The sequence below is a fragment of the Callithrix jacchus genome, chromosome 7 (genome assembly GCF_049354715.1).
Source record: "Callithrix jacchus isolate 240 chromosome 7, calJac240_pri, whole genome shotgun sequence".
Taxonomy (NCBI): domain Eukaryota; kingdom Metazoa; phylum Chordata; class Mammalia; order Primates; family Cebidae; genus Callithrix; species Callithrix jacchus.
In genome coordinates, this window is record NC_133508.1 from 45,761,119 (window position 1) to 45,816,721 (window position 55,603).

At 43.7% G+C, this 55,603-nt stretch overlaps 1 protein-coding gene, 1 non-coding gene and 2 pseudogenes across 2 annotated transcripts; 3 read left to right on the top strand and 1 right to left on the bottom strand.

The window, feature by feature from the left end:
• The first annotated feature begins 17,168 nt into the window (after window positions 1–17,168).
• LOC100411427 (small ribosomal subunit protein eS24 pseudogene) lies at window positions 17,169–17,660 on the top strand (annotated as a pseudogene).
• On the top strand, window positions 17,660–18,672 carry LOC100411793 (small ribosomal subunit protein uS5 pseudogene; annotated as a pseudogene).
• An 8,038-nt stretch (window positions 18,673–26,710) lies between these two features.
• LOC118143335 (U6 spliceosomal RNA) lies at window positions 26,711–26,817 on the top strand. The gene has a single exon (XR_004727562.1). It is a non-coding gene; the product is annotated as a U6 spliceosomal RNA (small nuclear RNA).
• A 10,067-nt stretch (window positions 26,818–36,884) lies between these two features.
• TNFRSF9 (TNF receptor superfamily member 9) lies at window positions 36,885–54,871 on the bottom strand. The gene is made up of 8 exons (XM_002750240.6): window positions 54,816–54,871; window positions 53,638–53,772; window positions 52,198–52,305; window positions 51,668–51,805; window positions 50,875–50,941; window positions 47,917–48,047; window positions 46,384–46,518; window positions 36,885–37,701 (listed from the first exon to the last, which is right to left on the bottom strand). Exons 2-8 carry the CDS (start codon window positions 53,735–53,737, stop codon window positions 37,613–37,615), a joined length of 768 nt encoding a protein of 255 aa, XP_002750286.2. The 5' UTR covers window positions 53,738–53,772; window positions 54,816–54,871; the 3' UTR covers window positions 36,885–37,612.
• Between the last annotated feature and the right edge of the window lie 732 nt (window positions 54,872–55,603).

The window sequence follows — 55,603 nt, forward strand, 5'->3', positions numbered from 1 at the left end:
GGCAACATAGCAAGACCCCATCTTTGAAAAAATGAGAGAGAGATATAGATTGGCTGAGTGCATGAAAAAATGACCCAACTACATGATACCTACAGGACATTCACTTCACCTGTAAAGACACATATGGACTAAAAGTGAAAGGACAGAAAAAGATATTCCCTCCAAATGGAAACCAAAAGAGCCAGGAGTAGCTTTACTTAAATAAAACAGAATTTGAGTCGAAAAGTGTTGAGAGAGACAAATAAGGTCATTATAAAATGATAAAGGGATGAATTTGACAAGATATGACCCTAAATATATATGCACCCAATACACAGTACCCAGATACATAAAGCAAATAATGTTAGACTAAAGGGAGAGACAGATACTAATACAATAATAGTTGGATACTTTAACACCCCAATCTCAGCACCATCATCTAGACAAAAAATCAACAGAGAAACATTGGATTTAAACTGCACTTTAGACCAAATGAACCTAACAGACATTTACAGGACATTCTATCCAACAGCTGCAGAATACACATTCATTTCATCAGCACATGCAACATTATCCAGGGCAGGCCACATGTTAGGCCACAAAACATATCTCGGGGGCCACAGTGGCTCCGGCCACTGCGAATGTCCTGGCACTTGCGAAGGTGAGGCCATGAGTTCAAGGCCAACCTGAGCAACGTTATAAGCTCTCATTGATTAACCAAAAACACAAAAAACATATCTCAACAAATTTTCAAAAATCAAAATCACATCGAGCATCTTCTCAAACCACAGTGGAATAAAACTAGAAATCAGTATCAAGAGGAACTTTGGAAACTACACAAATACATGGAAATTCAACTACCTGCTCCTGAATAACCACTGGGACAATGCAGAATTTAAAAAGGAAATGTTTAGTCTTGAAACAAGCCAGGCGCGGTGGCTCACGCCTGTGATCCCAGCACTGCGGGAGGCCAAGGCAGGTGGATCACTTGAGGCCAGCCAGGCCAACATGAAGAAGCTCCACCTCTACTAAAAATACAAAAATTAGCCTAGCATGGTGGCACATGCTTGTAGTCCCAGCTACTCCAGTGGCTTAGGCATAAGAATTGCCTGAAACCAGGAAGCAGAGGTTTCAGTGAACCGAGATTGTGCCACTGCACTCCAGCCTTGATGACAGAGCAAGACTGTCTCACAACAACAGCAGCAACAACAAAAGTCTTGAAACAAATGAAAATGGAAACACACATATCAAAATCTATGGGATACAGCAAAAGCAGTGCTGAAAGGGAAGTATATAGCAATAAATGTGTACATCAAGAAAGAAGAAATATTTCAAATAAAAAACCTAATGATATACCTCCAGGAACTAGAAAAACGAGAACAAGCCAAATACAAAATTAGTGAAGGGAAAAAATAATAAAGCTCAAAGTAAGGCCAGGTGCAGTGGCTAACACCTGTAATCCCAACACTTTGGGAGGCTGAGCAAGGAGCATTGCTTGAGCCTGGGAGTTTTAGACCAGCCTGGGCAACATGGTGAGACTCCATCAACATAAAAAGTGTTTTTTAAAATAGCCAGGCATGGTGGCACACATCTATAGTCTCAGCTACTCAGGAGGCTGAGGTAGGAGGATGGCTTGAGCCAGCACTGAGCTGCAGTGAGCTGTGATCATACCACTGCATTCCAGCCTGGGTGACAGAGCAAGACCCTGTCTCAAATTGTAAAAATAAAATAAAAATGTAAAAGATCAGAGCAGAAGCAGAACTAAATCAAATAGAGACTTTAAAAAATCACAAAGGATCAAAATGCCAAAATGTGACTTTTTGAAAAGATAAACAAAATTAATAAAACTGCCAGCTAGACTAACCGGGGGGGAAAGAAAGGAAGACTCAAATAAAGGAAATCAAAAACATCAAGGAGACAGTACAACTGATACCGCAGAAATACAAAGAATCATTGGAGACTATTACGAAAAGCTATCCACTAACAATTTGGAGCACCTAGAGAAAATGGATAAATTTTTGGACACATACAACCATCAAGACTGAACCAGGAAGAAACAGAAAACGTGAACAGGTCAATAACAAATAATGAGATTGAATCAGTATCGAAAGTCTCCCAAGAAAGCCTAGGACTGAAAGATTTTACTGCTGACTTCTACCAAACTTACAAAGAACTAACACCAATTCTTCTCAAACTCTTCCAAAAGAGAAGGAACTCTTCCAAACTCATTCTACAAGGCCAGCCTTACCCTGATACCAAACGCAAACAAGGATACAACAGAAAAAGAAAACTACAGGCCAAAATTCCTGATGAACATAGACACAAAAATCCATAACAAAATACTAGCAAACTCAACCCCACAGCACATCCAAAAGATAATACATCATGAGCAAGTGGGATTTAGCCCAAAGATGCAAGGATGGGTCAACATATACAAATCAGTAAATGTGATACATTACATCAACACAATGAAGGACAAAAACCATGTGATCATCCCAACAGACACGGAAAGTATTTGACAAAATTAAACATCCCTTCATGATAAAAATTCAATGCATTAGGCAGGAGGAACATACTCTAACATAATAAAGACCACATACGGCAAGCCCTCAGCTGACATCATACTGAATGGGGAAAAGCTGAAAACCTTTCCTCTAATAACTGAAACAAGACAAGGATGCTCACTTTCACCACTCTGATTCAACACGTTACTGGAAGTCCTTGCCAGAGCAAGCAGGCAAGAGAAGGAAATGAAAGGCATCCAAATTAAAAAAGAGGAAGTGAAATGGTCTCTCTTTGCAGGTAACATAATCATACATAGAGAAAATCTAAAGACTTCACCAAAAAACTCTTAGAACTGATAAGTGAAGATAAGTAAAATTGTAGTATACGAAACCAACATACATGAACCAGTAGTGTTCCCATACACCAATAGTGAACTGAGAAAGAAATAGAGAAATAAATCCCATTTACAAGAGCGATAAAATAAATAAAATACCTAGAAATTAATTTAATCAATGATGTAAAATAATTCTACAAGGAAAACTACAAAACACTGATAAAAGAAATTAGGGAGGACACAAAGAAACAAAGATCTCTCATGTTCATGGATCAGAAGAATTAATATTGTTAAAATAACCATACCCCCCAAAGCAATCTACACATTCAATGCAATCCCTATCAAAATGCAATGACATTCTTCACAGAGATAGAAAAAACAGCCCTCAAATTTGTATGGGACTACAAAGACCCTGAATAGCCAAAGCAATACTGAGCAAAAAGAACAAAGCTAGAGGCATCATATTACCTGACTTCAAAGTATCTTATAAAGCTAGTAACCAAAACAGCATGGTCTTGGTATAAAAACAGATACACAGACCAATGGAACAGTACAGAAAACCCAGAAATAAATCCACATATTCACAACAAATTAAAAAGCACCAAGAACATACATTGGGTAAAAGACATCCTTTTCAATAATTGGTGGCTGGGTGTGGTGACATATGTATGTAACCCCAACAGTTGGGAGGCCAAGGTGGGAGAATTGCTTGGGCCCCGGAGATCAAGACCAGCCTGGACAACAAAGGGAGACCCCATCTCTACAAAAAGTTTAAAAATTAGCCAAGTGTAGTGGATAGTGCCGATAGTTCCAGCTACTTCAGAGGCTGAGGTGGACGTATTGCTCAAGCCCAAAAAGTCAAGCCTGCGGTAAACTATGATAGTGTCACTGCACTCCAGCCTGGGCAACAGGTGAGTTCTGGACTCAAAATAAATAAACAAATAGTGCTAGAGAAACTGAATATCTATATGCAGAATAATTAAACTAGATGCCTACCTCCCCATCTACAAAAACCAACTCAAAATGGATTAAAGACTTAAATGTTAAGACCTTAGAAGAAAACACAGGGAAAATGCTTCAGGACATCAGTCTTGGCAGATTTTATGACTAAGACCTCAGGAGCCCAGGCAACAAAAACAAAAATAGACAAATGAGACTATGTTAAACTAAAACTCTGTTACACCGAAAAAAAAAAATCCAATGTGAGAAGACAACCTGTAGAATGGGAGAAATATTTGCAAGCTACTCATCCAACAAAGGACTAATATACAGACTATACGAGGAACCCAAACAATGCAACGGAAAACAACAACAAATAATTTGATTAAAGAGTGGGCAAACGATTTGAATAGAACTTTCTCAAAATAAGATGTACAAATGGCCAACAGATACATGGAAAAATGTTCAACATTGCTAATCATCAGGGAAATCAAAATCAAAATCACCATGAGATAGATATCCCAATTCAAATGGCTATTATCAAAAAGTCAAGAAATAAATGCTGGTGAGAATGTGGAAAAAATGTAACTCTTATACATTGTTGGTGGGAATGCAAATTAGTACAGCCATTATGGAAAACGGTATGGAGGTTTCTCAAAAAAAAACCCAAAAAACTAAAGTTAGACAGGAAGAGTTCCAAATTCTGTGTCTGCCCAAATATCTGGTGAATTCCAGAGTTATGCATGCATGAGACAGACTCCAAGCACTGCAGCTGAATTTTCAGTTGCTGACTGTTGCAAGGGAGACAGAGTTTGAAGATTGAGGTTTGCCTGATTTAACTGCCTGATTAAACAAACAATGAAACAAAAATTGATAATCTTCAAAGGAATATAACAAAATTTGCAGTCTTTTCACCGGATAATTTGCAATGTCCAAGACATAACCCTAAATTACTTGACGCATGAAAAAACAGAAAATGTTATCCACAGGAGACAAAGAATTTTATAAATAAGGAAAGTAACAGAAAGTAATATAATTTAGCTAAGATTTGACAGCTAGTGAAAAACAGTGCCAAATCCTGAAATCTTGTCTTCTAACTCTAAATCCCACTTTCTTTTCACTTCTTTAAATCTGTCCCATCTCTAAAATTTATGTCAGTGTGATATATTTATTCCAATTTAATAAAAATATTTTGCTCTGAAAAAAAAAAACCTAAAAACCATAAAACTCACTACTGGGTATTTATCCAAAAGAAAGAAAGAAAATCAGTGCATCAAAGGTATACCTGCACTCCCATGTTTAATGCAGTACTATTCACAGTAACCAAAATATAGAATCAACCTGTGTCCATCAAGGAATGAATGGATAAAGAAAATGTGGTATATATACACAATGGAATACTATGCAGCCATTAAAAAGAATAAAATCCTGTCATTTACAGCAGCATGGATTTAACTGGATTACATTATGTTAGGTGAAATAAGTCACACACAGAATGACAAATATTACATGTCCCCATTCATATGCGAGAGCTAAAAATGTTTATCTCATGGAGGTAGAGAGTTGAATGATAGTTACCAGAGTCTGGGAAGAATGGGGAGGGCTTGAAGCGAGGTTGGTTAATGCGTACAAACAAACAGTTTGAGAGAAGGAGTAAGTTCCAGTGTTTGACAGCACAGTAATCTAACGGTGGTTATATTATGTGTTAACAACAATATGTTTTATAATTTCACAAATAGAAGAGAAGACTTAAAATGCTCCCAACATAAAGAAATGGTAACTTTTCAAAATGATGGATATCCTAAATGCCCTGATTTGATCATTACATTTTGTATGCATCTATCAAAATATCACATGTACTGATAAATATGTTCAATTATCACGTATTAATTTATTTTTCTAAAGTGAGGAATTGCCACAGCTACCCCAAACTTTAGCAACTACCACCCTGATAGTCAGCAGCCATCAACATCAGCGCCAGAACCTCCACCAGCAAAAAGATTGTGATTTGTCAAAGGCTCAGATGCTCATTAGCAATTTTTTAGCAATAAAGTATTCTTAATTAAGATATGTACATTGGGGCCAGGCACGGTGGCTCACACTTGTAATCCCAGCACTTGGGAGGCCAAGGCGGGTGGATCATGAAGTCAAGAGATCAAGAGCATCCTGGTCAACATGGTGAAACCCCGTCTCTACTAAAAATACAAAAACTTAGCTGGGCACAGTGGCACGTGCCTGTAATCCCAGCTACTCAGGAGGCTGAGGCAGGAGAATTGCCTGAACCCAGGAGGCAGAGGTTGTGGTGAGCCGAGATCGCGCCATCGCACCCCAGCCTGAGTAACAAGAGCGAAACTCCGTCTCAAAAAAAAAAAAAAAAAAGATATGTACATTGGGTTTTTAGATATAGTGCTAGTGCACACACTAGACTATAGTGTGAACATGACTTTTATATGCATTGGGAGACCAAACAATTTGTGTGACTCACTTTCCTGCAATCTTCACTTGACTGCAGTGGCCTGGGACAGAATCTGTAATGTTTCTGTGGTATGCCTGTATTTTTTTCACTGATGTATCCTCATTGCCTGGAACACAGTATGTACTCAGTAAACATTTGCTGGCAATGCTGACCATTAATTAAAGAACATATTATCTGTATGATACATATGTACCTGGCCAAATAACAACTGATTTTTTTTTTTTTTGAGGCAAGTTCTCACTCTGTTGCCTAGGCTGAGTGCAGTGGTGTGATCCTGACTCACTGCAGCCTCAACCTTTCAGACTGAAATAATCCTCTTGCCTCAGCCTACTGAGTAGCCAGGACCACAGATGCACACCACCACACTCGGCTAATTTTTAGATGTTTTTACTGCAGAGACAAGGTCTCACTATGTTGCCCAGGCTGGTCTCAAATTCCTGGGCTCAAGGGATCCTCCCACCTTGGTCTTCCAAAATGCAGGGATTACAGGCAAGAGCCATCACACCCAGCCAACATCTGATCTTTTCTACTAGAATATTTCAATGTCTTAATTCTCAGGACCACTTTTCCAAAAGATAATTAAGAGTAGCTCCATCCATCCAACCACACACTCATCCATTATCCACAACCCATCCATCCATTTATCCACTCAGTTTTTCACCATCCATCTACCCATCTTCTCCACCATTCATCCACCTACCCACCCATCCAGCCAGCCACCCACCCATTCATTTACCCATACATCCACCATCCATTCATCATACACCCGCCATCTATCCATCCACCCACCTATCCACCTACCTACCCATTCAGCCACTTGTCCATTCAGACATCCATCCCTCCATCAAGGCTGGGCGGGGCTAGGAGAATGTGGAGCAGAGCTAGGAAAGGGGAAGTGGGGAAATCAGGAAAGGTGTGGCAAGGAGGGGCTTATCAGGCCAAAGACCAAGGTGGTGGCCAGGTGGGAGTCAGAACCTTGGGCCGGTGTGGCCCTTGTGGGGTCCCAGTTTCTTGCTCTATTCTTGGAATCAAAGGTAGTGGGACTTTGACATCAGGAAGGTCTGACACAACGAGCTCCCTGCCCACTCCCAGTCTTTCCAGGAGGGGCCTCAAAACCCCCAGCCCTCTCCTGCTATCAGCACCGCTCACTCCAAACGCAACTCGGCCCAGGCTGAGGGAACAGATGACAGCTTTACTCCAAGTGACATAAATTATGAATATCACATTGGAACAAAGAAAAATATTTGTCATTTCTAAATAGGCTTATCCGACTGAGACGGGGATGCTTAACATATTGTTCACGCTAGTGTTAATTTTAAGTAACCCACATCTGTAACTACAACACATTACTTTGAGTGAGTAGTACTTGCTCTCTGAACGACGTACAGCCATCAGTCGCCATGGTAGAGTACATTTTTCATTAAAAGGCAGCTCACAGATGAGCTTACGGGAGCAGGTTCTGCCAGGTGGAAGCGAAACCAATGGCTCACAAAGGAGCTATTAGCAGTTGCCAAAGAATGAATTAAGTCGTCAAGACCTTGGCATTACCCCAGAGCATAATTTTCCTTGCCTTTCAGTCTTGCTCTCACTTTCTGCTTCCGTTCTTAGTTGGCACCGCCATTACATTACACAGCAACTCTTCGACTGCTTGGTTTTGGTCAGAAAATAAAGGGGAAAAAGCTGAATCTGGTCATTCCCGTGGCCAGGCTGTTTTTTCTTTCTCTCTGTGTTTTCCCTGTTCTTTGCTACCAAGTGGCATGGGGGGGGGGGGGGACTTGAACCATGACAGTATCGTGAAAATTGCCAGGCTGATTTGTACTGTTATTTGAGGGGTTCCCTGGTGGCAATAAGTTGCGGGAGCAGCCTTATCTGTTGTGGGAACCCTGCAAGTGGCCCGCCTTGCAGGCAACACCCTGGGTGTATTTCCCTCCACGGCAGGGGGTGAGCAGCCAGAGGAGCCCCTCCATTTCCATTGGACTCGGGCACATGTTTACAATCTGGAGGGTAGAAACTAAAAGTAGGAAGCAAAAGGATGAAATTCTTCTTCCTAATAGTGAATGTTTAATCACACACAACACCAAAATTCAATCTTTGTGGCTCATGCCTATAATCCCAGCCTTTTGGAGGCTGAGGTGGATGGTTTGCTTTGAGCCCAGAAGTTTGAGACCAGCCAGGGCAACATACTGAGACCCAGTCTCTACAAAAAAAAAAAAAATACAAAAATTAACTGGACATGTTAGCGAATGACTGTAGTCCCAGCTACTCGAGAAGCTGAGGTGGGAGGATGACTTGAACCCAAGAGGAGGTGGAGGTTGTGGTGACCCAAGGTCATGCCACTGCACTCCAGCCTGGGCAACAGAGCAAGACCCTGTCTCCAAAAAGAAAAATAAAGATTAAATATTTATCTGCAGCAATAAATATATCTGGATTTTAAAGCAGATTTTAAGTTGTGGGAAGTAAAAAAGTTCCTCTTTAAAGTTTCCTTTCTTGCGAAAGAATAAATCATAAGTGTGCTAATAACTCTTTTTTTAAACCCTATCCGATGCAGCTGTTAGACATGCCATGCTTACAGGCACATAGTACATTCTTATGTCCTTGTAGCTTAACCAAGATATCTGTGCTAGGCATTCTCACAGGCATGCCCCAGCTCGCACCCTATGCCCTTAACTGTTTAGAGAAGTTTTAAGTTATTAGCCAATTGGGTTTTAGTTTAGATTGTGAGCTCTGGCTCCAGCCAATAGAGATCAGACACAGCAATAAGGACGACCCCCAAATGCGTAAGGAATACATTTTATGTCTGCTTTTCCTTTGTTCATTGTACTCCCATGGCAAGATGGGTAGTGAGAGTACCTTCCTGCAGTCCAGGAAGTAAAAATGGCTTTGCTGAGAGATCCTTTGTCTCAGTGCTGATTTTTCTTTGTGCCATCGAGCATCTGTTTCCAACCTAAGTGAACCTGGGATATTCATCAGTGAACAGTTTTTAAACCAAAGCCACTTAGACTGATGTTTAATCGGATTTAGTTTCAGCTGGGCTCACAGGCAAAAGTGATCTACCATGGCAGCACAAGGAACTCTTTCCAGAGACTAAAGTGCATCTTGAAAGATGTTCCAAGCCTTGCCCTAGCTCTTGCCTAAGTGGTCTGAGATTCTGGAGGACCAGGCTAGGAACTGAGCACATGAAACGGCTTCACAGGTTTGACACTTGATCCTCTCCGTCAAGTGAACTAAAACAACCCAAATCCTGGACTGATTCATTTCGTTGTTGGGCCACACTTAAAGTTGATCCTTAGCCTCTCAGTTTATGACTTCCACATCTGTCTCTCTAATTCCCTTTTCCACCTAAGCTGTGTTTCCAGCCACACATTTGTTTTCACATAAATGGCACTTTCTCCTGAAATGCAACAATTCCAAAAGAGCACTTAGCATTTTCTTCCTTCCTCCTCCCATCCCTCAGGCTGGCTCTGTCTCCATGTCCCCACCCCCATCCCACCCCATCAGGACCTGCTGTTCCCCCGGAGTCCAGGCTCAACCTCTGATGCATCATCTGTGAGTCACTGCCAGCGTTCATTCACTAATAAGGTCAGTAGTATCACTTTTTCCGGAAAGTGTCTGTACCTTTCTCCTTGTTCCTTCTTCCTTTTCAGTGCTGCCTCCACTCTAAGGTTTCCATTGTCTGCAGGAGCCAACTTGAAGCCCTGGCTGCTGAAAATCCTCTGGCCATCTCATCACAGACATGACGTCTAAGACGAAGGAGGTTAAACTTCTGTGCTCCTACTTCATCAGACCGCATGACAACCATGAGATTTCAGCAGAACTCTTGACAAATCCAGTTGTGTCCAGATTATGTTCTGGAAACCATCACTTAGATGAAGGAATACCTGAGGCAACAAGAACAATTACCTGTAGGACAGTCAGAGGAACCCAGGGGTGACAGTGAATATTTTGAACGTTGACCTGTGGATGTGAGTAGTCCCATGGGCTCTGCACAGACTCTCTGGGTAAGAATCTTGCCCTGTCTCCAACCAACTATGGGTCCTCGGCCAAGTTACTTCCCTCTGCTTCTTAATTTCTTCACCAGCAGACTGTGGACAATAAGAGTATACTCATAACTCCTCAAGGGCTGGAATGGGGTTAGGGTGTTCATAAAGGGAAATGCTCAACACGTTAGCTGTGATTACAATGGCGGTGGACTTTTTGATGATAAAAAAAAAAAAAAAAAAGACCCAGAGAGGACAAATTAGAAAGTGTGAGAAAGTAGAATTTGGCTAGGTGCAGTGGCTTACGCCTGTAACCACAGCACTCTGGGAGGCTGAGGTAGATGGATCACTTGAGGTCAGGAGTTTGAGACTAGCCTGGCCAACACGGCAAAATCCAGTCTCTACTAAAAATACAAAAATTAGCTGGTCATGGTGGGCACCTGTAGTCCCAGCTACTGGGAGGCTGGGGCAGGAGAATCACTTGAACCTGGGAGGTGGAGGTTGCAGTGAGCCAAGATTGTGTCATTGCACTACAGCCTGGGCAAAAAAGTGAGCCTCTATTTAAAAAAGGGAGAAAAAAAAAAGATCCTCCTTTAAGCTCTCTCCTTTTTTTTTGAGACAGAGTCTTGCTCGGTTGCCAGGCGCCAGGCTGGAGTACAATGGCGTGATCCTGGCTCACTGCAACCTCCGCCTCCCGGGTTCAAGCGATTCTCCTGCCTCAGCCTCCAGAGTAGCTGGTAATACAGGTGTGCACCATCACGCCCAGGTAATTTTTGTATTCTTAGTAGAGATGGGGTTTCACCATGTTGGCCAGGATGGTCTTGATCTCCTGACTTCATATCATGATCTGCCCGCCTTGGCTTCCCAAAGTGCTGGGATTACAGATATGTAACTGCACCTGGCCTGCTGCACTTTTTAATATTAACTTACAACACACTAAAATACAACTGTCCTGCTCTCCCTCATCTTGAATAGAAGAAAAAACCCACACCATCTTTCACTTTTATGCTGCAGTTGGGAAATGATAGATTCTTCTTTGTCTAAAAACCGTAGAGTAAGTCAGAGGCATAGCTAGAGAGAGAATTTGGGTCTGGCTGCCGTGCCAAGCTCTCTCTGCCCAATGGTAGGGGTGCTTGCACCCCTTAACTGTTGCTTAGTCATTCCATGTCTCACCAAAGGAAATGGAGATGTTGAAATCTACTGCATCCTGTTCGCTCCAGGTTTGCACTTTCTCTGATTTCTCTCTCTCTCTCTCTCTTTCTCTCTCTCTCTCTCTCTCTCTCTCTAAGATGGGGTCTTGCTCTGTCTCCCTCTCCCAGGCCAGAGTGTGGTGGCACAATCACAGCTCACTACAGCCTCAACCTCCCAGCCTCAAGTGATCCTCCCACCTCATCCTCCCAAGTAGCAGTCCCGCACCACCACATCCAGCTAGTTTGTGTATCTTTTGTAGAGACGAGGTTGCACCATGTTGCCCAATCTGGTCTCAAACTCCTGGGCTCAAGTGAGCCACCCACCTCAGCCTCCCAATGTGCTGGAATCACAAATATGAGCCATTGTGCCAGACCTTTTCTCTGATTTCTTAGCACAAGTGCTGTGATAAATAAAACGGAACCCTGCCCTTCTGACCAGTGCATTAAGGTCAAATCACATGTCACATGTGAACCACTGTGCCCCCCCTACCACGAGACTCTGCATTGCTAATGAATTCCCATGTAATTCCAGGGCTAGAGGCCCATGGACCCCACCTTGAATAAACAGAATTAACACTTTTGTATTATGGCCAGGCATGGTAACTCATGCCTGTAATCCTGGCACTTTGGGAGGCTGAGGTGGGCGGATCATGAGGGCAAGAGATCAAGACCATCCTGGCCAACATGGTAAAACCCCATCTCTACTAAAAATATAAAAATGAGCTGGGCGTGGTGGCGTGCGCCTGTAGTCCCAGCTACTTGGGAGGCTGAGGCAGGAAAATCACTCAAACCCGGGAGATGGAGGTTGTAGTGAGCTGCGATCGTGCCACTGCACTCCAGCCTGGCAACAGAGCAAGACTCTGTCTTAAAAAATATGCGTGCGTGCGTGTGTGTGTGTGTGTGTGTGTGTAGATTGATATACAAGTACAAAAAATGTCCTAGAGTAGACTATACTGAGTAGTCATCTTTAGAAAGGAGATCACACTTTATCTACCTTCACTAAACTTCTTCCTCAAAAATTTTATCGTGGACACACAAAGAAAACGTTGAAAATTCAAGGAATTGTATCAATAAGGGGAAAATTAAAGAAAAGCGTTGCAGTGAGCCAGGATCGCACTGCTGCACTCCAGCTTGAGTGATAGAGCAAGACTCCATCTCAAAAAAAAAAAAAAAAAAAAATTAGGCCTAAACTGAAAATGTCTGCAGTGATCCACCACCCGCCCCACTTAATCCTGTTCCCTTTAACTGTGAGGAAACGGAGTGATTCAAAGCCAATGTGCTCAGTGCAGGAGAAAATTTCTCAGGACTGAGAGTCTCAGCAAAAGGAAGATGAGAACTGCAGGCTTGTTTTAAAATCAGTAATTTGTCAATTATTAATTGACAGATAACTACCATCTGATGTGATGGAAACTGAAAAATCCTCCTTCATAATAAGAGCCAAATAAGAGCTTGAATTGCCCAATCTCGATTTTTTACTGAAGTATTGCTAGAGTTCATTCAGGAATTTCATTTTGTAACTGAAAAGTGTTGGATATACTGCATGGGATCTGTGTATACTGAAAAAGCAGCTTTATGAATTGTATAAAATTCTATCTGAGTGCTTTTCACTTCCAAATTATATGAGGTTTCTGCTTCTCCATTTTCTTAGTCCTGGCATATTTGAGAATACGCATTAAGTCATCATGGTACAAAGCACGGGTTTTCTACATTTTCCAGGCCAGTGCTGGATATGCTAAACCATAAATGCAACATGTATTGTTATATCAGTACTTGAGATAAATGATGGTCTGTGTTTCTGCCACCAGACAAGATAACAGAAGTGGAGGGAGCAAATCCCACATTTCCCTTTCAAATGAAAATGCTCCCAAGAAAAATATCAGTGTAGAGTAGAATTGTTTTCTAAGGTGTTATTTGAACTTTAACATCTTAATGTTTTGAGTTAAGCTCAAAAACTGTGTTTTCACTTTCTCTGTAATTAGATACTTGAGTTTGCAAAAGAGGTATTGCAGATAAGTGGGGAAGGGATGTTTATCCATGTAGAAAAAAAAAAGAAGAAAAAGAGTATCCCTACCTCACACCAAATATAAAAATTAGTTCTACATGGATTAATTAAGACAGAGGTTAAAACTTCATCAAATGAAACCTAAACCCAGATGGCTTTACAGGTGATTTCTACCAAACATTCATGGAACTAAGCATTAATCTGATAATATTATAGTATAAATTATAGCCTTTGAATACAATTTTAATATGTCTATGTGTATGTGTGTGTTGTTCTTGGTGGAAAATGTTCCTGAGGAAGCCTTTAAGAAGTTTTTAAATGTCATTCCATATTGGTTTAGAAAAATAAATTATTTTATTACATAAAAATTTTGATAATATAGTCACTGTAATATCTGATAAGATTTGTGCCAGATGCTAGATTTTTTTCTAATTTTTCTTTGAGAATTCCCTTCACCAGAACCTGTATAGTGAAAAAAAAAAAGTTTTTTTTTTTTTTTTGAAGACAGAGTCTCACTCTGTTCCCCAGGCAACCTCTTCTCCTGGGTTCAAGCGATTCTCCTGCCTCATCTTCCCAAGTAGCTGGGACTACAGGCACCCACCACCAAGCCTGGCTAATTTTTTGTATTTTAGTTGAGATATGGTTTCACCATGTTGCCCAGGCTGGTCTGAAATTCCTGAGCTCAGACAATCCGCCCACCTTGGCCTCCAAAAGTGCTAGGATTACTGGTATGAGTCACTGCACCCAGCCTTTTTTTTTTTTTTTGAGCCGGAGTTTTGCTCTTGTTTACCCAGGCTGGAGTGCAGTGGTACCATCTCGGCTCACTACAACCTCCACCGCCCAGATTCGAGCGATTCTCCTGCCTCAGCCTCCAGAGTAGCTGGGACTACAGGTGCATGCCCCCAGGCCTGGCTAATTTTTGTATTTTTTAGTAGAGATGGAGTTTCACCATGTTGGCCAGGCTGGTCCTGAATTCCTGAACTCCACCCGCGTTGGCCTCCCAAAGAGCTGGGATTACATGAGCCACCATGCCTGGCCAAAAAAAAGAGATTTATAAATTACGTATAAATTTTATTTGAGCCATTTTTACTTCCAAATTATATGAGATTTGTGTTTCTACATTTTCTTAGTCTTGGCATATCTGATGATGTGCTTGAAGTCATTCTATAGCTTCTAAGAATCTAAGTTACTTTTTATTATGTTAAGAATGAGTTATTGGGGATACTTCTGTTTGAAAAATCACTGTACCTGGAGTAAATCTATTTCTGGGGTCTCCATTCCCATTCCATTGGTCGACTTCTTTTTCCTTGTGTCGATATCATGCTTTATAAATTGCTACATCTTTTAATGTTTGTTTATCTGGTAGGGAAGGGCCCTCTATCCTATTCTTGTCTAGGAATGACCTGGCTATTCTTCACCTTTTGCTTGTTTATATAAATTTTAAAGATTTTAGAGCCACATTGTCAAGTTCTTTGAAAAATCCCTGTTGAGACATTTATGGAAACTGTACTGATTCTATAAATCAATTTGGAGAGAAAGACATCTTTACAATATGGAGACTTTCTATCCATGAACATATCATGTGTCTCCATTTTTAGGTCTTTTTAAATGTCTTTCATTAATGTTTAACCATTTTTTAGATGGATTTTTGCTGTTGTTGTCCAGGCTGGAATGCAATGGTGCGAACTTGACCCACAGCAACCTCTGCCTCCCAGGTTCAAGCAATTCTCCTGCCTCAACCTCCTGAGTAGCTGGGATTACAGGCACCTGCCACCATGCCTGGCTAATTTTTGTATTTTTAATAGAGACAGAATTTTGCCATGTTGGCCAGGCTGGTCTTGGACTCCTGACCGCAGGTGATGCACCCTCTATGGCCTCTCAAAGTGCTGGGATTACAGGTGTGAGCTGCCATGTCTGATCATGTTTCATAATTGTTACATATGTTCTATTCTTCTTTTGGTGGAGCATTCCTAGGTATCTTCTGATTTTGTTGTTACTATGCATTGTTGCTGATAGGTTACAAGTCAACTGATTTATGTAGAGTAACATTATGGTCAAACATCTTGCTAAACTTCTCTTGTTATTTCTAGCATTCTGTAGGCTTGGGGTTGTCCGTGTGTACAGCCAGGCCATCTGCAAATAAGAATCATTTTGTTTCTTCCTTTGGAATCTTCAAAATTTAAATCTCTTTTTTTTCTTGTTATAAGTTACTGTCTAGAATCCCCAATACATGTAAAATATAAGTGGTGATTGTATGGTCTCCCCAAACCTGCGGCTGCAGTTGCCCGCCCCCAAAAACGTAAGCAAGGGAGTTCCCAAAAAGAGGTGCCCCAAGCTGTCTCAAGATCAGGCTGGTTAAAGTAAGAAAAAAAGCACTAAATGCCAGCCTGGAAAAAAGCATTCATTAGGGGAACTCACATACCAAGCACCTCAAGATGGACAGCAAGAGAAGAGGGCTGCTCTGACTAGGCATCCCGCAGCAAGGGGGCTCAGAATACGGAGTTATATGAAAGTTTAAAGAATTTAAAGAGCTGAGGTCAGTTTTTTTCTAGTAAACCTAGATACCTTCATTGGTGCCTGGGAATGTTCAAAACCCTGATCTGATTCAAGCCTGTTAACCAAAACCTATACAGCTGGCTGGATACTAGTTCGTTCTCACACTGCTATAAAGAAATGCCTGAGACTGGGTAATTTATAAAGAAAAGAGTTTCTTTTGTTTTTTGAGACAGAGTCTTGCTCTGTCGCCAGGTGCCAGGCTGGAGTGCAGTGATGCCATCGGCTCACTGCAACCTCCTCCTCCCAGGTTCAAGCAATTCTCCTGCCTCAGCCTCCCGAGTAGCTGGGACTACAGGCGCATGCCACCACGCCCAGCTAATTTTTGTATTTTTAGTAGAGATGGGGTTTCATCATGTTGGCCAGGCTGGTCTCGATCTCTTGACCTCGTGATCTGCCCGCCTCAGCCTCCCAAAGTGCTGGGATTACAGGCATGAGCCACCGCGCCCGGAAAGAAAAGCGGTGTAATTGGCTCCAGGTTTCACTGGCTGTACAGAAGCATGGCTGGGGAGACCTCGGGAAACTTACAATCGTGGCAGAAGGTGAAGGGGAAGCAGGCACGTCTCACGTGGCCGGAACAGGAGGAAGAGAGAGAAAAGGGAGGTGCCACACACTTTTAAACAACCAGATCTCGTGAGAACTCGTTCACTTTCATGAGAACAGCATCTGCCCCATGAACCAATCAGCTCCCACCAGGCCTTACCTCCAACACTGGGGATTACAATTAGACGTGAGATTTGGATGCGAGCATAGATCCAAACCATCAGAGAGCAGTCAAGGCACTCTGGTTTTCGGTAAGGACACAGAAAAAAAACAGAGAGACCTGAGGGACCCTACAGTGACAGTGACCATCTTTATCCTGTTTCAGCTCATAAGTAAAACACTTTAAACATCTTCTCATTAAGAATAATGTTTACCGGTGGCTCAAGCCTGTAATCCCAGAACTTTGGGAGGCCGAGACAGGTGGATCACGAGGTCGAGAGATCGAGACCCTCGTGGTCAACATGGTGAAACCCCGTCTCTACTAAAAATACAAAAAATTAGCTGGGCATGGTGGTGCGTGCCCGTAGTACCAGCTACTCAGGAGGCTGAGGCAGTGAATTGCCTGAACCCGGGAGGCGGAGGTTGTGGTGAGCCGAGATCGCGCCATTGCACTCCAGCCTGGGTAACAAGAGCGAAACTCCGTCTCAAAAAAAAAAAAAAGAATAATGTGATATAGACCGCCATCATGAACGACACAGTAACTATCCGCACTAGAATGTTCATGACCAACCGACTACTTCAGAGGAAACAAATGGTCATTGATGTCCTTCACCTGGGAAGGCAACAGTGCCTAAGACAGAAATTCAGGAAAAACTAGCCAAAATGTACAAGACCACACTGGATGTCATCTTTGTATTTGGATTCAGAACTCATTTTGGTGGTGGCAAGACAATTGGCTTTGGCATGATTTATGATTCCCTGGATTATGCAAAGAAAAATGAACCCAAACATAGACTTGCAAGACATGGCCTGTATGAGAAGAAGAAGACCTCAAGAAAGCAACGAAAGGAACGCAAGAACAAAATGAAGAAAGTCAGGGGGACTGCAAAGGCCAATGTTGGTGCTGGCAAAAAGCCGAAGGAGTAAAAGGTGCCGCAATGATGTTATCTATGGCCGTTGTGGATTTTTCACGAGAAGCTTATTAATAAACTAAAAACTTTTGTCTTCTCCAATAAAACACCAAATGGCGGATGACGCCGGTGCAGCGGGGGGCCCGGAGGCCCCGGGGGCCCCTGGGGCCCCGGGATGGGGAACCGCGGTGGCTTCCGCGGAGGTTTCGGCAGTGGCATCCGGGGCCGGGGTCGCGGCAGTGGACTGGGCCGGGGCCGAGGCCGCGGAGCTCGCGGAGGCAAAGCCGAGGATAAGGAATGGATGCCTGTCACCAAGTTGGGCCGCCTGGTCAAAGACATGAAGATTAAATCTCTGGAGGAGATCTATCTTTTCTCTCTGCCCATCAAGGAATCTGAAATCATTGACTTTTTCCTGGGGGCCTCTCTCAAGGATGAGGTTTTGAAGATTATGCCCGTGCAGAAGCAGACCCGTGCTGGCCAGCGCACCAGGTTCAAGGCCTTTGTTGCTATTGGGGACTACAATGGTCACGTCGGTCTGGGTGTTAAGTGTTCCAAGGAGGTGGCCACTGCCATCCGTGGGGCCATCATCCTGGCCAAGCTCTCCATTGTCCCCGTGCGCAGAGGCTACTGGGGGAACAAGATCGGCAAGCCCCACACCGTCCCTTGCAAGGTGACAGGCCGCTGTGGTTCTGTGCTGGTGCGTCTCATCCCCGCGCCCAGGGGTACTGGCATCGTCTCAGCACCTGTGCCTAAGAAGCTGCTTATGATGGCTGGTATCGATGACTGCTACACCTCAGCTAGGGGCTGCACTGCCACCTTGGGCAACTTTGCCAAGGCCACCTTTGCTGCCATCTCTAAGACTTACAGCTACCTGACCCCCGATCTCTGGAAGGAGACAGTGTTCACCAAGTCTCCCTATCAGGAATTCACTGACCACCTTGTCAAGACCCACACCAGAGTCTCCGTGCAGAGGACCCAAGCTCCAGCTGTGGCTACAACATAGGGTTTTTATACAAGAAAAATAAAGTGAATTAACATTAAAAAAAAAAAAAAAAAAAAAAAAAAAAAAAAAAACTTTTGTGTGTCAAAAAAAAAAAGAATAATGTTTACTTTGAGTCGATGCAGTTAAATTAAAAAAAAAAATAAAATAATGTTTACTAATTTTTTTTCTTTAGATATCCTTTATCGGTTAAGGAAGTTCCTCTCTAGTCTTCTTTATTTTCTGAGACAAGGTCTCACTCTGTGGCCCAGAGTGGAGTGCAGTGGTATGATCACGACTCACTACAGACTTCACCTTCCCAGGCTCAGATGATCCTCCCACCTCAGCCTCCTGAGTAGCTGGGACTACAGGCATGAACCACTGCACCTGTCCTTATGATCTTTTTAAACACTGTTAGATTTTGTTTGTGAATTATATTAACGTAAGAAAGTATCCCAAAATTTGGTGGCTTGAAACAGGAGCATTTGTTATCTCTTGTCTTCTCAGGAGTCCAGGAGTGGCTGAGCTACGTAGTTCTGCCTCAGGGTCTCTTGTGAAGTTGCAGTCAATGTGTTGGTGAGAGCTGAAGTCATCTGGGGGTTCACTGGAGAAAGACCTGCTTTCAGGCTCCCTGTGTGACAGTCAGCATGCAGGCCTCTCACATACAGCAGCTGGCTTCCTCCAGAGCCAGCAATTGCAGCAAGAGCAAGAGTGCACCCAACCAGAAAGCCACAGTCTCTGTATCATCAGAAGCAAGTCACTCCATGCTCAAGTGGAGAAAAGCTTAGCTCCACCTCCTGAATGCAGAATTGTCAAATAAATGGACAGGCATGGAGGTCATGTCTGTAATCCCAGCACTTTGGGAAGCCAAGGCAGAAGGATCACTTGAGCTCAGGAGTTCAAGATCAGCCTGGGCAATATAGTGAGACTTCTTCTCTACAATTAATTTAAAAATTATCCAGGCATAGTGGTGTATGCCTGTAGTCCCAGCTACTCAGGAGGCTGAGATGGGAGGATCAGCTGAGCCCAAGAGATCGAAGCTGCAGTAAGCCATGATTGCACCACCACACTCTGCCTGGAGACAGAGCCAGACTCTGTCTCAAAAACACAAAGTGGAAGGAAGGAAGGAAGGGAGGGAGAGAGAGAGGGAGGGAGGGAGGGAGAGAGGGAGGAAGCAGAGAGAGGAAAATCAAATAATGTGTGGACATAAAACACCACATTAATATTTTGTTTCAGCCAGGCAAGGTGGCTCACAACTGTAATGCCAGCACTTTTGGAGGTGGAGGCAGGCAGATCACCTGAGGTCAGGAGTTGGAGACCTGCCTGGCCAACATGGCACAACCTCGTTTCCACTAAAAATACAAAAATTAGCCAGGTATGGGGGCAGGTGCCTGTAATCCCAGCTACTCAAGAGGCTGAGGCAGGAGAATGGCTTGAACCTGGGAGGCAGAGGTTGCAGTGAGCTGAGATCATGACACTGCACTCCAGCCTGGGATAAAGAGCAAGTCTCCATCTCAAAAAAAAAAAAAAAAAATTGTTTCATATTTTTGCCTCAATATTCCTGATTGAGATTGGCCTTATTTTTCCCTCTCTTTACTGTCTTTGCCTGGTTTTGGTATCAAGGTTACGCTGGCCTCACAGAATACCTAGGAGAGTATAACCACTTTCTTCTATTCTCTGAAAGAGTTTGTGTAAGACAGAAATGATCCTTGAAAGTTTAGGAGAATTTACCTGGAAAGTCATCCAGGTCTCAGTTTAATTTGACAAAGATTTTTACTTCCGTTTCAATTTCCCCAATCATTTGATGACTATCCATACATTTTCTTTCTTCTTAAGTCAGTTTTGGTAAGTTACATTTTTTTCTAGGGAATTGGTCATTTTGTCTGAGTTTTCAAATGTATTGGCAGAGAGCTGTTCATAGTAGTCTCTTATCGCCGAGTAAGCTTTCATCCTATATAGACTAAGTAATGGAGCTTGTTTCTGAAGCAGGCCCGCAGTAATCCAGGCCAGAAATAATACAGGCATGAATTAGGGCAGTGATGGTAGGATTTGAAGAATGGATTGGATTGAGAAATATATACCGGGACTTGTTGATTTGTTTCATTGTATTTTTTTACTTTTTTTTAACCACTAAATTTACATAACCATGTTGATTTGTTAAATGTGGATGGTGAGAAAGAGGAAAGAGTCAAAAGATACTTATCTGATTTCTGCCTTAGAGAGGAGATGGAAGGAGCTGACTTAATAGGAAGATGTTATGTTTACTGTAAAGGTTGCCATTCATTAAGATGTTCTATGGATCAGGCACTGTGCTACATGCTTTCTGTGTATATACGTATATCTATATATATATGTATGTGTATAAATATGTACATGGCTGGGCGCAGTGCTCATGCCTGTAATCCTAGCGCTTTGGAAGGCCGAGGCAGGCAGATCACCTGAGGTCGGGAGTTTGAGACCAGCCTGACCAACATGGAGAACCCCATCTCTACTAAAACTACAAATTTAGCTGGATGTGGTGGCATATGCCTGTAATCTCAGCTATTAGGGAGGTTGAGGCAGGAGAATCGCTTGAACCGGAGAGGAAGAGGTTGCAGTGAGCTGAGATTCTGCCATTACACTTCAGCCTGGGCAACAAGAGTAAAACTCAATTTCAAAAAAATAACCAAAACATATATATATATATATGTATTATGTGTATATAAGTATATGTGTGTATATATATACACACACACAGCTACTATATACGTGTATGCGTATATATATTCATCTATGTGTGTGTATGTGTGTATATATATATTCTCATTTAATCCTCACAAAAAGCCTGTAAGGTAGGTGTTATTGTCTTCATTTTACAAATGAGGAAATGGATGTCATGGAGGCGCTGGGTTCAATCCAGTGCCATCAAACCCAAAACAGAAACTCGCAGCCAGTTTGGAACATCCTGGGTTTGAGATGGCTCTGAGGATCCACGCACTGGCCCAGCGGATCACTGAAGGTGTGAGGTCTGTGGGGAAAAGCATTTTAGAAAGAAGGAACAGCAAACTCCAATGTCTTAAGCCAGAGAAGAGTTTAGTGGGTTCAAGAAGCAGAAAGAAATCCAGTGACACTAGAGAGAGTGGGTGTGAGGGAGAGGGTGATGGATGAGGTGGGAGAGAATGGCCCGGGGTGGCTGGAGCAGGGCTGCTGACACCACGCTGGGAGGGAAGCTTGGGGGCTCTGTGGCCCTGGGTAGGGAGGACTGTTCCCTGCCAGCTCCGACAGGAGGGTCTGGGATCAGACAGAGCCTTTGATCCCCAGGCTGTCTCTGTCTCCTCCAGGTGGGGGTTATGCAGACCTGACACCTTCAGGGAGGGTGTTGTCCTGATGGGAGCCACCCTGCTTTTTGGTATGGAAGTTAGAAATTATCCTCGTCTCTCTGGGCTCTGGGCAGGTGCCTATCTTTTCAATAGGGAAGGGGTAATTCTCTCCCGGGCAGCGGGAAGTCGGGGAAGTCCTGACCACGTAACCATTTTGTTAAAGACTCTGAAAATCATTCCCATCCACATCATAGGGGCCTCAAGACGGCCTGGGTCGTCAGTGCGGCTTTCCCACACTTTCATGCCCCATACATTTTCTTTCTTTTAGCGACTTGCACATCCTTTTTAGACTATTAAGTTATGGGGAAGGGCCTCCCTACTAAGGCACCCCGTATTTCTTTTTTTTTTTTCCTTTAATTTTTTATAGAGACAGGGGTCTCACTATGTTGGCCAGACTGGACTTGAACTCCTACCCTCATGTGATCTTCCCACCGCAGCCTCCCAAAGTGCTGGGATTACAGGCGTGAGCCACCACTCCTGCCAGCGCCGGTTTTTTTCCTTTAATGGATGGTACGTTAACCTTTAGGGATAATAGACCCGGGCCACTGGCGGCGTGGTTGCAGGTAAGTCGCTGACCCTCTTTAAGCCATCCCCTTCCCATCCCTGATGAAGAGGCCCGAGTTGGAGAATCCGGGCCCAGCGTTCCCTCCACGCCCAGAGACTTCCCTTTGATCTCGAGGGAGGCCCGCGCGCTGGTGGTGTCTACTGCCCTCTCGTGGTAGAGCGTTTTGTGTTCTACAGTTTACTACCTGACTTTCCTCCCTCCCATTTTTTTTCTTTTCTTTTCTTTTTTTTTTTTTTTGAGACAGTCTCTCTTTGTCGTCCAGGCTGGAGTGCAATGGCGCGATATCATCCACTTCCCGGGTTCCAGCGATTTGCCTGCCCCAACCTCTGGAGTAGGTGGGATTACAGGTTCCCACCATGAGCCCTGGCTAATTTTTGTATCTTTGGTAGGAACGGGGTTTCGCCATGTTGGCCATGCTGGTTCCGAACTCCTGGACTCAAGTAATCCTCCCACGTGGGCCTCCCAAAGTGCTGGATTACACGCATGAGTCACCATGCCCGACCTATTGTCTGATTTTTAAATTTCTAAGGAAATCCAAAAGATTGGGGGCTGCAGAAGTAGTGACACAGGAGTGTCACATACCTACATTTAAGTGACAGGCTTAGCAATAGCAAGAGAAGGGAGGGAGGAAATGAAGAGCCACAGCTCCTTTAGAATCTGAGAGGTTGCATCTTTCCCATGAAAAGAAACTGATACTTCGTTTTTACTTGACCTATACCCCAAATTTGGATTTCATGTGTTTTAATACCCATCTCATGTACCTTTCACACAAGGGTTAGGTGAAAGAAGTTTGTTGTCCACAATTGCTAAAGTTAGAATTTTAGGGTTTTGTGATTTTAGAAATTTAGACCAGAGGGAAGGAGTTCGAGACCAGCCTGGCCAACATGGTGAAACGCTGACTCTACAAAAAATACAAAAATTAGCCCAGCGTGGTGGCAGGCGCCTGTAGTCCCAGCTACTTGGGAGGCTGAGGCAGGGAAATTGCTTGAACCCAAGAGGTAGAGGTTGCAGTGAGCTGACACTCGGTTTCAAAAGAAAAAGAAAAGGTGGTGGCTGCAACCCAACCTCAAACTGACTGAGTCCAAAGCCCATAAAGTTAACCCTGACGCTGTATGGCCTCAAAATTGTTTAATTATTATCAGATGGAGGAGTTTTCTGTGGATTCTGGCTTGTTGTATACCTTAAATAAATAACAGTAATCCCAGCACTTTGGGAGGCTGAGGCGGGTGGATCACAAGGTCAAGAGATGGAGACCATCCTGGTCAACATGGTGAAACCCCGTCTCTACTAAAAATACACACACACACACAAAAGCTGGGCATGGTGGCAAGCGCCTGTGGTCCCAGCTACTCGGGAGGCTGAGGCAGGAGAATTGCCTGAACCCAGGAGGCGGAGGTTGTGGTAAGCCGAGATCGCGCCATTGCACTCCAGTCTGGGTAACAAGAGCGAAACTCCATCTCAAAATAAAAAAAACAAAAAACAAAAAACTATCATCCAGAGATTTCTTTGGAATGCCGGCACGTGCCGGTCATCTTATCTCAGCTATATGGGTTTGACAGGCTGTCATCTATTTCTCACTGTGGCCAAACTGTTTTATTTCAGTGAAGAAATGTGAACCTGCAAGAGGCAATTCTTCAAGATCGATCCCTAGTGGCTAACTGGGCCTAAATTTAAAATAGAGCCAAGTGGCCATTTGCTAACTAGCAGTCACACAGGTACTCTGAGATTCCCCAAAACCAGCACCTTTTTAACAAGACTTCTGGAGCTCACCTGCCTCCACCAACCAGGGCTCAGCTGTATCAACCAATGAGGACTCAGCCGCATAAACCAATCAAAACTAAGCAAGTTTAGTCCTTCATTTGCATAAACAGACCTGATTGGGAACCCGGGCAGGAACTTTACAACACCCCATTCCCCTTTTTTTGTTGTGTTTTTTGAGACGAAATCTCTCTCTCTGTTGCCTAGGCTGGAGTGCAGTGTCATGATTTCGGCTCACTGTAACCTCCACCTCCTGGATTTGCAAATCTCACTGGAGTAAAGTCTCTTTCCTCCAAACTTATTTTCAGAAAACTTCTCTTCACATTCTATGAGACAGCAGAGACAGAAATTCCATCCCAGTCTCCAAAGTTCTAAACAGAAGCTGGGTAGAGACACAAAAGTAATAATGTGCTGGCCAGGCGCAGTGGTTCTCGCCTCTAATCCCAGCACTTTGGGAGGCCGAGGCGGACGCATCACCTGAGGTTGGCAGTTCAAGACCAGCCTGGGCAACATAGCAAGACCCCATCTCTACTAAAAATAAAAATTAAAAAATAGCTGGGTGTGGTGGCACAAGCTTGTAACCCCTGCTACTTCAGAGGAGAGGAAATCACTTGAACCTAGGAGGTGGAAGCTGCAGTGAGCTGAGATTCTGCCACTGCACTCCAGCCTGGGTAATTGAGAGACTCTGTCTCAAAAAAAAAAAAAAAGTATAAGTGGTTGATCTTATAAACTAGTAGATGACAAAAATGAAAGAGTGTGAATGGAAGCAGAGCTCTGACTGTCCATGGGTGTCAGTAAATCAGGTTGTGCCAGGTACAATGGCTCACACCTGCAATCCCAGTGCTTTGGGAGGCTGAGGCAAGAGGATTTCTGAAGACAAGGAGTTTGAGACCAGCCTGGGCATTATAGCAAGACCTTGTCTTTACAAAAAAATGTTTTTAATTTGAGGGGCATGATAGTCCATGCCTGTAATCCTAACTACTCAGGAGGCTGAAGTAAGAGCCCAGGAGTTCAAGGCTGCAGTGAGTGATGATCACACCACTGCACTCCAGCCTGAGCAACAGAGCCAAACCATGTCTCAAAAAAAAAAAAAGCAACCACGATAAAATGTAAATAACTAACAGACAATGAGTTCCTCAGCATGACGTCAGGGATTTTTTATTTTTTAGACTCCTTTAGGCCCCTACTTCAACAACTCTAAACTCAGAGTAGGGGGAAAAGAAATACATGATTATTGTTCCTTCCAGAATACTTACTTTTGAAGCCTCAACTTCACAGGTAGTTGTTTACTTTTTAAGATTGTGGCTAGCAGGCCAGGCATGGTGGCTCGCACCTGTAATCCCAGCGTTTTGGGAGGCTGAGGTGGGCAAGCAGATCACCTGAGGTCAGGAGTTCAAGCCAGCCTGACCAACATGGTGAAACCCCATCTCTACTAAAAATGCAAAAATTAGCCAAGTGTGGTAATGCATGCACACCTATAATCGAAGCTACTTGGGAGGCTGAGGCAGGAGACTTACTGGAACCCAGAAGGCGGAGGTTGCAGTGAGCTAAGATCCCACCACTGCACTCCAACCTGGGCACAGAGACTCCATCTCAAAAAAAAAAAAAAATTAACTTCCTCCTCAACAAATAACCCCAAGGTGAAAAATAATACTTATTGTGAAGCAGCTACATTGCCTGGGGTAGATACCCAAGGTTTGTCATCTCATGCCAAGAAAATTTAGAACATGGACACACACGTGTTTAGGAATGGAGGCTTAATAGGCAAAAGAAAGAGAAAGGAAAACAGCTCGCTCTCTAGTGAGAGAGACAGGACTTCAGAAAAAGGCTGGAGGGCAGCAGAGTGCGCTGGATTTATAGATGGGCTTGAGAAGGCAGTCTCTGATTTACATAGGGCTCAGAGATTGGTTCCATCAGGTATGAAGTTTACATACTGTGTAGGAAAGGCTGGCTGCCCCACCCTAATCTTATTATGCAAATGAACTTTCTCCTTGGCCAATGCCAAGTACTGTCTGCTCAGTACTGTACAGTACCGTCTGCTCATGTGGCTGGCAGAAAAGGGAAGTTGAACCCCCCATTCTGAACATGTCTAGTCCCAGGTAGTTCTTTCCTTCCGGCATTCACCTGTGCAAGCTCCCAGCTGGCTTGTCTATGTCTGCAGCTCAACTTCACAGACTGCACTTTGTTAGAAAATGATTTGGGCTGCTTTTCATTAAAAAGGAAAACCTTACCAGGGACTTCCGTACACTCACTATCTGCCTGAATAATTTCTTCTTAACTGCTGTAATCAATAGCATGCCCAGTCCGATTACAGTCCCTATCCCTGGTGTGACCAGCGGTCTGTTACCAAAGCTGGAAGAGAATAAGCCACTACCCAGCTTACAGCTCTGAGTGATGGACTGAAAGTTCATCCAACATTTGTCTTCCTACACTGGGTAGTAGCAGAAGCACTTGGTGAAATCTTATTAAAGTAAGTGAAAAGTGCGCACTTCGGCAGCACATATACAAAAATTGGAATGATACAGAGAAGATTAGCATGGCCCCTGCACAAGGATGACAGGCAAATTCGTGAAGCGTTCCATATTTTTTCTCACTCCAGTTAGAATGGTGATCATTAAAAAATCTGGAGACAACAGATGCTGGAGAGGATGTGGAGAAATAGGAACACTTTTACACTGTTGGTGGGAGTGTAAATTAGTTCAACCATTGTGGAAGACAGTATGGCGATTCCTCAAGGGCCTAGAAATAGAAATTCCATTTGACCCAGCAATCCCATTACTGGGTATATATCCAAAGGACTATAAATCGTTCTACTATAAGGACACATGCACATGAATGTACAGTGCAGCACTGTTTACAATAGCAAAGACCTGGAGCCAACCCAAATGCCCATCGATGATAGACTGGATTGGGAAAATGTGGCACATATACACCATGGAATATTATCCAGCAATAAAAAATGATGAGTTCGTGTCCTTTGTAGGGACATGGATGAATCTGGAGAACATCATTCTCAGCAAACTGACACAAGAACAGAAAATGAAACACCGCATATTCTCACTCATAGGCGGGTGATGAACAGTGAGAACACATGGACACAGAGAAGGGAGTACTACACACTGGGGTCTATCAGGGGGAATAGGGGAGCGACAGCGGGCGGGGGGAGCTGGGGAGGGATAGCCTGGGGAGAAATGCCAAATGTGGGTGAAGGGGAGGAAGGCAGCAAAACACACTGCCATGTGTGTACCTATGCAACTATCTTGCATGTTCTGCATATGTACCCCAAAACCTAAAATGCAATAAAAAAAATAAAGTATGTGAAAATAGTTCATGTTGCAGAAATGTTTTCTTGCACACAGACCATCAGTGGGTGGCTCCCAGTTGCCTTCTTGGTCCCGTTTGTCCATTCACTCAACCCGTCGTTACTGGCACTTCACATGGGCTGGGAATGCAGACAAAACTCATGCTTTGAAGCTGACATTCTAATCTGGGAGGCAGACAGTAAACAGGTAAATAAATATACAGTGTCATGTCAGGTGGTGATGAGGGGGTCTGATCACAGTGAATTCTCTCCAAGATGTAAGACACCACAGTCTATATAACCTGGTCATTGCCAGGGTCAAAGGTTCTGTCTGTAGCTCTTGATCTACAGAGATGGGGGCAGGGGTAGGAGGTGGGCATTGAGGGAGGAGAGAGGAGCAAGGGAAGAAGGAGGCACCTTTCAGCTGAAACCTTCTACCCCCTGATGCCTGCAGCAGAGGCTGTTGAGTTTTTGTTTCCTCCCAGAACACTCATTGCTAAAAGCAGCTGTTTGTAGTGGGTTTCTACTGGTGGCCATGTTTCTGTGAACCTGTCAGCCTTGTTGCCAGCCTTGTCTTCAGAAAGATTGAATTGTGTGTTAGAACAGCCTTTATAATAAGTACCTAATTAATGTGCAACAATCTGTGCTTGAGGCCAGGTGCACTGGCTCACACCTATAATCCCAGCACTTTGGGAGGCTGAGGTAGGCAGATCATTTGAGGTCAGGAGTTTGAGACCAGCCTGGCCAACATGGTGAAAGCCCATCTCTACTAAAAATACAAAAATTAGCCAGGTGTGGTGGTACATGCCTGTAGTCCCAGTTACTTGGGAGGCCGAGGCAGGAGAATCGCTTCAACCTGGGAGACAGAGGTTGCAGTGAGCAAAGATCGTGCCACTGCACTCCAGCCTGGGTAACAAAGCAATACTCTGTCTCAGAAAAAAATTTTAAAAACTGTACTCACAATCCTTCTGACACTCTTTCACCAATATCCAACTTCCTCATCCCATGGACCTTCTGACCTTCTGTTACACCATTCTGGAAAGGCCCCTGCACCAGGGTCATCCTGCTCCACCTCTTATGGCCCTTCTGGGAACACAGCGTTCTGGATCTGAAGCCCTCACAAGGAATGAGGAAGCCTCTCCAAGCCTCCACTTGGCCGGTTCTTTATTCCCCCATCCTCCTAGCCCCTCAAGCACCCGACACCAGCAGAGGGTCCAGAGAACCTTCTGGCAGGCCCCCAATCTCCACCACTCATCAAGCCCAGTTGCCTACCAGCATCTGCTCTCAGCTGGCCACATCCTCCTACTAAACTGGAAACTGTGGTCCTGGTCCCTTCTCCTCTGCGCTCTGGCCCCTTCCTCTCTGCCTCGCAGCTACCTGCCTCCTGGACTGTCTCTAACATCTGCACTCAGCCTCGCTCAAGTTTCTCCTGTTAAAAGAGAGCCTTAACTAGTTTGGTAAATTTCACAAATAAAAATATAGGACACCAGTTAAATCTGAGTTTCAGATAAACAACAGTTAGTTCTTAGTAAAAACATGTCCCAAATACTGCATGGAGGATATTTATACTGAGAAAGTATTCCTTGTCTATCTGAAGTTCAAATTTAACTGAGCAACCTGTACTTGAACTGATGACTCTACTCCAAGACCCCATGTTGCACTGCAATGTCGCATTCTCTCACTGGGAGGTATTACTGGTAATTCTTTGTCTCTGCCTCCCAGGTTCAAGCAATTCTGCCTCAGCCTCATGAGTAGCTGGGACTACAGGCCACGTCACCATGCCTGGCTATTTTTTTTTTAATTTTTAGTAGAGACAGGGTTTTGCCGTGTTAGCCAGGATGGTCTCGAACTCCTGACCTCATGATCCACCCACCAAAGTGCCAGGATTACAGGTACGAGCCACCACAGCCAGCCAAATACGAGTTTCTTGATTTAACATATAAAATCTGGCTCTCTGGTCCCTGCTCACTCTGTGGCTTCCTTTCCCTCTCCTCAGTCCCAGCCCCAGCCCTCCTCCCATGTGCCAGGGCACATGGCTCTTTCTGAGAAGTATACTGCCTGGACAGGCATCACCTCCTCTGCATCCCGCCCTCCCTCCCACCCCTTCTAGCAGAGCTCCCTGACACACAGCTGCACCGTTCCCCCTGTGAGCTCCAGGAGGCCAGCTGCTCTCACTCCCCTTTTTACAGTTCCATCCCAGGCACTTAGCTGGTGCTTGGTGGCATTGTGTAGAATGAAGAGTCCTCTTAGAGCAGCCATCTTGTACCCCAATGTGGGTCTTATCAGGTTGGACATGTCATTCCCCTCGAATGGAAGTTCCCAGGTGGGAAGTGAGTGCTTATCCTTCTGCTTGTCCTGATGTGGTTCCTGGTGCGGAGTGGACACCTGATGGCTGCTAGTTCCATGAAGGAGTCATTTGTATCCCATAGTCAGTGTCTTCAACGAATGTGCCAGCATCTCCCTCTTCAATGAATTTGGGAAAGACTTGGTGTTTGAAAGGCTTCAATGGTTCAGTGAATTTTAAATACAACTATCTAAATCAATATTGTAAAACAGGTTTTGGGATTTTTTTTTTTTTGAGACAAGGTCTCACTCTTTCATCCAGGCTGGAGTGCAGTGTACATTCATGGTTTACTGCAGCCTCAACCTCCTGGGGTCAAGCAATCCTCCCACCTCAGCTCCCCTCAAGTAGCTGGAACTACAGGCATGAGCCATCATGCTCAGCTAATTTTTTAAAATTTTTCATAGAGATGGGCTTTTGCCATGTTGCCCAAGCTGCATTCTTTAGTTTTTTCTTGAGACAGAGTCTCCCAGGCTGAAGTGCAGTAGTATGATCTCAGCTCACTGCCACTTCCACCTCCCAGGCTCAAGTGATTCTCGTGCCTTAGCCTCCCGAGTAGCTGGTATTACAGACGTGTGCCACCACGCCTGGCTAATTTGTGTATTTTTAGTAGAGACGAGGTTTCATCGTGTTGACCAGGCTGATCTTGAACTCTTGGCCTCATGTGATCCACCTGCCTCAGCTTTCCAAAGTGCTAGGATTACAGGTGAGAGCCACCACGCCCGGCCAACAGCGTTCATTTTCATGTGACCAATAAATCAATTATTGGAAGCAAAAGGAATCTCAAACTGGACATCTTCAGCATCCTTGGGCTGTAACGTCTAAGATTCTGTTGTTTCCATTGTTTACAAAGAATGGCACTTTATTTCATGATCAGTCTTTATGATTTGATGTCGCAATATTTATAAAAAGTTTTTTAAAATGAGGTATTTTATTCTTATTCTTTTTTTTCTGTGAACATCAGAGATTTGTGTTTGATTAGAGAGTCCTTTACATAAAAACTTTGATAATGATCACCCTCCGATCCCTACCACACAGACAGCACACGTAACCTGCCCTGGCTGTGGTGGGCACCTCTCACCCACAGATGGAAACTGCTCTGCAGAGAAAGACGCCCACTTTCGTAGTCATCCGCCCTCACATCAAAAGTTTCCATCAGAGTGATATCTTCCACTAAAGAAAAAAAACTCAAAACTTTCTCTCGAAAAAAACCTGAGCTTGTTTTTAGCGTTTAGAAAATGATTTATAATTTGTATTTCCCTAAATAGGCTAATTTGTTTCTGTCATAGAAATTTACATCTGTTTCTATTAAACCTAAATATGGAACTTCCTAAATTAAACCCAGAAGGGGATCATTTTATTCAGTCTCAATGTTCCTTCCTTGTTAATTGTTATTTAGGAGGAATGATGACTCACGTGCCAAGTTCCTGTGTTTTTCATTTATAGCTTTTGCACGTTATACCAAAATAGGCTATGACAAAAATATCACCGTCTGTGTCATAAACACAGCCTCCTTTGTCCACAGAATAAACTCTGGATTTTCAGTTTGTAATTGAAGGCACATGAGAGGCTCGCTTGGTTATCTTGGACGCCCTAACCCTGGGGGGCATGACCAGTCCCTTTCTGTTTGTAGATAGTGAACAGGAGTGAACAGGAGGTAATTAAACACCATGTGTCCAAAGCCAAGAGGAGAAATCACTTTAGAACTTACAGCATCGTGATTTGGAAAGACAAAATAAGTTCACACCTAGTTTGTCCCTGAAATGGCACCAGTAAACTTCCTAAGCTTTGCTTTGCGTACTGTCGGGAAAGAATCGTCCAGCCAGTGATTGTTCTTTTATTCCCACCAGAACACCAGATTACTCAATCGGTAAAATTGTCTACTCTCCCTAAATTGACCTGTAGATTTGATGAAATTCCAATCAAAATCATTTCAAATTCAGCTTCTAAAATTTAGATTGAAGAACAAAGAACTAAGAATAACCAAGACATTGTTTTTTCTTTCTTTCTTTTGAGACAGAGTCTTGCCCTGTCACCCAGGCTGGAGTGCATTGGCACAATCTCCACTCACTGTAACTTCCACCTCCCGGGTTCAAGCGATTCTCCGTCTCAGCATCCCAAATAGCTGGGATTACAGACATATGCCACCATGCCTGGATAATTTTTGTAATTTTTAGTGGAGACAGCGTTTCACCATGTTGGCCAGGCTGGTCTCAAACTCCTGATCTCAGGTGATCCATCCGCTTTGGCCTCCCAAAGTGCTGGGATTACAGGTGTGAGACACCATGCCCGGCTTAGCTAAGACATTTCTTTTTTTTTGAGATGGAGTTTTGCTCTTGTTACCCAGGCTGGAGTGCAATGGCGCGATCTCGGCTCACCGCAACCTCCGCCTCCTGGGTTCAGGCAATTCTCCTGCCTCAGCCTCCTGAGTAGCTGGGATTACAGGCACGTGCCACCATGCCCAGCTAATTTTTTGTATTTTTAGTAGAGACGGGGTTTCACCTTGTTGACTAGGATGGTCTCAATCTCTTGACCTCGTGATCCACCTGCCTCGGCCTCCCAAAGTGCTGGGATTATAGGCGTGAGCCACCATGCCCAGCCAGCTAAGACATCTCTGAAGTAGAAAAAGAAGGTGGAGGGAGATGTCCTACCAGCTATCAGAGCTGTTACAAAGTTATTGTAATAAACACAGTGTGATACTGGCACAGGGTAGACAAATTGACAATGGAACAGAACAAGGAGCTCAGAAGCAGACCCACAGCCATGTGGCACTTGATGAATGGGAGATGAGATTGCAGATCCACAGGAAAAGATGAAGTGTAGAATAAATGGTGCAGGGGCTAGTGGTTACCTATATGTAAGCCATGGAATCAGGTCATTACCTTCCAACAAGCACAAAAGTCAGTTCCCGATATGTTAGACTTCAATATGAAAGACAAAACTTACAGCTTTTGGAATAAAATGTGGGCAAACATCTTTATAATATTGGGAGAGAAAACGATTTCTTTAGCCAGGCAACAAAAATATTAACCACATGAGAAAGCAGTTATAAATTTAATCAAATCAAATGAAGAACTTTTTGCTTATTACCAGAAAAAGAAAGACATCATTAATTAGAGAAAAATGGGTGGGGCGTGGTGGCTCATGTCTGCAATTCCAGCACTTTGGAAAGCTGAGGTGGAAAGATCACTTGAGCTGAGGAGTTCGAGACCAGCCTGGGCAACATAGTGAAACCTCATCTCTACTAAAAGTAACAATAAAAAATAATTTTATAAACATTTTTAAAAAGGAAAAAGTAAATTACAAAGGATATATGTTCATATTTTTGCAGACAAATTTCGCTCTTGTCACTCAGGCTGGAGTGCAATGGAACAATCTTGGCTCACTGCAACCTCTGCCTCCTGGGTTCAAGTGATTTTCTTGCCTCAGCCTCCCAAGCAGCTGGCATTAGAGGCACATGCCACCATACCCAGCTAATTTTTGTATTTATTTAGTAAGGACGGGGTTTCACCATGTTGGCCAGGCTGGTCTCAAACTCCTGACCTCAGATGATCCACTCACCTTGGCCTCCCAAAGTGCTAGGATTACAGGTGTGAGCCACTGTGCCCTGCCACAAAGGAGATATCTTTTAACTGACCAAAGATTATTAACTAGAATACATAAAGACCTTTTAGGAATCAGGACAAAGAACCACATTTGATTTTTTGTTTTGTTTTGCTTTTTCTTTGTTTATGTGTTTGTTTTTTGAGACAAGGTCTTACTCTGTTACCCAGGCTGAAGTGCAGTGACATGGTCTCGGCTTACTGTAACCTCTGCCTTCTGGGCTCAAGCGAGCCTCCTTAGTAGGTGGGACTACAGGTGCACACCACCACACCCAGCTAATTTTTGTATTTTTTGTAAAGACAGGGTTTCACCATGTTGCCAAGGCTCAAGTGATCCACCTGCCTCGGCCTCTCAAAGTGCTGGGACCATAGGCGTGAGCCATCACACCTGGCCCCAAGTTTTTTTTCAAATGGGCAAAAAAGCATGAGCAAGCATTTTATTTTAAAAAGTGAACACGGATGGTATATAAACATGATAAGTTACTCATCAGTAACCAAGTAAATGGAAATTAAGACCACAGTGAGATCTCATTTTATACCCACTGGATTGACAGAATTAAGGGCATCTGATAATACTAGGGGTTAACAAGGAGATGGATCAGTGGGTTACTCACATGACTCTCAGGACACTTATGACTGACAGGGGTACATGAGGACAGGCACTTTGAAGAACAGCTGGGCACTGCAGGAGACTATTGTTCAGAAAGGTTTTCTCCTTATCCCTATTTAAAGATTGTGTGGTGGCACATGCCTGTAAGCTACTCAGGAGGCTGAGGCAGGAGAATTGCTTGAACCCGGGAGGTGGAGGTTACAGTGAGCCAAGATTGCACCACTGCACTCCAGCCTGGGCAACAATAGCGAAACTCCATCACAATAAATAAATAAATAAATAAATAAATAAAGATTATACTTTTCTGCCCTACTGATGCCTGGCTTGACAGCGTGATTTGCTCTAAAGGTTACAGTAGAAAGAACTATCTAGGAGCAGAAGTGACAGATATCCATTTGCCACGCAATGCCCAGTGTTCCAAAGAGTAGCTTCTCCCTCCCCCTAAACCCCATAGTAAAATAACATGGGACAGAGGCACCGCAAGCTTGTGATAGGCATGTCATACCAAAGTGTAAGAAATGACAGAATGTGGTGGCTTACACCTGCAATCCCAGCACTTTGGGAGGCCAAAGTGGGCAGATCACCTGACGTCAGGAGTTCAAGACCAGCCTGGCCAACATGGTGAAACCCCATCTCTACTAAAAGTACAAAAATTAGCCAGGCATGTTGTCACATGCCTGTGGTCTCAGCTACTCAGGAGGCTGAGACAGGAGGATCACTTAAACTCAGGAGACTGAGGTTGCAGTGAGCCAAGATTGCACCACTGCACTCCAGCCTGGGAGACAGAGGGAGACTCTATCTCAAAAAAAAAAAAGGAAATACACCTTTGTTGTTTTGTTGTAATCCATTAAAAATTGGGGAATTATTTGTTATTTGTGCATAACTCAGCATGTCCTAACTGATACAGGCACCAGCTCATAAAGTTGAGCATCACATGTCCTAAGACCCAGCAATTCCACTTTTAGAAACTTTCCTTGGAGACACTTCTGCACAGGAGATACAAAAAATAGCATCCATGACAATGTTGCCCATGATTGCAAAACACCTTTAAAAACCCCAAATGTTTCTTGGTAGAGAATGGATCTATAATTCATGACATATCTGCAGCAGTCAATATGAATGCACTGAAGCTACACACAATAATGCAATGAGTTTTTTTTTTTTTTTTTTGAGAGTTTCGCTCTGTTGCCCAGGCTGGAATGCAGTGGAACAATCTCAGCTCACTGCAACCTTCACCCCCCTGGTTCAAGCAATTCTCCTGCTTCAGCCTCCTGAGTAGATTACAGGCACCTACCACCATGCCTAGCTAATTTTTGTAGAGACAGGGTCTCACCATGTTGGCCAGTCTGGTCTTGAACTCCTGACCTCAGGTGATCCACCTGGCTTGGCGTCCCAAAGTGCTGGAATTACAGGTGTGAGCCACTGCACCTGGCCACAGTGAGTCCTATAAATATAATTTTGAGTGATTCAGGCAAGTCATAGAAGTCTTCATTAGCCCAATACAATTTTCATAAAGCTCAAAAAGAAGCAAAATGAAATAACATAGGATACATAATTATATGATAAATGATTTTTTTAAGCAAGGGAAAGATAAACTCAAAATTCCTAAGAGAGGTTGCCTGGGGATGGGCAGGAGGCGAGCGGGGAAAGCAGCACATGGATGGTGGCTGTGACCTTGACTTTCACCCTGTAAGGATTCAGATACTAAATGTTCGTGGTCTGCGGCGTCTGTCACACCTACTCAACGCTGCTCTTGTAGTGCAAAGCCAGTCTTAGTATAGAAATAAATGCACGTGGCCGTGTTCCAGTAGGACTTTACCTATTGACTCTGAAATTTCAGTTTTATATAATTTTATGTGCTATAAACTATTATTCTTCTTTTGATTACTTTTAAACCACTTACAAATGTAAAAGCTGGCCGCCCAGTGGCTCATCCCTATAAGCCCAGCACGGTGGGAGGCCGAGGTGAGGGAATCACTTGAAGCCAGGAGTTTGAGACCAGTCTGGCCAAGACAGCAAAGCCCCATCTCTGCTAAAAACATAAAAATTAGTCAGATGCAGTGGTATGTATGCACCTGTAATTCCAGCTACTCTGGAAGCTGAGGCACGAGAATCGCTTGAACCAGGAGGCAGAGGTTGCCGTGAGCCAAGATCGCACCACTGTACTCCAGCCTGGGCAACAGAGCGAGAACCTGTCTCAAAAAAAAGCTATACTTAGTTCATAAGCCAAACAATGGCAGCCATGCCAGGTGGTTTACACCTGTAATCCCAGCTACTTGGGAGGCTGAGGCAGATGGGATCACTTGACCCCAGGAGTTTAAGGCTAAAGTGTGCTATGATCATGCCGGTGAATAGCCACTGCATTCCAGCCTGGGCAACATAGCAAGACTCTGTCTGTCTCAAGCAAACAAACAAACAAACAAAGGTAAACGGTGCGCCAGGTTTGGCCATGAGAGTTTGGCGGCCCCACTCTAGTGCTGCGGTAGGACAATAAGCTCACAGGTGTTCCCTTTTTCACTGTACTTCATACCTATCATATGTGGTTCATTTATTGGCTTCTGTATCAACTATCATGTTATAAGTTAAGAATGTTTAGAACGTAACCTGGCTTAAAAGGGAGCAGGACAAAGGTAGAAGGTGTGAGGATGGAGAGAACCTCAGGATACACAGACACCTGACCTCTTTCCAGACCTTCCTCAAGGCCTGAGGTTTTCTTGCCCTTGACCCCAACCACAGGCACTCTGCTCATATTTCCCCTGACAGTGGAGCATGTCATGTCAAATGAAAGAACCAATGGCAAGTTTAGTTGGGGTGCTGAGTGCACCTTGTGGCTTGTTGTCATATGTCATATTTGCACCAAAAAACAAACCTGCATTGATCTAGATTGTAATTGAAGTTGGACCACTGGCCTACATAAATGAATTTAAACTATCATTTTCTTTGGATTTCGAAAAAACTAGCTCGAGCCTGTTAAGTGGTATCTAGAAAATGCGTTTGTTTTTTTTTTTACCACGAGCTCTGTCCCCTCCTGTTTGTTCTGTTAAAAGTGCTACATTTTTTTGGCCAGGCATAGCAACTCGCATCCATAATCCCAGCACTTGGAGAGGCCAAAGTGAGCCCAGGAGTTTGAGACCAGCCTGGACAACATGATGAAATGCCACCTCTACCAATAAAAACACAAAAAATGAAAAAATTAGTCAGATGTGGTGGCTCTTGCTTATAGTTCCAGCTACTCAGGAGACTGAGGCAGGAGACTTGAGCTCCTGGAGGTCAAGGCTGCAGGGAGCTATGATGATGCCACTGCACTCCAGCCTGGGTGACGGAGTGAGAAAAACTCTGTCAAAAAAAAAAAAAAATGGTGCATTTTTAAAGGCCAACTCATTAGCATTTAGAAAAAAATGTGTGTTGGGGGTAATCCTGGGTATTATCTAGGATGGTCTTCTTCATTTTAGAAAGATGTAATAGTGGGATGACTTGTATTTCCTTGCTTCTTTTCAAGAAAGTTCCAATAGCCCCATCGATTTCCATTTCACAGTTCACGTCCTCCTTCTTCTTCTTCTGGAAATCGGCAGCTACAGGCATCTTCCTCTTGAGTAGTTTGTACTGGTCTCATAAATGCTAGAAAAGAAAATTTATGATACATATATTTTATTATCTATTTGAATCAGTTAACATTTATTTTCCGTAAATTACATCTATAGAACATCTCTAAGCAGCAAACATTCTCTCCTTTAATTTTAACAAACACAGCCAGGCATGGTGGTTCATGCCTGTAATCCCAGCACTTTGGAAGGCTGAGGTGGGCAGATCACCTGAGGTCAGGAGTTTGAGACCAGCCTGGCCAACATGGCAAAACCCCATATCTACTAAAAATACAAAAATTAGCTGGGTGTGGTGATGGGCACCTGTAATCCCAGCTAATTGGGAGGCTGAGTCAGGAGAATCACTTGAACCCAGGAGGCGGGGGTTGCAGTGAGTCAAGATTGTGCCATTGCAGTTCAGCCTGGGTGACAAGAATGAAACACTGTCTCAAAAAAATCATCATCATCATCATCATTTTAACAAACTCGTCCACAAGAGAGGTAACAGCAAGGAGGAACTTCCTCTAGAGATTATTTGAAATTTGTTTCCTTTTACCAAATACTTTTATTGGTCTGTAAGAATTATTTTCTTTATTTTCTACATTAGCTAAAAAAAAAAAAAGCATGAATCACGAAAGCATAAAATATTAGCCATATTCCAATCATAGCTCTAGTTTCAATTCAGCAGCACACATTTTCATCCTGAGGGTTACTTAGATTCGAGATCCTGTGGTTTCTTTGGAACGCAATGCTACGGCTCCACAAGTGTAAAGGTATCCCCACTACTTCCATCCGTCAGGAACGAAGAACTGATTTGTGCATGAGTGGCCAGTTTTGTTTACATTTTAGGGTGAAGTATTTGTGTTACTGCTCAGCAATTTTCAATCCTAAGCAGTTATTAATTTACAGACTGGCAAGGCAAAAAGTCCTACCCCAATTTCACAGGCTTGTCACTATAAAAAATAACCCAACCCAAATAACCACTCCATCTCCTAGAACTTATGGAAAACTGGCAAGATGTTCAAAAATTACTAATGGGATGCTTTTGGAAGTTTTTCCAAGGATAAATTTCAGAACGCAGATCTCTTCTGGAAAGATTGAGATGTCATGTTTTCCATATTTGTCCTGCTGAGTACAGCTGATAACCTGGATGCTGAAGACTCCGAAAGGCAGAGAGAGGAAGGCCAATTGGCTCAGGATCTCAGGACCCAAGGAACAACATGGCAATAGGTTTCCTGGGTTTTCTTTCTGCCTCCTTATCCCCCAGAGTAGGAAGCTAGAGAAGCCAGCAGCCTAAAAACACCAATGGTATAGACAAAACCAAAACCAAAAAGAGGCCAGGTGTGGTAGCTCACGCCTGTAATCCCAGCACTTTGGGAAGCCAAGGTGGGCAGATCGTCTGAGGTGAGGAGTTCAAGACTAGCCTGGCCAACATGGCAAAACCCTGTCTCTACTAAAAACACAAAAATTAGCTGGGCATGGTGGCACACACCTGTAATCCTAGCTAACTCAGGAGGCTGAGGCAGGAGACTTGCTTGAACCGGGGAGGAGGAGGTTGCAAGGAGCCAAGATTGTACCACTGCACTCCAGCCTGGGCAACAGAGCAAAACTCTGTCTCAAAAAACACACACAAAAAAAAGCTAATAAGAATGTGTGCTCATGCTCTAGTTATGAGACTAGGAAAGTGGCAGTATAGCAAGACTAAAAACTTCTAGGCAATAACCACTTAATCCCAACAAAACATGACACAAAACACAGTGGTCCCACATGCAAGCCCACCAGGAAAGACTGAGTAGACAGCCTAGACTTCCTCCTTCACCATGGATTAAGGCTCATCTCCCCCTCCTTCCTCGGGTGGTGTCAGAGGAGGCCTAGTGGGAGCCAGAACTCACACATGTCTAGCAATAACAAGGAGACCCTCACTCTCCGGGAGGTATAGCACAGAACCCAAACATCCTCCACCCCTGCCTAGCCGTAAAAAGCTACAGTCCTCTCCCCTTCCCTAGAGTGATGAAAGAGGAACCCTGAGAAAAATACAAGATCTAAATTGGATTCAGAAATTGGGTATGGGGGTTCACACCAATAATCCCAGTACTATGGGGGCCAAGGCAGGAGGATCACTTAAGTCCAGGAATTCTAGACCAGTCTGGGTAACATAGCAACATGCTGTCTCTACAAAAAATTTTAAAATTATCCAGTGGTGGTGGCACATGCCTATGGTCTCAGATACTCTGGAGGCTGAGGTGGGATGATCACTTGAGCCCAGGAGGCTGAGGCTGCAGTGAACCATGATCATGCCACTGCACTCCAGCCTGGGTAATACAGCAAGAAAGACCTTGTCTTCAAAAAAAAGTGTTTTTACTTAGGCCTAAATCTAACAAAACATATACAGAAGTTGCAAAGTGAAAACTACAAAATGTTGGTGAAAGAAATTTTAAAATATATAAATAAATGGAGAGACATACCATGTTCATGGATTGGAATACAGTCATACAGCATATAATGATGTTTTAATAAAAAACAGACTGCATATATGATTATAGTCCCATAAGATTATAGCGGAGCTGAAAAGCTGCTATTGCCAAGTGATATCCAAACATCATAACATTGCAGCACAACTCATTGCTCACGTTTGTGGTGATATTGATATAAAAACCTGCTAAGCTGCCAGTTGTACATATGCAATTATGTACAGCACATAATACTTGACAATGACAATAAATGACTATGTTAGTAGTTTATGGATTTACTCTACTATATTTTTTATAGTTATTTTAGAGTATATTCCTTCTACATGTGTGTATGTGTGTGTGTGTGTGTGTGTATAAAACCAGTTAAGGCCACGTGTGGTGGCTCACGCCTATAATTGCTGCACTTTGGGAAGCCAAGGCGGGTGGATTGCCTGAGCTCAGGAGTTTGAGGCTAGCCTGGGCAACATAGTGAAACCCTGTCTCTACTAAAGTACCAAAAATTAGATAGACGTAGTGGCGTGCACCTGTAATCCTAGCTACTCAGGAGGCTGAGACAGGAGAATCACTTGAATCCAGGAGGCAGAGGTTGCAGTGAGTCGAGATCATGCCATTGCACTCCAGCCTTGGGGACAGAGTGAGACTCCATCTCAAAAAAAAAAATAGTTTATTGTAAAACAACCTCAGGCAGGTCCTCTGGGTGGTATTCTAGAAGATATTGTTCTCATAGGAGATGACCGTTACTTGCATGTTTTTGCCCTGAAGACCTTCCAATGGGACAAGATGTGGAGGTGGCAGACACCGACTCTGTGTAGGTCTAGGCTAATATGTGTGTTTGTGTCTTAGTTTTTCACAAAAAAGGTTGAAAAAGTAAAAAAAAATTTAAAAATGTTTAAATAGATAAAAGCTTACAGAATAAGGAAATAAAGAGAAAATACTTTTGTACAGATGTACAATGTGCTTGTGTTTTAAGCTAAGAGTTATTACAAAGGAGTCAAAAAGTTACAAGAAATTTTTTAAGTTGATAGGCTGGGTGTGGTGGCTCACACCTGTAATCCCAGCACTTTGGGAGGCTGTGGTGGGAAGATTACCTGAGCTCAGGAGTTTGAGACCAGCCTGGCCAACATGGTGAATTAGTGATGAACCCCTATCACTAATACAAAAATTAGCTGGGTGTGGTGGCAGCTGCCTGTGGTGGCAGCTGCCTGTAGTCCCAGCTACTTGGGGTGCTGAGGCAGGAGAATCACTTGAATCTGGGAGGTGGAGGCTGTAGTGAGCCAAGATCTTGCCACTGCATTTCAGCCTGAGCAACAGACACTGCCTCAAAAAAAAAAGTTTATGAATTAAAACATTACATGCAGTAAGCTAAGGTTAATTTATTATTGAAGAAAGAAAACATTTTAAATAAATTTAATTTAGCTTCAGTGTACAGTGTTTATAAGACTACAGTGGTATATGGCAGAGGTCCCCCATCTTTTTGACACCAGGGGCCAGTTTCGTGGAAGACAGTTTTCCCACGGACTGGGGAAAAGGATGGTTTCAGGATGACTCAAGCGCATTGTATGTATTGCACACTTTATTTCTATCATTATAATATTGTAATATGTAATGAAATAATTATACAACTCCCCATAATATTGAATCAGAGAGAGCCCTGAGCTTGTTTACCTACAACTAGACAATCCCATTGGGGGTGATGGGAGACGGTGACAGATCATCAGGCATTAGATTCTCATAAGGAGTGCACAACCCAGATCCCTCACATGTGCAGTTCACATTAGGGTTTGTGCTCCTACAAGAATCTAATGCCGCTGCTGATCTTTCAGGAGGTGGAGATCAGGCAGTAATGCAAGTGATGGGGAGCAGCTGAAAATACAGAGTTCTCGTTTGTGAGTGCTGTCAGAATCAAAATGGAGTAACTTGTGTCAAAACCCTGACAAATGGGCCAGCATGGTGGCTCATGCCTATAATACAAGCACTTTGGGAGGCAGATAAGGTCACATAAGGCCAGGAGTTCAAGACCAGCGTGGCCAACATGGCAAAACCCTGTCTGTACTATAGTGAGGCATGGTGGTGGGCGCCTGTAATCCCAGCTACTCAGGAGGCTGAGGCACAAGAATCGCTTGAACCCTGGAGGCAGAGGTTGCAGCGAGAGAAATCACAACCTTGTATAAAGGTTACTGTACCTTACACACAAAAAAATACTTCTGAGGTTTTAGTCAAGGATAATTGTTTCAAAATAACTTATGTAACCCTCCTCGGTTTTTCTTTTAGGAGACGGAGTCTCACTCTGCCGCCCAGCATGGAGTGCAGTGGTGCTATCTCAGCTCACTGCAACCTCTGCCTCCCGGGTTCAAGTGATTCTCCTGCCTCAGCCTCCTGAGTAGCTGGGATTGCAGGCACACACCACCATGCAGGGCTAATTTTTTATATTTTTGGTAGAGATGGGGTTTCACCGAGTTGGCCAGACTGGTCTTGAACTCCTGAGCTCAGGTGATTTGCCCACCTCAGCCTCTAAAAGTGCTGGGATTACAGGCATGAGCCACTGAACCCAGCCCCTCATTTTTTCTTTTAAAAATTCTTGTCGCTTTTACCTCCCTGAATACACCTACTGTATTCCCATTGCAATGCTACTCCTGATAAAATACATTCTTTCAGCCTCTCTCTCTGTGATTTAGCTTAACACATACCATATGATTCTATTTATACAACATTCTTTTCTTTTTTTTTTTTTAGATACAGAGTATCGCTCTGTCACCAGGCTGGAGTGGAGTGGCACAATCTCAGCTCACTGCAACCTCAAGTGATTCTCCCACCTCACCCTCCCTAGTAGCTGGGACTATCGGTGCATGTCACCACCCCTAGCTAATTTTTGTATTTTTAGTAGAGACGGGTTTTCACCATGTTGGCCAGGCTGGTCTCAAACTCCTGACCTCGTGATCCACCCACCTTGGCCTCCCAAAGTGCTGGGATTACAGGCGTGAGCCACTGTGCCTGGCTATTTAGACAACATTCCTAAAATAACAAAAGTGTAGAGATGGAAGACAGATAAGTGGTTGCCAGGGGAAGGCAAGGAGGGAGAGTGGACCGGACTAGAAAGGCGTAGAGGGAGGAAATCTCTCCAGTGATGGATAGTTCTGATTTTATTGTGCTAGTCGTTGTACAGCTCCACATGTGTCATAAAGGGACACACAGCTACATATGCACACTGTGCCAATGAGAGTTTCCTGCTTTGCAATTGTACTGGAGGATGGAACCCATAAATGGCACGAGAGAGGTTCCTGTCTTGGCAAATTCCTGTGAATCTATAATTATGTCAAAATTAAAAGTTCTTTTGAATGACCTAACACTTTTTTCTAAAATGGATTACAGTTCCATTGAAACTCACTAGTTACTCATAAATACTTTTGAAAAGCATTTTGTACAGAACTTTGTTGCAGTCTGAGGTATGGACAGAACTTTGTTGCAGAAATAGTCCTTTGAATCAGGATTAAGTTCAGCACTTTGGGAAGCCAAGGTGGAAGAACCGCTTGAGCCCAGGAGTTTAAGACTGGCCTGGACAACATAGTGAGACCCAGTCTCTACCAAAAAATTAAAAATCAATTAAAAATTAGCTGATGAGTGTGATGGTATGCACCTGTAGTCCCAGCTACTCAGTACGTGAGGCAGGAGGATTGCTTGAGCTCTAGAGTTTGAGGCTGCAGTGAGCCGTGATCACACCATTGCACTTCAGCCTGAGTGACAGTGAGACCCTGTCTCAAAAACATAAAAGACAAAACTGAAATCAGGCTTAAGTGAGAGCTTAGAGGTTTAAATTGGAAGTGTAGACCTCAAAAAGAGAATGAAAGAGCAAACCACAGGCCGGGCGCACTGGCTCACGCCTGTAATCCCAGCACTTTGGGAGGCCAAGGCGGGCGGATCACAGGTCAGGAGATCAAGACCGTCCTGGCTAACACGGTGAAACCCTGTCTCTACTAAAAAAATACAAAAAAAAAAAAATTAGCTGGGTGTTGTGGCGAGTGCCTATAGTCCCAGCTATTTGGGAGGCTGAGGCAGGAGAATCACTTGAACCTGGAAGGCGGAGGTTGTGGTGAGCTGAGATCATATCACTGCACTCCAGCTTGGTGACAGAGCAAGACTCCGTTTCAAAAGAAAAAAAATAAAAGAGCAAACCACAAAATAGGAAAAGATATTCGCAGCTCATGAACAACAGACTATAAACTTCCTATACATTGGTTAGAAAAGGACAGAAAACCCTATGAGAAAATATTCAAAAGACTTGATCAGGCAATTCACTAAAGAGGAAATCCAAATAACCAAAATAACACGAGAAGGCATCTAACCTCACTTGCAATCAGTAATGCAAGTTAAAACCACAATGAGATACACTATCTACCCACCATATGGACAAAAATAGTCTGATGACACCAAGACTTATCAGGGGATATGGAGTAAAAGGAACCTCATTCCTGCCAGGGGAGTGTAAATGGGGTCCAGTCACTTTGGAAAACAGTTCGGCATATTCAAGACCAAGATACATGATCCTTATATCTCAGCAATGTTATTCCTAGGTTAAAAAACAAAACAAAACCAGAGACATGTGTTTACATGTGCTGAGATCCACGGACAAAAATATTCAAATGTCATTGCATGTATTAACCCCAAGGTGGAAATGATCTCAGGATCCATCAACATTAGAATAGGTAAATAATGATGTCATCATTCAATAAAAGAGTGTACAATAGGTCAGGCATGGTGGCTTACACCTGTCATTCCAGAACTTTGGGAGGCCAAGGCGGGCAGATCACCTGAGGTCGGGAGTTTGAGACCAGCCTGACCAACATAGAAAAGCACTGTCTCTACTAAAAATACAAAATTAGCCAGGCATGGTGGTGCACGCCTGTAATCCCAGCTAATCAGGAGTGTGAGGCAGGAGAATCACTTGAACCCCGGAAGCGGAGGTTGTGGTGGGCTGACATCGCACCTTTGCACTCCAGCCCTAGGCAAGAAAAGTGAAACTCCGTCTCAAAAACAAAACAAAACAAAACAAAACTTTACTAATGATTTTTCTGCACATATCTTTTAACAACCTCCAAATAGACACATTCTGATCTTATATGTTGTTTTGGTTTTGCTCTCAAAAAGCTCCTTTTATTAAATGTCTCATATTAAGTCTTATTAAGCCTGTTATGTCTCGTTCTATCATCCATAAAGACAAAAAACAGGTTGTCCTCCTTCTATATACTTTTTCAAATAATTATCAGTGGCTTTTGTCTAGTGGGTGCTGACTCTGTGCCAGGCACTTTCTGAGTGCCTTATAGAAATAATATCTTGTTGAACGAGTGAATAAGTGAAATTCATTATTGAAAATTTTCACGTAATCCATATTGATGCTTTAATAGTCCTTTTTATGAGTGGGTGGGGGAGACGGAGTCTCACTCTGTCACCCAGGCTGGAGTGCAGTGGCACCATCTCGGTTCACTGCAACCTCTGCCTCCCGGGTTCAAGTGATTCTCCTGCCTCAGCCTCCCGAGTAGCTGGGACTACAGGTGCCTGCCACCATGCCTGGCTAATTTTTTGGTATTTTAGTAAAGACGGGTTTAACCATGTTGACCAGGCTGGTCTCAAACTCCTGAGCTCAGGCAATCTGTCTGCCTCGGCCTCCCAAAGTGCTGGAATTACAAGCGTGAACCATGGTGCCCGGTCAGTCCATGTTGTTAAACCCCTTCAAACTCCCTCTTCGTTCTCTCTGCCTTCCTCAAATATGGGTCTAAACTCAATTTAAGCCCATTTATCAACCAGAGGGACATGGGGGGAACATGGTTTTCTGATTCTTCTTTGCCAGTGTCTATATGCGCGTACACACATGGTATAATCCAAGGCTGCAGCATATTTAAATCTGTCATTTTTCTAGAACTGGGGTGTTCTCTACTATACCCAAGCTTTCTCCATTCAGCACTATTGACATTTGAGGCAGCACCGTTCTTTGCTGGGAGGCTGCCCTGCGCATTGTAGGAGTTCCGCAGCATCGCTGGCCTGTACTTACTAGGTGCCAGTAGCTCCCAACTGCCACCACCACCAAGTAGTGACCATCATGACTGTCTCCAGACACTGCAAACCTTTCCAGAGACAAAACTGGCCACTGGGCTACATGAACCTCATTTCTATACATTTTTTAAAAATCATCTTTTCCTTTCTACTATAAAAAGCCTTGCCTTGTTAGAGCCCTAATACGATAATGTTACTCTTACGTTGTTTGAATATATACAGGAGTTTCTTTCTGCCCTGTTTAACAACAGAGAAACGGAGCACGAAGAAGAACAGCAGGAACAGCACCACAACCGATGTCAGCACAAGAAAGAAGGAGATGATCTGCGGAGTGCATCCTGCAAAACAGAGCCAAGGAGAAATGAACGCAGAAATGTATCGACGCTCATACGCTCATGTGTATATTTACATTGGTGAACTCCTAAGCATGAGAAGATTCAGAGCTTTGGGCATCTCCAACCTGCTAATGTAGTAAACTTAGAAAACTTTTAAAAAAGGCTGGGCATGGTGGTTCACACCTGTAATCCCAACACTTTGGGAGGCCAAGGAGGGTGGATCACTTAGGGTCAGGAGTTCAAGACCAACCTGGCCAACATAGTGAAACCCCATCTCTAATAAAAATACAAATATTAGCTGGGCGTGGTGGTGGGTGCCTGTAATCCCAGCTACTCAGGAGGATAAAGCAGGAGAATCGCTTGAAACCCAGGAGGTGGAGCATGCAGGGAGCCGAGATCGTGTCACTGCACTCCAGCCTGGGGGACAAAGAGAGACTCCATCTCAAAAAATAAAAAGAAAAAAGAAAGAAAGAAAGAAACTCAATGGCTGGGTGCAGTGGTTCATGCCTGTAATCCCAGCACTTTGGGAGGCTGAAGCAGGCAGATCACCTGAGGTCTGGAGTTTGAAACCAGCCTGGCCGACATGGCAAAACACTGTCTCTACTAAAAATACAAAAATTAGCTGGGCGTGGCGGTGGGTGCCTGTAATCCCAGCTACTCAGGAGGCTGAGGCAGGAGAATTACTTGAACCTCTGAGGCAGAGGTTGCAGTGAGCTAAGATCACGCCACTGCACTCCAGCCTGGGCGACAGAGCAAGGCACTTGCTCTCTCTCAAAAAAAAAAAAAGTATATATATATGTATGTATATGGGGCCCTATAATCCCCTTTCCTTAGCATTGATAAAAGTGTAGATTCTGTTTGGATGGAGTGTCCTCTGGCACTGTTTACAAATGTGTATCTCAGACTGAATAACAAATGCCTGGGAGAAAACTTCTGGGTCCCTGAGGGCAGGATACAGGAACAAATGCACCTGGGAGGTGCCTGTTGTAGGTGGAGACGTGAGACATCATGATATTGGGGCGATTTAGACACAATCTCGAATCACCATAAAATACTCATTTTGAGGCTTGCCATAGTGGCTCATGTGTGTAATCCTAGCACTTTGGGAGGCTGAGGCAGGTGGATCACTTGAGGTCAGGAGTTTGAGACCAGTCTGGTCAACATGGTGAAACCCCATCTCCACCAAAAACACAAAAATTAGCTGGGCGTGGTGGCATGTGCCTGTAATCCCAGCTATTCTGGAGGCTGGGGCAGGAGAATTGTTTGAACCCAGGAGGCAGAGGTTGCAGTGAGCCAAGATCACAACACTGCACTCCAGCCTGGGTGACAGAGCAAGACTCCATCTCAAAAAAAAACAACAAAAAAGATATTCATTTTGATTTAATGGCATAGCCCAGATACCTGGCTCTCTTGCAGGGACAGGCGGGGTCACAGAGGATGCTCCTGGAGAGAGGTCGGCTGAAGACTGTCCACAGACCACGTCCCTTGCCTTCGTCCCATGCACAAGCACAGACTTGCCATCCAAAGAGCAGCTTAGACAGTTCAACGAAAAAAGTTTAAATAATTAACTAAGGTCCAGAGGATTTCGATTTAAAACTTTTTCATTTTTCACCCAATGAAGTAGCCTAGTGAAAAAGATATGCGGGTCTGGGTTTGCAGGCAATGCAAAGGTATTTTGAAAAACTTCCACTTGACCATATGGCTCCCTGCAGCTTTCCGTGGCTTCCTTCTATTCAGTGACAGCTCAGTTCAGGCTGTTTTGCCTGGTTAGTCTCTTACCCCCAACTTCTTAACTGGACTTGACCATCTCCAGCACAGATAAAGGATAGCATAGGGTCAGAGGGTCCACCACTGGCATCAGACAAACCAGGGTTTGAGCCCTCGGTCTCCTGCTTTCTAAAATGACTTTGGGCAAGTTAAGAAATCTCTCTAGCCCAGGCATGGTGGCTCACGCCTTAATCCCAGAACTTTGGGAGGCCAAGGTGGGTAAATCACCTTAGGTCAGGAGTTTGAGACCAACCTGGCCAACATGGTGAAACTGTCTCTATTAAAAAATACAAAAAAAAAAGTAGCCGGGCATGATGGCGGGTGCCTGTAATCCCAGCTACTGGGGAGGCTGAGACGGGAGAATCACTTGCAGCTTGGAGGCAGAGGTCGCAATGAGGTGAGATTGTGCCACTGCACACCAGTCTGGGCAACAGAGGGAAACTGCATCTCAAAAAAGGATAAGCCAGTTGTGGTGGCTCACGCCTGTAATCCCAGCACTTTGGGAGGCTGAGATGGGCAGATCACAAGGTCAGGAGATCAAGACCATCCTGGCTAACACAGTGAAACCCTGTCTCTACTAAAAATAGGAAAAATTAGTCGGGCATGGTGGCACACTCCAGCAGTCCCAGCTACTCAGGAGGCTGAGGCAGGAGAATTGCTTGAACCCAGGAGGCGGAGGTTGCAGTTAGCCAAGATCACACCACTGCACTCCAGCTTGGGCAACACAGCAAGACTCTTTCTCAAACCAAAAAAAAAAAAAGAAAGGAAAAAAGAAAAAGAAATCTCCTTAAGCCTCAGTTTTCTCATCTGCAAAATTAGGGTTGTATGTGCTGCCAGAACTATTTCAAGGAACAAATGAGTGAGAGTCAGTGACACCCTCTTGCACGTCTGACACACGGAGTAAAGGGTAGCTGTCATCATCATCATCACCACCATCATTGCCATCATTGTTGCTGTTGCTGCTACACCTTTCCCTCGGTCCTTTACCTACCCCAAATCCACCCATCCTCCAGAGCCCAGTTCAAACCCACTTTCCACACAGACTCACTTAACAACTTTGAACAATTTGTATTGAAAGACCTTTTTCAAAAAGCCACTTTCTGGCTGGGTGCAGTGGCTCAGGCCTATAATCCCAGCACTTTGGGAGACTGAGGTGGGCGGATCAGTTGAGGTCGGGAATTCAAGACCGGCCTTGCCAACATGGTGAAACCCCATCTCTACTACAAATACAAAAAATTTAGCCAGCGTGGTGATGCACACCTGTAATCCCAGCTATTCGGGAGGCCAAGGCAGGAGAATCACTTGAACCCAGGAGGTGGAGGTTACAGTGAGTCGAGCCTGTACCATTGCACTCCAGCCTGGACAAGAGGAGTGAAACTCCATCTCAAAAACAAAACAAAAAGAAAACCAGACCTTTTTTAAAACGGTACTTTCCAAAGAGAGAATTCAGCTAAGTCTGAGAAAATAGTCAATACTTTTCTTGTGTATCGTGAATCCATTTGTCGGCCACTCTGATGCCGATAAATTATAAATGACAAAGGCAGGTGGATACCATGATTCCTGTTTTAAAACACTTTATTTTCTCTCCAAAAAAGTCACTTTCCCATCTGTTACAAACCCATACACTTTTAAAATACAATAAAAATGAAAATGTAACATAACAAAAATGATTTTCTAGTAAGAAGAAGCAAATGGAAAAAGAGCAGAGACACAAAATGCAATGCCCGAATTTTTATTCTTAGTCAACAGACACATTACTCTGCCAATTTGCCTTAAAAGTTTCTAAATGCTTATTCTCTAACCCTACACTGCTGTTGACAGAGGCACAGCACAAGCCATTTGTGGACCAGCACCTATCCATAGACCACAGTGTGAGTTCTGGTCCCGCAAATCAATGGTCACATTCTCTCGTATACCACTGGCTTTTTACCTCCTGTGATGGCCTTGTGTGCCAAGTGTGTGCCACATTTTGGAGGGTAACGAGCAATTGTTACTTTCTTCTGTGTCATGCTAGGGGCTGGCATTGAACAATATGGAGATGGGCTGATCACTCAGAGAAGGTAAGAGGCAGCAAAGAAATGAGAAGGAAACAGAGAAGAGGCTGACAGTTTCAAAGTTCCACGGACAACTCTTCTCCTTTTTCTTGAGACAGGGTCTCTGCTCTGGAGTGCAATGGTGCGATCATAGCTCATTGCAGCCCCAACGTCTAGGACTCAGGTGGTCCTCCTGCCTCATCAGCCTTCCATATAGCTGGGACAACAGGCACGTGCCATTACGCCTGGCTAATTTTTTGATTTTTTGTAGAGATAGGGTCTCACTTTGTTGCTGAGGCTGGTTTCCAGCTTCTGGGTTCAAGCAGTCCTCCTGCCTCAGCCTCCCAAGTAGCTGGGATTATAGATATGTACCACCACTCTGGCTAATTTTTCTATTTTTAATAGAAATGGGTTTCACCATGTTGATCAGGCTGGTCTTGAACTCCTGACCTCGTGATCCACCCTCCAGCCTCCCAAAGTGCTGGGATTACAGGAGTGAGCTACCACACCTGGCCTAACCAAGATCTTTATTCAATAAACTAAAGGAAATTATACATACTTTGTCCAGGGTCGACAGATGCCACGTTTCTGATCATTAAATGTCCCAAAACCACAGTCTTTACAACCTTGCATTAAAAACGAAAGCAATGAAAAAAAGGAAGCATTTTCATCATTTTATAACTTTTCCTGTGATGAATGTAATCAAGTCATTACCAAAATGCAATCTACACAAATCGTTCGATAATTCTTGAAACCCTAAGAGGCTAGTTTCTATGCTAACGGTACTTAGAGTATTGCTTGTGTCTGACGCGTGTGAAGATGAATGGTTCTGGCAATTAACGAATGTTCTGATTTTAAATTATTTCCATTTACGACAAAATAATGGAAATATTTCATTAATTAAAAGATGATATTAGGCCGGGCGCGGTGGCTCAAGCCTGTAATCCCAGCACTTTGGGAGGCCGAGGCGGGTGGATCACGAGGTCAAGAGATTGAGACCATCCTGGTCAACAAGGTGAAACCCCGTCTCTACTAAAAATACAAAAAATTAGCTGGGCATGGTGGCGCGTGCCTGTAATCCCAGCTACTCAGGAGGCTGAGGCAGGAGAATTGCCTGAACCCAGGAGGCGGAGGTTGCAGTGAGCCGAGATCACGCCATTGCACTCTAGCCTGAGTAACAGGAGCAAAACTCCAACTCAAAAAAAAAAAAAAAAGATGATATTAATATCATATACTCATCACTTGTTAACTTTGAGTTTCTACAGATCCGTTTGTTTATATTCAAAGGATCAAGGCCTAAGCTGTTTGCCTACATCACAAAACAGCACTAGATCAAAGAAGTGTAAACCTACCTTCTTTTGTCGATTCTTGACCTTGTTTACAATCTGGTTCACACATTCGGCATCCGGCCCCCAGGCAGCGAAATCCTGAAATGCAGTCACACTCTGCGTTGCTGGTGGAGGAACAAGCCTTCCTGGTCCTGAAAACACCTGTGAGGTCCCCACAGCCCCCAACGTTTTATTACATTTGTCCTCCAGATCCAGGAATCAAATTTATGTCGTGCAGTCACAATCCTTCTCACTTCACTTACAACGTTCTCAGTGATGTTAAAGTTTACTTTTAAATCTCTATAAAGACGTTTTTACATTTTGGAAAATCACAACTTCTCTCTCAGCAAATGAATGTTCCCTTTAATATTTAGAAAGCTCAGTCCACAAATAATTGCTATCATCATAAATTATTTTACTGGACCTACCAGTTAACAGAAGAATCAGAGTCTTTGACACTTGAGATTTTCAATAGGGAGCAGTTAGTGAATAGGAAAGAAAAGCTTCTCTTCCCGACTATCTTCTAGAAGAAGAAAACATCTTTGAACTCATACCTTTACACGGCCTGCACAGGACACAGACCCTTTGTCCGCCTACACTGGAGAAACTATTTGGAGGACAGGGAATGCAAGTCTGATTCTTGTTATTCCCACAGAATGTACCTAAAAAAAAGGCAGACCATAGCAGTACATGTTTGACAGCGGGCAGTTGTCACCCAAGGTGCTCTGAAGTTTACAAGAAAATACGATTAGAAAAGAATGATTCGTTTTCTAGATGCCACAGTGATAGACATTAGTTTGGTTGACTTCCTAAAATGATGCATGTGCAAGATTGTTCTTTGTGTAATCACAGAATTAGAAATAACAAAATTCAGACCAGACACAGTGGCTCACACCTGTAATCCCAGGACTTTGGAGGCTGAGCCAGGCAGATCACCTGAGGTCAGGAATTCAAGACCAGCCTGGCCAACATGGTGAAACCCCGCTCTACAGAAGTTAGCCAGGCATGGTGGCACATGCCTATAATCCCAGCTACTCAGGAAGCTGAGGCGGAAGAATCGCTTGAACCTGGGAGGCGGAGGTAGCAGTGAGCCAAAATCTCACCATTGTACTCCAGCCTGTGTGATAGAGTGAGACTCTGTCTCAGAAGAAAAAAAAAGAGACCGGGCACAGTGGCTCATGACTGTAATCCCAGCACTTTGAGAGGCTGAGGCAGGCAGATCGCCTGAGGTTAGGAGTTCAAGACCAGCCTGGCAACTTAGTGAAACCCCATCTCTACTAAAATATGAAAATTAGGCAGGTGCAGTGGTGCGTGCCTATAATCCCAGCTACTTGGGAGGCTGAGGCAGGAAAATCACTTGAACCTGGAAAGCTAAGGTTGCAGTGAGCTGAGATCATGCCACTACACTCCAGCCTGAGTGACAGAGTGAGATGCTGTCTCAAAAAAAGAAAAGAAATAACAAAATACAGATATTGTAAGAAATAAAGCAGCAGAAAGAAAATACTTTATCTATTGAATAAAACAAAATTATTATCTTGATTGATTCAGGAGATCAATATGACTGGGTCCAGAAGGACATCAATGTCCTACACTAAAATTTAAATGCGCCTGACATTCCCACTGACAAGCCCTGTGCCACCTGCTTACTTGCTGCTATGCCCCCAGTCTGAGCACAAAACCCTACACACAAAACTAAAATGTACTGAAGTCTTGCCGTGTGCCATGTGCTGTTCTAAGCCTTTTGGTGGATCCTCCCAGCCATCCCCCAAAACAGGTTCTCTTATTATCCTCAGATGAGAAAGTCAAGGCACAAGAGATTGAATGACTCAGCTTTGTTCACACAGCTAGGTGGTAGCATCCAATAAATATGTGTAAATGAATGGATTTTTCATTTTCATTTCCTTAAGGGGGAGCTCATTAGCCTTGACTACTAGACTAACTGAACCATGCTTCCAACAGAACAGATCAAATGCACATGGTAATTGGGCACTCACCAGCTGGGCAGTTACTACACAGATCCTGCAATGATCTTGTCCTCTCAAAGTTCAGGACCAGCAGCAGAGTGGCTACTATGTTGTAACAGCTGTTTCTCATGATGAAATCTGACACAGGTATGATACAAGCAAAGCCTATTCCAAGAGAATTTTAATCAAATTAACTGGTCTGGCAAATGTCACTCTGCAAAAGTAAACATTTCCAAGGAAAAGTGGTTTCTCCTTTCAAAATTCTCTATATTGCAATCATTACCTATACAATTGTACAAGAGGATAACTCAGGGTTTTTCAGGAACAATTAACGATGCAACACTATGGAAAAGTAGGAAATTCATAGAAACTACGGCGACTAGCCAGGCGTGACTAAGCACACAGCTTTGTGCATGTTTGCCAATGTCTGAGGGTGCATTTTCTATCATGTTCTGCTAAAATGCGGTAATAACAATAGCCAGAACTTTTGGGGACTTTCATAGGCACTGCAAAGTACCATCCAGCTGTCAATAATGTCAATTACTTGCGGCCCCTGAAATAAACTCCTTACAAAGAGAATCTGTCAGGCGCATCAGACTATTCGGTTAATAAGAAGCTATCCCACAGCACAGTATGGTGACCACAGTTAACAATAATTTATTGCATACTTCAAAACAGCTAGAAGAGAAGGTTTAAAATGTTCCCAACACAAAGAAAGGATACATCTTTGAGTTGATAGATATTAAACTACTGTGATTTGATCATTACACATTCTAGGCATGTATTAAAATATCACGTGTGTCCCATAAATACATTAATGTAAAATTATTATGTATCCACAAAAATTAACAAACTAAAAGTTAGGTTATTTATGAAAGAGAGAGAAAAAAAGAAGCTATCCTATAGTCACTCTTCCCCTTGAGCTGAACACCTAAACATGTGGAAAGTCCTCCCTGTCCAACACAGTGACACATTTTCTCAAACAGAACCATGTCCTAGCCCATTCTGAGATGTGAAGCTTGTATGGTAACAAAACTAGGGAGTGAAAAAGTCTCTTCAGGCCAAGTTATTGATGTTTATTTAATGGGCTATTGAAGAGATGACATTCTAAATTAGAAAGAGAAAAAGTCTAGAAAGGGGCAAAGGGAGCAAAGGTTCTATCCTCACCCCCTCTCAGTGCCCCCACTCACTCCCCCAAATGGACAGACCTTGAGATCTCAGGGCTGCTGGCGAACTTTCCACTCCTTGGTCTTCAGGGTTCTGCAGCTCGGGAGGGCTTCAGGTCACACACAAGAGTGCTGTGACTCAGCCGGGGGCGGGGTCTTGTGGGAAATTCCTGCCACAGCTGTGTGAAATCGTTCATTTCGTATCTGCTGGACCCCAAAATCCCCTAGAGTCCCTGTCCCTGCCTGATAATGGCACTTCCAATTACTTCTTAGAAGTAGCTCTCAGTAGAGAGCTAGTGTCAGGATGTGTCTCAGATGACGTTGGGAAAAGGATTTTGTCCCTTAAGATAGCTCTCCAGGTCAAAGCATTTAGCACGTCCTTAAAATACTGGATTTGAGACTAGAGGGATGAAACCAACTTCTCAACAGTGATCGGCATTTCGCCATACACTGTCCCCTAACTACACAGTCACTGTAATGCAAGAGTTGTCATTTCTTGAGCACAACCGATGTGTCAGGCATCAGAGATCCACTGTGGCTAATACACACAATCCTCGAAAGAATCCTAGAACTTGGTATGACTGCTGTGGTTACTGGAGGAAACTGGCTTTGGGCAGAGTCAGAGCGTCTACAGGACAGGGAGCCGGGTAGGGTTGGAACCCAGGACTGCCTGGTCCCTTTTTATCATGCTCCTCACTGTGTGGGTAAGAGTGGGAGGAAAGAGGGAGAAATGGAGTGAAATGGAAATGGGGAATCGAAGCAGTCACATGGTGGGTGAATGAACACGACACGATTAGGTGAAGATGAGATCTAGGAAGAATTTTTAGAAA

Excerpts from the sequence above, each read along its gene's own strand:
- TNFRSF9 (XM_002750240.6), bottom strand. The coding sequence starts at position 53,737 with ATGAGAAACAGCTGTTACAACATAGTAGCCACTCTGCTGCTGGTCCTG. Across the intron at positions 50,942-51,667 it reads TCAAGAATCGACAAAAGAAG|GTTGTAAAGACTGTGGTTTT; the intron begins GTAGGTTTACAC and ends TTTTAATGCAAG. Across the intron at positions 46,519-47,916 it reads TGTCCCTGCAAGAGAGCCAG|GATGCACTCCGCAGATCATC; the intron begins GTATCTGGGCTA and ends TCTGTTTTGCAG.